This window comes from Diabrotica virgifera, chromosome 1 (assembly GCF_917563875.1).
Source record: "Diabrotica virgifera virgifera chromosome 1, PGI_DIABVI_V3a".
Lineage (NCBI taxonomy): Eukaryota > Metazoa > Arthropoda > Insecta > Coleoptera > Chrysomelidae > Diabrotica > Diabrotica virgifera.
The window spans coordinates 290,162,737-290,234,825 of NC_065443.1; the positions used below are offsets into that span (position 1 = coordinate 290,162,737).

The 72,089-nt window shown below is 32.6% G+C and overlaps 2 protein-coding genes across 2 annotated transcripts; both read left to right on the forward strand.

The window, feature by feature from the left end:
* The first annotated feature begins 29,615 nt into the window (after positions 1–29,615).
* On the forward strand, positions 29,616–35,915 carry LOC114332204 (60S ribosomal protein L24). Its single transcript, XM_028281954.2, has 4 exons — positions 29,616–29,762; positions 29,877–29,952; positions 30,066–30,313; positions 35,740–35,915. Exons 1-4 carry the CDS (start codon positions 29,758–29,760, stop codon positions 35,873–35,875), a joined length of 465 nt encoding a protein of 154 aa, XP_028137755.1. The 5' UTR covers positions 29,616–29,757; the 3' UTR covers positions 35,876–35,915.
* Positions 35,916–39,400: 3,485 nt separating this feature from the next.
* On the forward strand, positions 39,401–54,356 carry LOC114332205 (nicotinate phosphoribosyltransferase). The gene has a single exon (XM_028281955.2). It carries the CDS (start codon positions 39,567–39,569, stop codon positions 41,196–41,198), a length of 1,632 nt encoding a protein of 543 aa, XP_028137756.1. The 5' UTR covers positions 39,401–39,566; the 3' UTR covers positions 41,199–54,356.
* The last annotated feature ends 17,733 nt before the right edge of the window (positions 54,357–72,089 follow it).

A 72,089-nucleotide genomic window follows, 5' to 3' on the forward strand; every position in this document is an offset into this window, starting at 1 on the left:
AGAGATACGGACAAGTGAATCATTTTGTGCGGTACAGGTAGCGCATACAGGTCAGTTATGAATATGCCAGACGAAGGTGAGTACTTAAATATTGAACCATTTTTCAAAACTTAGAAACCCTTCTAGAACTTCAATCAAACTTAATCCAATGTTTTGTATAATTTTCAACATAAACGAATGTTTTTAGTCCACTCTCTTCTCATCGATACTGCATAAGCAAACTTCAGTCTCGCGAAGTTACTTCGGCAAAGATGACCGAAGTCCGATGTACCCGTTACTACACACTCGTTCAACTTCGCGAAGAACACATTGACGCGGGGCGATGCCTACTTCGTTTCCTTTGACTTAATCGCAAAAACCGCCACAGAATGGAAGTAGACCGAGGCGCAGCGAAGTCGCATGAGGTAACTGTCTACACTCTCGTACTCGCTGAACTTCGATCGACTTCGCGAGTAGTATACGCTCTGAGCTTCGCTGGTGTCGCTCCTAGCGGTTACTAATTCAACTTTTACTGGTAATTTTTAAATTTATTATTTAATTTTTATCGCTTAATATTTACAACGCAAAAAAGTAATTAAATTGTAATCGATTTTTTTAAGATTTTTCTAATCATTTTGACGTTCTATTGATAAAATATCAATTTCTTACTTCGGATACTTTGACAATAATCGTGTAGATGGCGCTAAGATTATAATAGATTATTTATAATTAGATATTACGGAACATAAAAAAAACTTAAATTCAGTATTTAAAACGTAAGTATATTTAAGGTAAAAATATCTACCACAGCTTTGACCAACTAATATTGTTTATAATTAATGTTTTTAATTTTAATTTTAAATTAATCACTTTGACATTTATGTCAAATTTCCGGTAAACGTTTACAAACTTGTCACTACTGGCGTTCGCGAATTTGTAAATATCCCCTCTACGTACGATGGGACCGTGCAAGTTCGGCAAAGCGACCCCTATTTCTTCGCTCTGTACTTTTATTCGCACTTTTAATTATATTGGCCAATTATATTAGTCCTGGTTACTGGATAATTGTCAAGGCCATAGTCCAAAAAAATAGTAAGAAGAAAAAATAAGATTCAGGTTATGTTATGAAAACGTGAACAATTGTATGTAGTAAATAAAATTAGTTATTAAAATGCAGTACTGCACTCAAAATACAATTAATTAAATTTACCTTTATATAATAATTGCATATCATATCAATATTGTGGAGCAATATATAATTTTTCTGCTTCAATGACAGAAGGTATGAAATATACGTCAATTTGACAATTTCAATTGACAATATGAATTATTTAAGATAGTTGCAATATTTCTCCGCGACTCGCGCACGGTCGTTTCTCGTTTCCCTTCCAAGTACTTGCACACCGCGAATAGTGAGCGTTTGAGAGTTGTTTCATAATAAAGATTAGACAATCTACTTTTAGAGACAGTTTTCAAAGTGTTTATAAGTTTTCACAAAATTACATAAAAACGAAAATACTGTGAATGGTACACGCTGATTTATGAATTTGTTATTAAACATGATGCATCTAAATTTACAAAAATATTTTTAAAAAAATAGTTCTAGAAGGGTACGATTTAAAATATTGCTCGATAGCGAGTACTTACCTTCCCCGGGTATATTAATAACTGTCCCTTTGGCAAAAATTACTTAAAATATAAAATAAAGAAATCACAAATCTTACAAAAAAGTGTAGTAAATTCTCACAAATAGGGCTTTTCATTCACAGTCATTTGTTTCGAGCTTCTGTCATGTGTCATCTAATATTAATATATCTACGTCATACGTTATTGGTATTCCCAATGATACAAACCAAAGATGTATGACGTAGCTTAATTAATATTATGTGACACATGACAGAAGCTCGAAACAAATGACAGTCGATGAAAAGCCCTATAAACGCATTCAAAACGTGATACGAAGTGACAGCTGTCAGATTTGTTTGGTTAGTTTATTTGGAGATGGCATATTGTCAGGTGATGTCACATATAACTTCCTGATTTAGATACAAGGATCTGCCCGAAATGCTAGTTTTTGAAATTTTCGTTTGGGCCAGCCTTTTATGTGAAATACCACTCTGTTTGGCAGTTCGATTGTAGGCAACTCAATTATCTATCTATTATTTCCTAAATTAAGTAAAAAAACTCAATCATAGTAACTAGAAAAAATTATGATAGAAAATGTGTAAACCCTCATCACTGGATCTCTGTGTCAATACATTATCCAAAATATTGCACCTAAATTTTTGAAATATTGTTGAAAAATATAAAATGATAATTAAATTTTTCTTGCGTTAACTTATAGAAGAACTTTCAGAAGTTATTTTAACAAAGAAATCTTAATTCATGATTAGATGCAACACATTTTTTTTCTCGAAGATAGTCAAGATTGTAAGACATTTATTACAATAAGGTTCTGAAACTGATATCTCTTGTATCATATCTAAGTTAAATGTTATATTTGTATGAGATTAGCTACAGTTTGATTGTAATGACAATTACATTTTAAATAAAAAATTCTTTAAGATTCGATCTCCACTCCGGAAATCGTTTTCAAAAGATTAATGAGAAAATGTGTTGAAAAAGATGTGTATAACCGCTGTAAAAAGGATAGGAAACAAATACATCATAACAATATTTAAAACAAACTACATACTCAGATCTATCCTATCCAAAACCAAACACTAAACCCAACAACACACAGGAGAGGTCAAAGAACTGCATCTACAAAATACCCTGTGAATGCAACAATTTCTATGTGGGAGAAACTGCAAGACCACTATGGGTCAGGATAGACGAGCATGAAACATACACCAAAAACAGGGATTTCGACAAATCACAAATATGCTAACATGCCTACGACAGTGAGCATTTACTACAGTGGAAAGATACCACAATAATCATGAAGGAAACAGACACGAAAAAGAGAAAAAATCAAAGAAGCAGCCCTCATATTACTAAATGAAGAAAAATGTGTAGCAAATCCATTGGCAGAATTCAGCCACCTTTTCAAGGCATTTGAAAGAAAGATACTGAACCGGAACGCTGAATATGTGGAGACTAAAATTATTCCAGAACAAGCAGGATTCAGACCCGGAAAGTGCTGCTGCAGTCAAATTCTTAATCTCACCCAACATATTGAAGATGGTTTTGAACGGAAAGAAATAACAGAAGTAGCGTTCATAGACCTAACTGCCGCCTATGACACAGTTAACCATCAACGGCTACTCGCAAAACTCTACGAGACTACAAAGGATTTCCGACTAACAAGGTTAGTGAAATGTCTCCTCCAAAATAGACGCTTCTACGTAACGCTCCAGTCCGAGAACAGACGGTGGAGGGACCAAAAAATGGGCTACCACAGAGAAGTGTCCTCGCGCCGATTCTATACAACATATATACACCAACAAACAAGGCAATTTATTTACACTGATGATACAGCTCTGGCAACCCAGGAAAGAACCTTCAATGAAGTCGAAGTGAAACTGACAGATGCCCTGGGAGACTTAGCTCTATACTACGATAAAAAACCATCTGAAACCCAATCCCACAAAAACCCAGGTATGTGCTTTCCACCTTAGAAACAAGCATGTCCGAAGCCGCTGGAGGTGGAATGGCGTGGTCAGATGCTGGAACACAACGAGACGTCAAAATACCTTGGCGTCCGTCTGGATAGAACTCTGTCTTACAGATACCACTGTCAAGATGTCAAGAAGAAAGTAAGTGCCAGAAATAATATCATCCGCAAGCTAATACAAAATGGGGAGCACAACCACACACTCTCCGCACTTCTGCTCTAACATTATGTTTTTCGGCCGCAGAGTTTGGAGCACCAGTATGGGCAAACTCTGTTCACGCAAAGAACGTCGATGTGGCTCTAAATGAAACGGTTCGTATAATATCGGGTTGCCTGAAACCGACACCTATCTAAGAGGTATACCCCATAGCTGGGATTGCTCCACCACCTATCAGGGGGAAGGTCATGTCAGAGGTAGAACGGAAAAAAGCAGGAGACGGACCGAAGACACCCCTTATATGACCACCAAACTCAGCCAAGCAGACTAAGATCTCGGAAAAGCTTCCTGAAAACATCAAGATCCATCCTTGAAGTGTCAGAGACGCGCCGAATACACCTATGGCAAGCGTCAGCTACCGCGACACATTTTCCTCCCTCAGAGGAAATGGCTGCTGGGCACAATTTACCGTATCCGACTTAGAGAGCGCTAAACAGACTAAAAACCGGCGTTTTACGTTGTGCTAGTAACCTGAAAAAATGGGGATACCAGGAGGACGATACCTGCGACTGTGGTGCGGTTCAGACTAGCCGAAATCTACTATCTTGCACAGAGATGAGAGAGACCTGCACAGCAGAAGACTTAATTATAGCAAATGACAGGGCCATGTATGTGGCAAACCATTGGAAATACAGAATTTAAAGTTGTTGGTGTTCCGGACACGGAAAGTAAGTAAGTAAGCAGGTTTTGGTTGCCAATACTTAAAGAAGAAGTAAACAACAAGAACATACCAACAATACAGGATAAAAAAATGTGAAACACAAAACTCTATGATACACTTATACATTTACAACACACAATACACAAAAATACTTTTTACAATTTATATCTCAATACCTGCCAACTTACGAGCACCCACAAATACAGAACCATATGACAGATATAATTATTGCACAAACACAGAATGATCAGAATTTGATGTGTATCATAGGTAGTGTGACCAACTAGCCCGAGAAATCCGCGACATGGCCCGAATTACGAAGTCGTGTCCCGGCGTCCCGGACAAGGCTTCCGGGCCATCCGAATTTTCAAAATTTTGGTAAAATTCCATTTTGAAATTTTTAATAGATTATTCTTCTAAAAATTCACATCAAATTGAATTGGTGGACGAAAAAAGTCTACAATTTCTAAACTGTTATACTAATACCACATCCAAAACGCATGCATTTTATATCAGTTTTACGAAAACTCAAAATCTGGACTTTTTCCGGTTTCTGTATTTTAATTATCGTCTTCTGAAAAGACGATTTAAAAACATGAATATCAAATAGGTAATGATAATTATATTTTAACCCAAGGTTCAATTTACATGGAAATCCAATATTAGTTGATTTTCTAATTTTTCGTTTTTTGAGAACGATTGCCGGATTGAAAGTCGAAAAGTCAAAAACTAACAAAAATGTAATTACCATTACAACCCATTCCATCAAATAAATTTTTGTCAACATAAAAATGTTAAATAGTCAATAAAATGATGATAATCAAGTTTTATTTTAAAAAAAATGGCCCGATTTTCATTGGAATGTCCCGGATTTTAGGTAGTTTTTTCAGCCTTGTCTCGAATTTGACTAAATTGGAGTTGGTCACACTAATCATAGGGCATAAAAGATCCACTCTCACATTCACCCAGAGCTGGCTGTTACTTATAACAGCATAATGTAGGTACTCAAAATCTCAATTTGTTGATTTTGATGTAACATAATCTCAACAACAACTAGCGATTATTCTTTTCAAAACCATTGCCAGAGTGGAGATCGAAATGTCAAGTAGTTTTTAGGTAAAATGTAATTGACATTACAACCAAACTGTGGCTAATCTCATCGTGAATATTTATCTTACAATATTGCCTTTTTTAAGGATAAATCGGGCATGACTGTTGTAAAGTTCTTTTGTGAGTTGATAAACTATTTCTGAAAAATAATGCTTCCATTGTCGTTTTTGTACATTTTTCTTTTAGTATTTTGGCTAAGTTATCAATATTTAAACAAATTGTGACGAAATGTAAACATTTTCATTTCGTAGTCAAAAAAATCTTTTCTAGTTAAAAAAAGAAACATCTCAAAGTTTCACAAAACATAATTTGAATTTCTCAAAACTTCTTACTCTACAGAGGAACTGAAACACAAAATATATAGAAATCAACAGATGTACCTATTCAATGAGAGGACATTGCTATATTAATAGTATTCAACACGTAGGTACAGACCTATAGATAGTTACTAACATACGTGCATTGGTGAAACGATTGTAAAAAAAACAATTATCAGCGATAAAAGGTTCAGCCTTTACTCAAAAGACAGATGATAAGGACCTGTCTATAGAGATTTATAGAGAGTTTAAAGAGACAAAAATAAAAATAGTTTAGCGAAAAGTCAAATGAATTCTTGAAATTACTAAAATTTGCAGAAATGGTACCTTGACAACCTTGGATAAAAGAGAAAAACTTTAAATACAAATGTGTTCCTGCATAATACACCATCACAGGTATCACAGATCGTTATAAGTTATAGCCTTCTTCATTCACCCCTATCTCTGGCAACTCTTCTCCATGCTCTAACTCTAATAGATTTTAAACAGTCCTCTAGTTTATATTGATACCACAGTCTTAAGCTTCCTCTAGCATGTTGTCCCACCGATCCTCTTCGGTCAAAAACTTTTCTGACTGTTGCATCTTCCACTCACCTGATTACAAGCCCTATCCATATAAGGCGTACTACTTAATAGATTTTACAACGTCAGCTACCCCAAAATTTCTATAACTTCTATACAACCTAAAGTTGCAACTCCTGCACCACAAACCTTGCTTTTTTATTTCTCCATACATTCTTTTTGGGATTTTTCGCCCGAAACGTTTAAAGAGTTCTTTGTGCTTCTGTGTAAGTGGCTAAGTTTCTGCTCCATATGAGACCACTGGCCTTATTAGTGTTTGATAAATGGCCACTGGGTATATAGCTTTGAGGCCATTTCTCTTCTCATGCCATAGTAACAATTATTGGTAAGAACTATTACTATTGTTATCAGCAGTTGAAAGACTGATAAGTTTGTACACACTTGAATGAATAAAGGAAAAGAAAATACATATAGTATGTCAAAGTGTGTAAATAATTTTAATTCTTTAGCTAAGCGCTTTCGACATAAACGTCATCATCGGAGCTAATGCTAAAATAAAAAAAAGATTTTGTAAGAAAAAGAAGTACAAAACTCTATTATAGTAAAAAAGTAGCGCTACATTGAGGTCTAAGCATGAGCATCTTAAGAATATAAATATGAATTTTCATTAAAACTGCTAAGTATTTTGTCCTCCGTACAACCCCAAACAGCAAAAAATTGAAAAAACGGCCACAGACACGTTACACAAACACATAAAAAACTTTTTATCATGGTATAGGTGTAGGTATCACCCATCCATTTTGGCCTTAGAAACAGCTGACTGATAAAGTTGGATATTCAAATCTGCTTTTATCTGTTTCGTGTTGATGTTTGACATCTGACATTAAAATATGAATATTTTTAACATTTTTAAAGAAAAATTGAAAATTTTTACAATGGAATTGATAAGGAAATGTTCCTTAGATGTCTGTACTAATCAACTAATAAATTAATTGATAACATGATTAATTTTAAGACTGATTGACCGTGATACATACACACCGTGTTAGGTTAAAAATAATAACAGAAAGTAATGAGGAAGATCAATTCTTTAATTGTGAATTCTTAAATTCCATATTCTAGAAGATATTAGATTATTGAGATTATTAATTGAGATAATATTAGATTGATGTTATTTACCGTCTTTTTGTCAATCATATTTTTGTCAATGACCGTCATAATTGACAAAAAATGATAAATAACATCAATCTAATATTATCTTAATCAATAATCTCAATAATCTAATATTTTCTAGAATGTTTAATTTGAGAATTAACAATTAAAAAATTGATCTTCCTCATTACTTTCTGTTATTATTTTTAACCTAACACGGTGTGTATGTATTTTGGGTCAATTAGTCTTAAAATAATCATGGTATCAATTAATTTATTAGTTGATTAGTACAGACATCTAAGGTACATTTTCTTATTAATTCCATTGTAAAATTTTTCAATTTTTCTTTAAAAATGTTAAAAATATTCATATTTTAATGTCAGATGTCAAACGTCAACACGGAACAGATAAAAGCAGATTTGAATATCCAACTTTGTCAGTCAGCTTTCTTTACTAGGCCAAAATGGATGGGTGATACCTAGTGTGACCAACTAGTCCGAAAAATCCGGGACATGGCTCGAATTACGAAGTCGTGTCCTGGCGTCCCGGACAAGGCTACCGGGCCATCCGAATTTTCAACGTTTTGGTAAAATTCTATTTTGACATTTTGAATTCGTTATTCGTCTAAGAATTCACATCAAATTGTATTGGTGGGACAAAAAAAGTCGAAAATTTCTAGAGTGTAATACAAATAATAGGTACCACATCCAAAATGGATTCATTTTATATCGTGGTATTATAGTTCTATGAAAACTCAAACCGTGGACTTTTTTTCGTTTCTGTATTTCAATTATAGTCTTTGATCTATTGTATTGAATTTATCGTAGTGATTTTTAAAAGTTTTCTTCTCATTTTTAAGCAAATTCAATCGTTCGACAACATAAAATTCTGAATCGACATAAAAATGTTCTGAAGCTGTTTTCTTGTGGCATGTTTGACAATTATATTTTTGATGGGATTAAGCCACAATTGATTGTAATGATAATTACATTTTTAAATTAACCTAACATAAGGTTATATTTACATGGATATCCAACATCGGTTGATTTCTAATTTTTTCCTTTTTGAGAACATTTTCCGGATTGAAAGTCGAAACTTCAATAGCTAACAAAAATGTAATTATCATTACAACCAATTGTGGCTTAATTCCATCAAAAATATATGTCAACATAAAAATGTTAAATAAATATTAAAGTTATATATTAAAAAAATGGCCCGATTTTCATTGAAAAATCCCGCATTTCAGGTATTTTTTTCAGTCTTGTCCCGAATTCGACTAAATTGGAGTTGGTCACACTAGTGATACCTGATGCCTACATCTATACCATGATAAAAAGTTTTTTATGTGTTTGTGTAACGTGTATGTGGACGTTTTTTCTGTTTTTTGCTGTTTGGGGTTGCACGGAGGACAAAATACTTAAGCAGTTTTAATGAAAATTCATATTTATATTCTTAAGATGCTCATGCTTAAACCTCAATGTACCGGTACTTTTTTACTATTTAACGTAAGTAAAAAAAGAGTTTTGTACTTCTTTTTCTTACAAGATCTCTTTTTATTTTAGCATTAGCTCCGATGATGACGTTTATGTCGAAAGCGGTCAGCTAAAGAAATAAAATTATTTGCACACTTTGACATACTATATTTTCTTTTCCTTTATAACTATTGTTATCTTTAATCGACAGCGAGCCTAGGTATATGAAGGTATCCACAACTTTTAGTTCTAAATCATCAATTATTATTCTTCTAGATTCTGATTGCTTGACCTAGTACAACACATATACTTGGACGTTTGGTCATTTATATTTATGGTCCAATGCATTTTACAAGGTAAAATTGAAGGAAAAAGGCCCCAGGATGAAGAAGAATATCCTGGCTTGCTAACCTGAGAGCATGGTATAGAACGACCCCAACACAACTATTCCGTACCTATAGCAAGCAACAAAGTTATCATAGCCAGAATGATCGCCAACGTTCGGAACGGACAAGCACCCTAAGAAGAAGAATTTATGGTCATTACCTGTGCATATGCCCTTAACGACCAGAATGTGTCGGTCAGAGGATCTGTGGACCCTAGATATGAAGTCGATATCATCTGCATATCCGACATCTTGTGCAGATTTTTTAAAGATAGTACCATTTACCTATATTAATCTGGGACTCTCAAATTATCTTTTCTACATAATATACTACATCTAGAATCGTAGAATATATTCTAGCATCGTTGATAGCTTTTATGAAGGACAACGTGTCCACTGAATCCAACGCTTTGTGAAAATCAATGAATGCCAAATGAAGAGAAACAGTGTATCCGGCGGTCCTTCTAAAGGTTAATATTCAGTAATTAGAAAGAGATGTTTGTTTTTTAACATAGATATTATTTTACAGAACTCTGACCTTATGGCAGAAATATAAACCCTTATAATAAACTAATGTTGGTTTAGTTTATTTATGAGGTCAATTTTCTGTATTTATTGTTAATTATATTTTAAGAAAATGACTATAATCTTGGTTTAGTTTGTGGTAAATTTTAATATTGTTATCCACTTTATGACATTCCCTAAAATTAATTCTACATGCCTTAATTTGTTTCATATTGTAAAATATATATTGAATAAAGTTCTTTCTGAGATATTGTTGTTTTTTTTTGTAGTTGGAATGACGCCAATTAGTTTAATTAATCACAATTAAATGAAAGCCAGAAGTCCAATCAATGAGACTAAAGTACCTGCGTAGTGCATGGGTACATAATAGAAGCCTCAAAACGATAAACCACGTGGAAACAGATACAGAAAGGAGAAAGGTACAGATGTACTTAATGGATGAAATAGTGGCATATAAAAGTCAAAGCTTTAGATTTGAAAAAGGTTGTGAGAAAAGAGATAGCACAGAAGAACAGCTACCAGTACCTACAAGACAGGCCTAATGATATAATGAAGCTAAATACGTAGGAGTCATAAATATACCACACTTAACACCAACAAAAAAACACAAGCAGCACACAACGGAACAGATGATTAAGAGCAGCTGTAAATATGCCCAGATAGTACGAGAGATGATGTGTTCAATAGATGGAAGCACAAAAGACCAAAACAATAAATGTTAGCAAATATCTAATAAATTCTAGATAACGTTGCAGTTCTACGATAAAAAAAAACATCACGCTCGTCTTGAAGCATCGTACTTTTCATATCATAATTTCTGGTTCAAACGTCCCTCAAGACAAAAAAACTATAAAAAAGGGACATTATTTCTTCTACTTGTAATTTTTATTTGTAAAATTCTGAACATATAATATATTAAATAAGAAATACATAATACAAAATAATATTTTTCTTTTTATAAAAAAAACGATTTAGTTTTGTTTTTTATTAAATTTTGCAGAATTAAAATGAGAAATCAACGATTTCAATTTGCGGAATGAGAAATCAACGATTAATCAAAACTAGATCAAGTCCAATTTTTTTATTTTCTGAATACGTTAATACCTAAACAGGACAAGAGAAACCCCTAAGGTGGATATGAGCTATTACCTCCGATTTCTTTGAACCTCCATCGATTTTCATGAAAATTGGTGAGTGATTAGAGGATATCTCAAGGAACAAAGGTGACATGGTGCCAACTTGCGCTTTTACCCTGGGGGTGGATGCCATCCCTTCTCGGGAGGTGAAAATTATTTTATTAAAATTAAACCCATAATTAGATAGAGGGACAAAATACAAGCAAAATTATTTGTTATATAAATTTAATAAAATAAATCAAAACTTTTTGAGTTATTAAAGATCAAAAATTTTAATTTTTCCTAAGAAAAAGCATGATTTTGATGAAAAGCATGAAACCGATTTTTCATAAATAACTCAAAAATTTATAAGTTTTTACAAAAAAGTTATTATTATGGTAGGGGAGCAAAGTATGCTAAATGTGCAGTCACTCGAGCGTTATGGGGACCTATTGGGTTGTGAAGAGTAGGTCCTAAAACCAAAAAAAGTTAAGTAAAATTTTCCATTTTAGCGGGCGCTTGCCATTTTTTAATTTAATTTTCCATTTCCAATAATCGTTTTTTCCGATTATAACGCCATCTATCCATAATTCGAAAAAATGTTTCGAATAAAAGTTACTTATTTTTACGTAAGAAATCCAAATCTGCAATAAAAAATGGGGGCTTCTATTTAAGATTTTAAAGTAACCCCCACCCCACCTCCTTGGGGAGTAGTGTTTGGTGCCATTCGATAGATTTTTTAAAAGTATCGAATAAGTGTATTTTACAGTTTTTCGATCTGATGTTCATTTCGCAAAATATCGCGGGATTCGTATTTAAAATATTAAATTTACCCCCCACCCCTCTCCGTGGGAAGTCGTGTTTGGTATCATTCGATAGATTTTTAAAATATATTGAGCACATATTTTTTAGTTTTTCGATCTGTCATTTATTTCGCGACATATTCGCTTATTTCTTGTGAAACTTTGGGACTCACCCATTTCCTTACCCTCTGCTCAAATCGTCAGATTTTTGAAATATACACTCTTTTGCATGTACTTAACTTACCTTATCTTAATCTGACAATTTCGAGTATTTTTAAGGGTAGATTTTTTTTTTCGGGCCCCCCTTAACGAACTCCCCTGTGTTAAGAGCCAATATATGGTAGAGGTTCATCTGCAGGGTACCAGGTTTCTCCCATATGCTAATCTGACGCGCTCGAGTAACTGCAAAAATCCCCGCTTGGGCTCCCCTACTATTACCAAAATTGAAGATAATAAAAAATGAAATAAAATCCTTATTATAAAAACCTTTTAATGTTAAACAAAAGTGAGTTATAGGTAATTGAATGTATATTTTTTCGGTGCGTACCCAAATCTAAGTATTCAAGCTTAAATAACGGCAAAATGATGCATTTTATAACATAAACTTATTAAATATTTGTCAAAGTACTTAGAAATATCTATCAAATGAGCCTTCGAACCAGTTGGTAGCATTAAAATTTATGCTCCAACAATGTTTCAAAATTTATCTTTTAAAATGTTTTCCAAAAAATGTTATTGTTTTTTTTTTTAATAACTCCGTTAATTTTTTCGATATCAGGTTCACCTAAAAACCATTTGAAAAATAGTTCTAAGGGCTATTAAAGCACTTTAAATATAATCTTTTAAACTCCTTGCTTTTGTAAAAATAAAAGGTTAAATAGCCCTGGTTACATGGTTCTCGCAGCAATATTTAAGCTTTAAACGTTTCTATCTCGGGTATTTTTTACCCTACAGAAAGAGTAAAACATGGTAAAATATTTGATACAGAAAAAAATCAAATTTGGTTACATATAATTTTTTACGTATATTGAGTATTTTGGAGTTATTATCAAAAGAAAATAAAAATTACGATAATTTTAAAAATTTTGATGTTTTTAAATTATACCTTTTTTTCAAAAATATGCATTATAAACCGGTCAAAATTCTTGAAATCATTATTTATGCTAATATAAAGAAATTTTCGTAAGGATTACTATAAATTTTAATTTTTGTGGAAATGGCGTATGTTTTATTTTTCAGTTTTTCCCAAAAATTAAAAAGCGTTCTTTTACTTTCATCATACCTTGCTTAATTTTGATGCTATTAACTTCTGGAGCTCACTTGATAGGTATTCCTAATTACCTTCACAAGTGCTTAGCAGGTATATTTAATAAAATGCATAGTTTCTCGTTATTTAAGCTAGAATACTTAGATTTGAGTAGGCACTCGTCAAAAAAAATATACATTCAGTACTTCAAAATACTTTGAATTAGCATTAGTTTAGTTCTTTAAGTGAGGAGCGTATGCAATTTATCTTCAATTTTGGTAATAATAACTGTTTTGTAAAAGTTTATAGTTTTTGAGTTATACATGAAAAACAGCTTAAGACATGCATTTTTTTACGAAAAAATAAAATTTTTAATCTTTAATAACTCAAAAAGTAGTGATTTATATTAATAACTTTATATAACAAATTTTGCTTAGAATTTGTCCCTCTATCGATTTATGGTATTATTTATAATAATTTTCACCCCCGAGAAGGGGTGGCATCCACCCCCAGGTTAAAAGCGCAAGTTGGCACCATGTCACCTTTGTTCCTTGAGGTATCCTCTAACTACTCACCAATTTTCATGAAATCGATGGAGGTTCAACGAAATCGGAGGTGAAAACCTTCAGTGACTGCACTACTAAGCAAAAAAATCAGGTGCCGGACAAGTGGCGGGTCCTCGATTTATGATAAAATTTTTAAACATGGTTTTTTGAAATATTAAGTTTTGGTGTTAATGGTGCTTAACACCGTCCAGTTTATAAAAATAGCAACAAAAATATAAACACATGCAATAAACAAAATTACCTCCTACAAAAAATTGCAATATAATAATTATTATTATAATATAATATAATAATTAATATAATTATATAAAATATATCTTACCCAAGCCAAGAAGAGATTCAGGAGTTTTGGGGAAATGAACTTTCCACACCAGCTGCTCTTAACAACAATTCTGGCTGGATAGAAAATACGACGCACAACTGTCACCACTACGTTACTGCTAACTACGAACCATTCACGACTGAAGAGGTCTCAAATGTCATCAAAGAGCTTTATAATTGGAAATCTCCTGGACCAGACGGAGTTCAGAACTTCTGGCTCAAGAAGTTTTCGAGTATTCATGAGTGCTTATCAACATTAATTAATCATGTTATTTCTAATCCGCAGGAAATACCATCATTTCTAACTCAGGGAACCACTTATTTAATACCGAAGGATCAAAATAACACACAAGATCTGGCCAAGTACCGCCCAATTACTTATCTTCCAACTTTGTATAAACAATATCATAGAGCCTCAACAGAAAGGATGCGCTAAGGGTTCCATGGGTTGCAAAGAAAAACTTTTCATCGACTCAGTCATTTCTAACCAGGCATTCACCAAAAAAAGGAACCTCTTTACTGCCTTTATTGACTAAAAAAAGGCCTTTGATTCAGTGCCGCATGAATGACTTATATACATATTAAGAATATACAAAATCGATGATAACATAGTGACCTTTTGGAGACATATAATGACAAGTTGGAAGAATAAAACTCACCTCCAGATACCTGGTGAAAACAATATCGAAACGGAAAATATCGCAATTAACCGGGGCCTGTTTCAAGGAGACTCACTGAGTTCATTGTGGTTCTGTTTAGCTACGAACCCCCTATCCCAGCTATTAAACTCCACTGACTCAGGTTTTAGCGTTAAAAGCAACAATACTGTTGAAACGAAGCTTAATCATAATATGTTATATATGGATGATTTCAAATTGATGGCTTCCACTCCAGACAACCTAGAACAGATGCTAAAGACTGTAGAAACATTCTTTAATGATATTAGTACGCACTTCGAACTAGACAAGTACCGTGTTTTAAATATAGTCAGAGGAAAGGTGCAGCCTGGTGGATTCTATATGCAAAATGGCCAGAACAATGAGGCCATGGCTGAAAACGACATGTACAAATATCTTGGAGTAAAGCAGGCTCGGAAAATTGACCATAAGCAAATGAAAACTGAGATAACTACTGAGTTTATACGAAGGGTAAAACAGCTGCTTCGTTCACAGCTTAACGGTAAAAATTTGTTTAAGGCACTAAACACCTAGGCTTGTTCCGCCCTTAGCTATTCATTTAGTATTGTTAAGTGGACAAAAACGGATATAGAAAATCTTCAGCGAAAAGTACGAACACACCTCACAAAAACACCATCCTCGAAGTGCAGTAGAAAGAGCGACACTACCCCGGTACTAAGGTGGACGAGGACTTATGGATATAGGTGAGCAATTAGATAAACATATTGCTAATTTACGAACCTATTTTCAGATGCAGGCTGAGACATCTACTCTACATCGCGCTATTTGCGCAGTAGATGACACAACACCAATCAAACTGAGGGCACCAGAAATGCGCATACACCACCTTTACAAAGAACGAAAAAATGCGCATCTGGATGGGTAAACCCCTGCACGGGCGACATCCCAATGAGGTCAGCCAAGAAAATGTCGACAATACAGAGTCAAACTATTGATTGACATCAGGAAAGATGTTCCCTGGATGTTCATTACTGACCATTCAGGATCAGGTTATACCAACCAAAGATTACCTGAAATGTATTGTCCAAGACCCTCAGGTCCGAAACAACAAATGCCGATATGGATGTCAAGCCCAAGAAACCATCCAACATCTTACATGGGGCTGCCAGGCATTTGCTGCAACTGAATATAAGGAACGGCATGACGCAGTAGGAAAGATCCTTCATCAAGAGATGGCTATCAAGCTGGGACTTCTACAAACGGACCATCTCCCATATTATCAATACGTCCCTGAGACAGGGGCGTAACAGAGTCCTTCGCAGCATGAAGCTTGCGGGGGGCTCCAATATGTCAGGGGCCCCATTTTGTCTAATATATGTAAAAATATGTTAATGTAATCATTTATTAATTTTTGTTCTATTTTATTCTATAACAATAAAGATGAAAAATGTAAGTTGTCATAACAGTGCATGAATACACTAATAGTATAGCCCAGTAAAGATATAGACCGTTTCGGAGTGTAATTATGAGCGTCACGACGGATTTGCTTGACAGTTCGGATTTAGGTTCTAATTACCGTCCACTTCAAAGTTGGACTTGTACCGTTGGTTGCTCTTACTTGGGGGATGAAAAACATTTGTTTAAAATAAGTTCAACGTGTCTTGGCTTGTTTATTTCTATATAGTGCATTTTTATTGTGATTGTAATGTAGACAGTTGTGTCTCAGATTAGCGAATCGACTATAACATGTATTGTTTATATGATTTGTAAGTTTGACCGACTCAAATTTCTTATTTTTGGAAAAGATTGGTTTTATAATAATTTTTTTTTAAGAGTAGGTACCTATTAGTGGTACGAAAAATTTCAAAGAGTAAAGAAATGTAGGTTTTGCTTTTATTATCTAATATGTTGGTTTCATTTTGTTTTTTTTTTTTAAGAAAATAATTGGTTAAGATATAGCTAATAAAAATTTGCATACTTTCGTGATTAGTGACTCGTTCAAGCGCTTTCATAAAATAAAAGTTAATTAATTTGTAAAGCGGAATGATTAGTTTCGTTTGGGGTGCTAAATACGGGGAGACTTTCATAATTTTTTTACCAAAAAAGGGTTAACTTTATTTTGAGGGTAACTCACTTAGTTTTGATACTAACAATAAAAAGAACACTTTTATTAAAAAATAAAGAGAAAGCTTTTTTTAAACACTATAAAAAAGTTTTAATGAGTTTTCCCCGAAGAGTGCTTCATTTTTTGGTTATTTCACGTTGAAATATTTGATTTAAAATTTGACGAATAAGAACAATTTTTCATGACACTGGGGCTTTTACTGGATCGATAGACTTCATTTTTTTATAGCTACATTTTTGCTAAGATTTTTTTTTCGATCAAATAGTTACTTTTTGAGATATTTGCGAAGAACCGCCTGAAAACCTGTTTATTTTTTTTTTGTTGAACAATAAACATTTTCACTCGCAAATAACTAGAAAAGCTTGACTTGACCACTTCGGTGGTGACACTGAAAATTGCACGGTATCGCCGTATTTCACATTCATTTACTGCTCTATAACTCAAAGTTTTTGTTACACAAGTCGAATTTAGTATATTTTTTAAAGGGGGCCCATTAACAATTCTGCAGGGGGGCCCCGACGGAGTTTGTTACGCCACTGCTAAAATCCACGAATAGAACTTCACGATATTCGATAAAAATATCGATATTGTATTGATATCGTATCGAAAATCAATACGATACCGATACAATACATACCTTAGCAATATTAATGTCGATACGATACTTATTATCTGAAATCAATAAAATACTCTTGTATTGTCGATACGCTTGTTTCGATATAAGTTATAAGTTTTTGTTACACAAGTCGAATTTAGTCTATTTTTTAAAGGGGGCCCATTAACAATTCTGCAGGGAGGCCCCGACGGAGTTTGTTACGCCACTGCCCTGAGAGTATGCTTAAGAATGACAACTACAAGTTATATTGGGACCGCACTGTGCTCACAGACCAAACAGGGCACATGATAGACCAGATCTCGTATTAGTTAATAAATCAACAAGACAAACAACACTAATTGATGTGGCGATACATAACAACAATAATCTACGTACTAAATTTACCGAAAAGATCGCCAAGTACAGGGATCTGGAAATTCATATACGAAGGCAATGGAGAATGCAAAGTACCCAGACCCAGACGATACTTATTATTATGTCTACTACTGGAGTGATTCCAAAGAACCTCCTCGAAAACATAAAAAACTTGGTCTAAATGAACATCTTTATAAAACCATGCAGAAAGCTGTACCTACTACTCGCGACGGCCAGATGTGTACGAAAATTTTTGGGAGATACACCTGCATACCAAGTCACCTAGGGCTTGATAACACGGAAAGAGTCCCACCAGAGCTCAATCCTTTTGATACCGTAGGTATCTGGGGTGAGTCAATTTTCCCCTTAAAGGGAGTGTGACCGTATGGCTAAATCTGATTAATATATAAAATATAATAATAATTATTATAGGTATTGCAATTTTTTGTAGGAGGTCATTTTGTTTTTTGCATGTGTTTATATTTTTGTTGCTATTTTTATAAACTGGACGGTGTTAAGCACCGTTAGCACCAAAATTTTTTATTTCAAAAACCCATGTTTAAATTTTTTTCATAAATCGAGGACACCACTTGTTGGGCACCTGATTTTTTTGCTTATATGCGTACGGCATCCCTAATTAGAAAGATATTATTTAGATTTATGGAATAGGGGTTTATCCTATTTACGTATTGTATTAAGAAAATAAAAAAAATTAGACCTATTCACGCTCGAGATGCAGTAGAAATAAACAAACCAAAACCAAGACACGTTAAATGTTACGAGGAGCATTCCCGAATCATGATTTACAATGTATATACCTACATGTTACCACTGGCGGATCCAGTTGTGTCACGGGAGTCATGATCCCCCACCCCCCTAATTGTAAACCCACTTATCCTAGAGTTGGTAAGACTAAGTGACCTTGCATCAGAGAAAAGTAATTAAATCACCCTCATGACCCATGACCCCCCCCCCAAAAACAATTTCTAGATCCGCCACTGCATGCAGGGCCGCCGCTGAGATGTTGGCCGCCCGTGTGCAACTTAATATTTGCCGCCCCCTTCCAACATTTTAGAAATATGTAAGTACATACTAGTATTTAAAGAAATGTGCAGAAGGTGCATAACAATAATAAGTTCTAAATAGATAAATACATTATGTATATTGTATATCCTAATTTAAACTTCCATTTAATTAAAATAAACCGTAAATAATATAACATAAACACATAAAGAAACTAAAAACAAACTTTTCTGGCTTCCGTTTCGGGAAAAATTTTGACAATGTCTTTGTTTTTAATATCCAATGTCGCACACACTTCATGTTCGATTGATAACATTGCTAAAGCAGAAAGTCTATCTTGCTTCATTGAAAATCTCAAATAATTTTTAATAATTTCAAATTTGGAACGACTAGGGGAGAGTTGGACAAAACGGGATACCATTCTTGTTTATTTTTATTACGGAAAAAATGTTAAAGAAATTATCATATTATTATTTTTTATAGGTATAACATTTATTGAAGCACACAAAAAACATATTTTTAGCTATTTTTAATGACTGGAAAATAGTAAAAAAAATATTTACTAAAGTCCTGCACATCCCGTTTTAGCATACCATGGTTGGATAAAACGGGATAGGTTCACAATATTTAATTTTTTGCATAAAATTATCTAAAGTATATTTAAGTATATTTAAGACTGCAAAGCAAAATTTACCTTTGAAAAAACAATATCTTCCGTAGTCAGAAACTTAAAAATAGGCCTTTTTTATGTTTTATTGCAAAATGGGAAATAAGACGTTTTACTTAGGACTAGGTACGGATGTCAGAACAAAAGTCACATAAAAATATGTTGTTCTTTTCTGCAGTATGAGAACACGCTTTATCGCTATTTAAAAAATTAATAGGCCAACAAATAAATAGGTGGATAAAACGGGACATAAAAAACTGTATCCTATTTTATCCAACTTATAAGTGTCCCGTTTTGTCCAACTCAGACATTTTTCAAAACAAGAAAGGCTCCTGCCTAAACGTGAATGTAAAATTAGATAGACTACACATGAGAATATTCGTTAATGAGTGCTTAATTAAATGTAATAGTCACCGGAATTATATGTTTAGATATGTAGGCAATATAATGTAGAAAACAACGCACTTAACAGTACAAAGTACCAAAAAAATAGAGTCAAACAGTTCTAAACACAACTTTTCATCAAATAATGGCATCGAGGTAAAACGAACTGAGAATGTTAAAATGACAACTGAAAACAAGTTTTCGTCATTGTCCGATTGATAGCAGTACTACTTGGGTCTCTAGGCTAGGTATCCCGTTTTATCCGACTATCCCGTTTTATCCAACTCTCCCCTACTCACCCTTAGCTACAGTAAAGGGTAGAGTTAGGAATATACGTACGATCAGTGGCGTAGCGTAGTGGGGGCGACAGGGGCGGCCCGCCCTTGTCGATGACGTAAAAATGAGTTGAGACGGAAGCTGTTTTCTTCGTTAGATAGAGTTATTGTAGAAATTCGTGAGCATTTTCAATTGCAACACTGAATGTAATCTAGACTACGTATCTGACGAAATTGACTAGCAGGGTTTCAAGCTGGAGAAACTTCGACTGCGAACTTTCGTTGCTGCTACAGGCAACGAAATTGATTAATGCAGACTCATTTGAATTATTTAAATTTTTTGTTAAATCCAAGCTGGAAGATACTCTGCCCAATATTTTCATAATGTTCCGAATATTTTTCATAGTTGCTATTGCTTATATAGCTGTGAAAGGAGTTTTTCAAAATTGAAAATGATTAAAAATTATTTAAGATCGACAATGAGTACTCTAAGACTAACTAATTTGACTATTTTTTCTATTGAGCAAGAGGTGTGTGATGCGATAGACATTGATAGTGCAATAAAAGACTTTGCTCTTAAAAAAAGTAAACGTATAAATTTTTAATTGAAGACGGAAGTTTTGTTTTTAATTCTAACAAAAATTCTCATATTACTTTTCAATAAAAAATAAAAACATAACATTATAGTATCGTTCTAGTTCTAATTAAAAATTGATTTTATTTAATTTTGTCGATAGTCAAGGTGTACCTAATCTAAAGTGAAGGTACCTAAGTTATATCAATATATCTAATTGATTAAAATAAAAGAATTTTGTATTAATAAACGTGATTGTAAAACTTAGATAAACTTTTTTTATTTAAAATCCAACCTAAATAATGCAAAATAATGATGACTGTTCTTGCCGAAAAGTTCTCTATAATTAATGTATGTAATGTTATACAATAAATTAAAATACCTAAGTAATAGGGCGGCAAAATTGTTTGCCGCCCCGGGCGGCCGACACTCACGCTACGCCACTGCGTACGATTATAGTTAAGTTTGGAAATGTTGATATAATATTATTTCGTAAATGTATTCAAGAATATTACCAGGACGTTTTTCTGCGGTAACATATGGTTGAATAGCTTTAATTTCTTCATATAAATCGGTTGCACTAATGTCAGTCTCCGAGCTGTTTACTTCTGTAAGGGCTTTATACACTTTCTCACAATTGAATATGCTTATCCATTGAATTTCCAAATTCATATCCCTTTTGTTATCATTTTGCAATTCTTCTAAAATATTTTGCTTATCTGGGTTTTTAATGGTGCGATTACATCGATCAGACTCTCCCATCGCATGTCCAACAATGCTTTTAATGTACACTTTGGAAGGTGCTTTAATAAAATTTTCCTTCAAATATTCGAAGAAGAAAAAAATACATATAGTTCCTGTATTAAAAAATTCCACCCACTCAAAACTTAATTTTACTGCATCATTCACCACCAGATTTAAACTATGTGTAGAAAAGGGAATAAAAAATGATCGAGGATGTTTCTCTCGAGGATTTTCTGCAATCCAATGTGTTTACCACGCATATTGGCTTCATTATCGTAACCCTGTCCACGCATATTATCCATAATATTTATATATAATTCTTTAAGTTTATTCTCTATAAATTCAAAGAGACCTTGTCCAGTTACGTCAGTTTCAGGAGAAAAAATATCCGAACTGGCGTTGAAGTTGAAACACATCTTACTACAATAATTTATTGTTATTTATTTGTTCTACGTGCATTATATCTGGGCTACAATCTAATATAATAGAGAAATATTTAGATTTGCGAAAAAAAGCACTATAAATGTTAAATGAAGCGCATTTTAGTATTATCAGGTAATAATAATAATAATTATTGTTTGGAATATTAGACTTTAAAATTAGAATTGTCTGAAACAGTACTATTTAATTATTTGAACTTATTTGCGTTTTAAAAAAAGTAGTATCATCAGTGGCCTGCTTTTGGCAGCCCCTATTGTTGGCCGCCTGTGTGCGATGCACACTTTGCACACATGGTAGCGGCGGCCCTGACTGCATGTTACCAATCCAAATCATGATTTAGAATATTTATACATTATAAATAGTGTGACCAACTAGCCCGAAAAATCCGGGACATGGTCTGAATTACGAAGTTGTGTCCCGGCGTCCCGGACAAGGCTTCCGGGCCATCCGAATTTTCAACTTTTTGGTAAAAATTTATATTTTCGTTTTTATTCCAAGAATTTACATCAAATTAAATTGTTGAGACGAAAAAAAAATTTTTATCGTGGTATAAATTTTAATAGTTCTATGAAAGAAAACGAAAACTGTGGAATTTTTTTTATTTGTGTGTTTTAATAATTATCGTCTTCCGAAAAGACCATTCAAAAACAATAATAATTCATGTCACAATGAATCATGCCTAGGCACGCATGCCGCATGGAACGATGTAATGTAATGATTGCTGATGCATCTTTTTTTGCGGTTTTGTCAACCACTTTAAGTAGATAAATCTTGAGTTCGTTCGCGAAATATGATTAATTTCCAAACCGTTGCATGCTTTGAGCCAAATTCAAATCTGCTGCGTTGCAATATGATTTTTTTATCTAAACATTTATTTTATTGTCAGTACAGTAATCAGCCGAATAGACCATCGCTACATTAACATGATCAAATATATCTACCAAACGGCAACGGCTAGCGTAAGACTGTCTGAACAACAAACAAATACATTCTGTATACAGCGAGGAGTACGGCAGGGAGACACCATCTCACCAAAGCTGTTCACAACCCTTTTAGAACACACATTTAAGAAGGCAGATCTAAACGAATATGGTATCAATATAAATGGAGAGAAGCTCAGTCATTTGAGATTCGCAGATGACATTGTCCTTATAGCCGATCGTATGGATGATGCAATAATAATGTTGAACAAATTATATTACGCTTCCTTAGAGGTCGGACTAAAGATTAATATCAACAAGACGCAAATAATGACTAATCTGGTGCTAAATCGTAATATTGTTGTTGATGGAATGGATATTGAGCAGACTACATCTTATAAGTACTTAGGACATGAAATTCGGTTGGGACGAGATAACCAGACGTGCGAACTCCCACGTCGCATAGGATTAGCCTGGGCAGCGTTTGGTAAACTTAACTATGTATTTAAATCGGACTTGCCCATATGCCTCAAAAGGAAAATCTTTGATCAATGTGTGTTGCCTGTACTCACTTATGGAGCCGAAACATTAACACTAACAAAAAAGGTAGTGAACAAGATTCGCGTAACTCAGAGGGCTATGGAGCGCCAGATGTTGGGTGTCTCCCTGAGAGACCGAATCCCAAACGAAGAAATACGCCGTAGAACAAAAACAACAGACGCTGTCGAAAAAATCGCGTCGCTTAAGTGGAATTGGGCAGGACACGTCGCCAGATTGCCAGACAACCGATGGACAAAACGTATTGTCGAGTGGAGGCCGCGAGAAGAAGCACTACGGAGCAGAGGACGCCCACTAACCAGATGGGCCGATGATTTGAAACATGTTGTCGGTAACTGGATGCAAGCCGCACAAAATAGAGATGAATGGAAAGAGCTGAGGGAGACCTATGTCCAGCAGTGGACGCGTACGGGTTGATGATGATGATGACAGTAATCAGTTTGAATCCGAAAATCGATTAGTGACCATCTCGGAATTATTGTTTTTGACCTGACTTTTTCATTCCAATATATTATTATTGTTAATATGAATATGGCGTCTATGACTCTAGGACTTTGTCATAGACGTCATTGAAAGAAGCTGTAACTTAAAATGGAAATGGGCTGGACACATTGCCAGAATGAAGGACGGAAGATAGACTCGCAAACTAGTTGAATGGAGACCAAGAGCCGATAAACGTAGCAGAGGAAGACCACCAACACGATGGCAAGATGACTTACGAAGGACAACAAAAAACTGGGTACAGCAAGCACAAGATAGAACACTTTGGAGACAAACAGGGGAGGCCTATGTCCAGCAGTGGATTGAGAGAGGCTGATGATGAATATGAATATGGAACCAGAACCAACACAAGAAAGTAAAAACAGAAAACGATATTGCACTTTCAATAAAATATTGGAAGAATTCCTATTTTTGAAAAAAAAAAAAGTAACTCTAACAGTGACATAAAGTGTGATACTTGTGGATCGGAATTTTCGATCGCCCACAGTGGTAGAGGGGATATAGTAAGTCACATCAAAAGTGAAAAACACCGAAGAGGTATCTGCTCCGCGTCCAGCATCAAAAAATTGACTCAATTTTTCAAGCCAACAGCTTCATCGAGCATTGATTTAGAGACAGCAGCTCGGGAAGGTGTTTGGGCGTATCATTTGATTAAGCCCATCAAAAATATCATTGTCAACATAAAAATGTTAAATAACCAATAAAATGATGATATTAGAGTCCTATATTTAAAAAAAAATAACAAATGGCCCGATTTTCATTCAAAAGTCCCGGATTTTAGGTATTTTTTTCAGCATTGTCCCGGATTCGACTGAATTGGAGTTGGTCACACTAATTATAAATCATAATTAGGGAGTGCTCCTCGTAACATTAAAGTGTATCGGTTTGTTTATTTCTAGTACATCTTAATTGTGAATTTAGTATAATCTAGTTTGGTTTCTCACTCCAGTTTTGCAAAATTAAATAAATAAAAAGCAAAACTAAACTGTTTTTTTATGAAAAGAAAAATATTATTTTGTGTTATTTCTTATTTAATATATTTTTTATGCTGATTTACAGGTTCTCTTAATTATCTGTTCGGCTGTGTGCTGCTTGTGTGTTTTTTATTATAATAATAATTATTATTATATTTTATATTAACCGCTAGCGCAACCTATGGACAAAATATAGAACTACTACAAAGAAGTATACATTCCAAAAAATAAAACTCCTCGCGCAGAGAATTGCGAGAAGATGGCGAAACTTACGATAAATTTAGACATCTTTGATTTTTGGCCTCAACCACTCGTATCCAAAATTTTATATTCGAAAATTGGTCTAGTAGTTTACTTTGGTAACTCTAGGCCATTTTCGTCTTCTTACATTTTATTTTCTCTTGAAAGGGGTAGAAAATATTTCACCCCATATAAAATAATACAAACATAAAACGCGCAATTTATAAATGAAGGTTTAAAGTTAAGGGAAAAAACAACGAGTGTCACGTGTCACGTTATCTTTGTTTTGAGAAAATAGGAAATTTAATGTTTGTAACTAATATGAATGAGAATTGGATTATTTATATTTATTTGAGCACTGAATTTTTTAGATTTCATACAGATTTTCAGTAGATCACTAATTTGGAGTTCAAATCAGTGAAGTAGGTTACAGTTTTCAGTAGATTCTAGATTCAGTACAGATTGGGATTTAATTGGAGTATAATGGAATCTAGCTCCAACTTTCATAAGTTGTGCGATGCACCGTTTACACACAATGATAAGTTGCAACAACCAACAACTCGATTGACCTTGATAAGTTGTTTGATTTATCGCTGTGTTTAAACGATCCTTTAGTCTGGGGTCTGGCTGGAGTTGTGGAGTTCAAACCAAACCCTGATATTAATATTTGTAATTTGTACATATTTGTAATTGTAATATTCAAACAATTTTTGTGGGGTGCCAACAACTGACTCCCCTTACAAGAGAAATAGAATTTAAAATTCGTATAAAAAAGCTCGTGCGGAAGGCATTTTTTGCAGTATTGTCCCATTACAATGCACTTATCAGTGTATATCTTGACACTTACGTCATCTATGAAGTAAAATACAAAGCAATATTTTATTGTCATTTCTAGAATATTAGGAAACAAATATAATAGGGTGTAAAAATAACTTCTGTCTGTTTTACTTTAAATAATTATTATTTTAACTTCAATTTGTTATGCAGTGGATAATTAAGACAAAATTATTGGACCAAGATTTTTTCCAAACTAAAAAAATTATATTCGATCGAAATACTTTCAAAATAAATGAAAAATTATATGCTTTTTATACATAAATAGGTACATAATTTCAGGTCAATAAGAACACAAAGACAAAATGACATCATAAAAAACAGAAATCAGCAGCCATAGTTGAAGTCGAGCGCAAGAGATGTCGCATCAAAAAGTAGATCCGGTATTTGACAAATTTTTAAAACAATTTATAAGAATATTAACTTATCTCTAAATTAAATACCTATTATTTGTTATAAAATTATTACATGGCATACATGCCTATTAGTATCTCTCTTTAGTAGCCTCTTTATTATAACAATCCAGCATTTTTTGTATGTCAATTAATTACAAAAAGCTTGGAAGATAAGAATCTACACAAAAATTATTACATGAAAAGGTTAATTCTGTACGAATTATATTTTGTATGAATTAATATATTTGTCGCAATAGATTTATCTTGTACATTTTCTTTCTGGGAATCAGTTTTATAGTCAGAGTCCACTTGATCGTAATATAGTAAGTACAAGTGCATACAACATAAGATTAGCTTACCTTCTGAGCAATGTATTAAATAAATGCTAATAACAGCTTCCACTAATACAACAATTACATAGGTAGTTTATTTCACCACACTCATAATTATAATATTAACAAAAAAGTTTTACTAGACTTAAATCGAACACGCCAAAAAAGCACTCGCGAATGAAAACAATGCCGCAAAATGACTGATCAGTATTATCGATATATTAGGGCGCATAATCAAAACAAAGGTAACTGAGATGAAGTTGAATATTGGTGTAATTATCAATGATTATCAATACAGACTGTTCCAAAATATAATGATAGAGAACTTAAATATATTACTTTTTGAATAATAATAATACATTTTAAATTAGGTATTTTGGTTATAAGAAGTATAATAATAAGGAGTCCAGTCTGTTGCTGGATTATTTTAAATAAAATTTGATTACTTTAAACTCTATCTTGAAATTTTCCCATTATCAAAATTATTCTTTTAAGTGTTAATTAGGAAACCCATTGTTATTTATGATTTTTCTTCCTTCCTTCTTTTTAAGTAAGTAGGTAACCGCAAGTGGAAACCGCAAACCGCAAGGTAGAAGAAGAAGAGGAAAAGACCGAGGAAAAGTTGGCAGGCAGGAATAAACAAAGCCATGGATGAAAGAGGTCTGCAAGTCAGGGCCGGACTGGCTCATAAAAAAGGCGCCAACCCAAATTAGAAAAAAGGCGCCAACCCAAATTATAAAAAAGGCGCCAACCTAACATCTAAACAATGGCGCCAGACCTTCCTCTTAAACTTTGACATCAAACTTTTTTTAAATCCTAATGCGTGTAAAGTAAATCAATATTACTAATTTTAATTTAAATCCATAAAATAATTTACTTTTTTTATTGGGAATAGTAAATTATATTAAGATTCCACAAAAATTAGCTTCAGTTTCCAAGTCTCCGTTTTACTCTGTTACACTCTTTGGATACTCTCTGAAGACTCCAAAACAATTTTCGAAAAGTGTGAGTAATTTTCACGTGCTACTACAAAAGAATCTATTGGTTCAAAAACATTAAACAAAAATCATGATGATTTGTGTTCAATAGAAGTCAACTTTTGATTTTTTTCAAATTTTTTACTAAATTCCATATAGCACAAGAGTAAACCTCGATAAAAAATCCGCAACCACACACGGTGTCAGGCGATCCGTTCATAACTGGTGAAACTCCTTTGTAATTCAAGCTTTAGCGTTGGCAAGGGCGCACTGCCTCGCCAGATAGTATAATTCGCCCCTACTCGTGGGAACTATATGGATAAGTATTTAATCATGCAGGAAAAAGGGAAACAACAAAACGAAAGGATAATGAAGCGAGTCACCAGTGATGCTGCAGATGGAACAAGCTATGAATGAGATGATAACGTGTTCATTGTAGTAAAGGGAACAAAGGGAAAGTACTCAGCGAAGAGGAAAAGAGGAAAGAGGAGACTATGATCTTCGGAAGAAGATCTGTTGGAAGATCTCCAGTCAGGGGTAGCGACCTGATCAAGACGGATCTTATAGAGGAGACAACCTTGCAAAGGAGCTACTCACTTGGGGAGAAAACACCTAGAGACTTAGAGAGAAGGAGGAGAGTTCGGACATAACGGCCATGGTAAGAGCAATGGAGAAACTTACCAGCGTTACAAATAATTTAGTGAAACTAATGTCCGACCATACAAATATTAAGGTCGAGATCAAGAATGAGGTACAAAACCTTTAAGAGAGTCACCGAAGACATGGATGTTACTTTCAGACAAGTCGCCCTCGGTAGCATTAAGAAACGAAATAGAATAGTGTAGAAAACCGCTGAGGAAAAAAACGACTAGGGAGATTGTACAAGTGTCCACACAGATGGATTTCACAAATGTGTCCACAAATCTTAGTGAAGGAGAGATAAAATTGATCGCAACGGTCCTGAACTCAGGGGAAAGGGGCTTTGAAAAAATAAAGGACATTATAAAGTCGAATTGGAAGAGGATCACTATACGGTCGCTAAACCGGGAAGAGGGAATAAACATGCAGGCGACGTAGTAGTGGTCATGGAACATGGACTTTTCGGTGAGGAAGAAAGGTTCCACGAACTGGTAAGGGAAAAACATGAATATTTTTATAATAGAAACAGCGGAAATTGATATCCACGAAAGGCGCCCGAATCACAAACATAGTCTTCGAGGGCGCCGCGCGTCGCATCTAAGCTATTTGTTACAATAGAAACAGCGGATATTGAACCTACGAACGGCGCCCGAATAGTAAAAATGGTCTTCGAGGGCGCCGCGTATCGTATGTAAGCTATTTGATTATCTGATATCTGGTATTTTGTTGTACCCACTGGCTTTATTATGTAGGTTTCTGGTGCGCCTTCGGGGCCAAACGGCGAAATCAGAAGCAAGTAAAAACATTTTTTAGGAGAATGATAGCTGCATTATTTTTGTGTAAAGGTTAAAAAAATTTCAGGGTTTAATTTTTTTAATGGATAGATACTAACCAAGGCAAAAGGCGCACCGACCCGCGGGCCGGTGGGCCGGCGGCCCAGTCCAGGCCTGCTGCAAGTAGATCAATGTGCGGACAGAGAGGAATGGCGAACGGTTATCAGAATACGGAGAACGTTGTAAACCAATAATAAGATTTTGAATGTCAAATAATTTCTTATTTAATGCTTTTCGATGGAAATAAAATATTCCATATGCATATGTATACCTATGCATAAAATATTTAAGGGCAATAAAAAGAGGATGACACTGGGAAGGGGAAGAAAACAACGATTACCAGTAATGCAGCGAGTTTTAAGTTCTTTCTTTATATGAAAAAAACAAATGAAACGAATGATCTTATATAACCTTATATTTAAAATATTTGTATCTGTTGATCTAAACCAGTGCAAACTATTACCACACCTATTACTGTGGTATTAAAATAATTATTTAGATAACTTTGGATAACTTTTATTTAGGTAGCAAAAATAATTCCAAAGTATCTAATATCCTTGCGACATCTGTAGTAATGTATGAAAATTACAAAAATAATAGTAATCTCTAAACGTGATTGTAGGACGTCCTGTCAAGTGTCAAATAAAAATCAAATATCAACCTCTTTAGTTGTCATCTGTCATTTAAGTAGTAATTTCATTCCAAAATGAAGTAAGTTTTCTTTAAATATTTATTTCATCTTAACATATATCTTTAAATCCCATATTAAAAACGGTTTGTTTTCTTTGGATGAAAATAAATTTATACATATTTCTTTCTTTTTAGGATCGGACTTTGTGCTTACAGCGGGTACAAAATTTACCCCGGACATGGCAAAACAATGGTTAAAGTTGATGGAAAGGTAAGTTTTAATTACGTTTCAAGTACTTAAATACCATTATACAGAACCCCATTACATGTTTCTTTCATATTACTTAATATTGTGAAAAGAAAATAAACATAACCTCTTTTTAGACCTTCACTTTCCTCAACTCAAAATGTGAAAGGGCGCACTTGATGAAAAGGAACCCCCGTAAAGTAACATGGACTGTCTTGTACAGACGTAAACATAAGAAGGGTCAGGAGGAAGAAGCCACCAAAAAACGTACCAGAAGGACACAGAAATTCCAAAGGGCTATTGTAGGTGCTTCTTTAAATGATATCATGGCCAAGAGAAACCAAAGGCCTGAAGTAAGGAAGGCCCAAAGGGAGCAAGCCATTCGGTGAGTAGAAATTTTAATATTCAATCAATTGTGATGGATGTGTGAGCACACATTTCTGTTATTGCTGTTTTAATTTATTAGTTGTCTTTCAAATAAAATTAACATGGTTGTCTCTGTTTGAGTGGTTTCTTAGTTCAATTTTCTGCTTTCTTCGTGTTTAGGGTTATATTTTTTGTTAAAGAGCTTTAAATGATTGAATGTGAACTGCACAATGTACATTGTATGAAAGTGACTGCAGAAACATGTAATAAATCAAAATAAAGCCTTTTAGCTGTTAATTGCATACTAATTGTGTATTTAACTGTATATAGCTCTTTCATACAATATGATAGCTTGTGATGTTTACTTTATTTTTGAGCTGTATACAGTCAAAACTCGATATAACAAACTAACTGGATGGACACTGTTAAAGCTGAAAGTGTGTTATATGAAAATAGGTTTAAAATAGATCAAAAAACTTGTCTTGAAAATATGTGCACTGGACTTGATATAAAATAAAGATGACAAAACACAAATTATTGTATTTAATTGTCTTACTCGTGAAGTGATGTTGCTGTTTGATATCAACTAGCTTGCTTTCTCTAATCCTGCTTTGAAAAAGTAATCAAGTTTTGTTTGCACTTTTGAAATATTTTGTTTTTTTATAATCACCTCTCTGCGTGGCCCTCTTATATATCCTCTGCATTACTTCATCGTGTAATATAACCATTACTTCATCTAAAAACTTTGTTCATCTATATTCGTTTAGTTGGCAAAATTATTTCCTGACCCATGAGTTGAATAAGCTATGAATTTTTTTGGCTAAAAAGATACAGCTAAAGTTACCTTCTTCTAAATGTAGGATATTTTCAGAGGGATGAGCAGGAGCATTGTCTACAATCAATAAACATTTCACCTCTTCCGGTGGTATTCCCAGTTTCTTCTCTTCAAATTTTCTCACTGGAGGTACATTTTCTTAAAAAAAACCAATTTTTAATCTTGTCCTTGCTGATTTCTCTTCCAGAATTCGATTTTTCATATTTTTTACATTTGAAGGGATTTTTTGTCTTTTATATCTGAAGTCCTTTAAATAGAGGTCCGTTCTATCGAGGTTTTACTGTACATACTATTATTTTTAAAAGAATTAATATATTAGGAAACCGACAATTTTTTGCATTTCTACGGCACTTCTTTTTTATTCTTTTATATATTTTTTTCATAGTTCAAATGTATTTCTTTTTAATTGTTTCAAATGAGTCAGAAATTGTTTTTTAACAAATAACTTATAACAAAAAACAATTTATCAGCTTATCTCATTAAAGTAAATACTTTTTCTATCTTTGTAATTTTTGGAAAAATGCTTCATTGAGTTATGTGCAATTTTTGTGTTGAAAAATGCCTTAATTAGTGAATTGGGAATTTTTTTTCGAAAAAACTGCTAAATTGAAATTCTACAAAAAGCTTTATAATCTCTTAACATTCAAGTACACGTAAGAATATTTTGCGGAGAGATATCTTGCTGAAAACATGGACCCAAGACAAGCCGGTTTACCACTGAAAAGATGTTTAGAAGCAGAATAGACCCACTAATTTTTTTTTGCATTTATACCACACTAACCTTTTTTAATTGATGCTATTGGCGGTGTGTACGTACTTGGAGGGGATATAAGAAACAATTGTGCATAAATATCGGAGAAATCTTGAAACTTTCTGAAATAATTCAAATTGTCAATTGGAATTGTCAAATTGACGTATATTTCATACCTAGTGTCATTGAAGAAGAAAAATTATATGTTGCTCCATAATATTGATATGATATGCAAATATTATATAAAATTAAATTTAATTAATTGTATTTTGCTTGCAGTACTGCATTGCTAATTAATTTTATTTACTACATACAATTGTTTACTTTTTAATAACATAACCTGTCTTAGTTTTTCTTCTTATAACTTTTTTGGGCTGTGGCCTTGACAATTATCCAGCAACCAGGACTAACGTAATTGGCCAATACAGTTAAAAGTGCGAATAAAGTTGCTGAGCGTAGAAACCAGGTGTCGCTTTTCTGAACTTGCAAGGTCCCAATATTGTGTTTCATAGGTATGTATTTTTTTTATTTTTCCAAGTGGGTTGGACATTGTTATTAACAAATAACAACAAAAAAACAATTTAATGAATTTCTTTGAATTAAATCTTCTTAGGCGTTTCTAATCAAAATAAATACTTTCCCGCTTTTGGTCATTTTTTGAAAAATGATGCTGCTTCTATTTATTTGCCTTTTTTTTGTATACTATTTGTACTTGTACTTTAACATTTAAAGATTATAAACCTCTTGTAGAATTGCATGTTATTTAGCAGATTACCAAAAGAGCAAAAGTATTTATTTTGATGAGATAGGCTGAAAAAAATTATTCTATGTAATTTAAGAAATTGTTTTTTGTTATAGTTATTTTTTAATAACAATTTCCGGCCCACTTAAAAAAATTTTAAAAAATGCGTTTTCTTTTTAAAAGATACACACAGTCGGAAAAATGAAAGTTTACCCATGAACGATCACATCAATCACTTATTTTGTATTTTCTATCTTTTTCTATAACAAATGTTTGTTATTTATAGAAAAAGACAGCAAATACAAAATAAAAGATTGATGTGACCTTTCATTTTTCAAACATTTGTTATTTATAGAAAAAGACAGCAAATACAAAATAAGTGATTGATGTGATTGTTCATGGGTAATCTTTAATTTTTCTGACTGTAGAATCGAACAAAAAGGGTTTGGTGTGGTAGAAATGCAAAAAAAATACACTTTACAATGTTACAAAGAAATAAAGTTTAATTTGTCAAATGTAATTTAATTTGTCAAATGTAGGAAAGAGTTTGAAAATTTCTTAACATCACATTGCGTATGTAAGATTTTTAAACTCTTTCCTACGTTTGACAAACTGTAACACATCGTTATCATGAATTTTAATACTTAATTTCTTTCATCTGTTTTTCAATAGGTTTCTTAACAATAGGTTAACAAGTTTTTAATTTCTGTTGTTTTTTCTGGTTTGTTTCTTCCATTCCTCTCTTGATTTAGTTTGTTATATTTCTTATGATTTTTCCTATTTTCTTAATATTGTTCTGAAGCTATTTCCTTGTGGCATTTTTATGATTAACTATTTAGTGGGAAATAAAATAATAATAATATGTACCTATTTTCAACTAAATAATGAGTTCTATTGGGACCGTGCAAGTTCGCAAAAGCGACACCTATTTCTACGCTCTGCACTTTTATTCGCACTTTTAATGATATTGGCCAATCATATGGTCCTGGTTACTGGATAATTGTCAAGGCCATAGTCCAAAAAAAATAATAAGAAGAAAAAATAAAATTTAGGTTATGTTATTCAAACGTAAATAATTGTATGTAATAAATAAAATTAGTTATTAAAATGTAGTATTGCAAGCAAAATACAATTAATTAAATTTACCTTTATATAATAATTGCATATCATATCAATCTTGTGGAGCAATATATATTTTTTCGTCTTAAATGACAATAGGTATGAAATGTACGTCAATTTGACAATTTCAGTTGAAAATATGAATTATTTAAGAAAGTTGCAATATTTCTCCGCTATTCGCGCACGATCGTTTCGCGTATTCCTACCAAGTACTTGCACACGCCGAATAAACAAAATTTTGGTCTAGCAATGGGCTCTTCTTTATCTCCATTATTGGCTAATACATTTATGGAGGATTTTGAAACTAATATCATTTCTAAACAAAATTTAAAACCCACAGTATGGTGGAGATATGTAGATGATGTGTTTTCAATATGGCCTCATAGATCAGAATTGTTGGATACATTCCTGAATATTATAAACGATCAAGAAGAGACAATAAAATTTACAATGGAAAAGGAATACAATAACACTTTGCCTTTCCTCAATGTTTTAGTCTCAAAGAAGGATACTGGATATGAGACTCAAGTGTATAGAAAACCAACACACACCAACAGATATCTCAATTACAAATCAAATCACATCAACGTTAAAAAGGGAATCATTAAATCCTTATATGATAGAGCCAAAATTACTTGTTCTAACGAAAATTCATTTTTAGAAGAAAAACACTTGTTAACATCTGTTTTATTAAAAAATGATTATCCTTTATCGTTTATAAATAAGGAATTGTCAAGTTTGGATCGAATGGAACAGAAAAACTTAGAACGGGATCCTACAACATTCACAAGAAATAATACGAGGAAAATATCAATACCATATATAAAAGGACTATCTGAGAAACTTAAAACAATATGAAATAAATTCAACATTTCAACAGCATTCAAAACAACAAACACATTGAGATCTATTCTATCTAAAACTAAACCTAACAATGAACAAGAAAGAACAAATAATTGCATTTATAAAATAGCTTGTGAATGCAAACAATTTTATTTAGGTGAAACATCAAGACCATTAAACGTTAGAATAAGTGAACATCAGTCTTATATTAAAAATAGAGAATTTGATAGATCTCAAATATGTCAACACGCATGGGATAATGAACATAGTGTTCAGTGGAGAGATTCAAGTATAGTCCTGAAAGAATCAGATAGTAAAAAGAGAAAAATCAAAGAAGCGGATCTAATTATGCTAAATGAAACCAATTGTGTCGCAAATTACTCGGTAGAATGCAGTAGGATGTGGTTACCCATACTGAAAGAGGAAGTCAATAGAAAGAAAATGCCATGATTAGTAAGTTAATAACATATCGAGTTAGTACAAATTTTATATTTTAGTATTACTTATTGTAGATCTATGTATTATTAATATTATTTATAATTTAAACATATTAAAGTCAGAATTTGGTATTAGTTTTTTGAAAGTAAATTAAATGTAAGACCAAATACTTACGATGTTGGGATAGTATCACGAGGTTTTTTCCTGGTTTTCCCTCGTGATTTACTATGGAATCTTTAACGCGAGAATTTTACTGTCATCGTTGCATTTGTTTGTCTTTTTAAAGACAGATCACATGCTATGATTTTTTTGTGACGGATATTCTTGAGTTGGGATTGATCTCATGTAATCGAATGAACTATCTTTTAGTAAAGTCGTCCCAGGAACGCAACTCATAAATATTGGCGATATCATTTTAAAGTCTTCTACTTTAAAATGTATAATATGCGTCTGAATTGCCAATATAAATGAGTCAGATTAAATAAATTATTAGAAGAATTTTTTTACTTGGCAACAACATTTTTGTTTATTTCAATAGTATTTTGTATTTTGACAACGAAACCCGATTTGGGCTTCGAAACGTTAATAAAATTATTTTTTCAATTTAATTGTGGCTTATTTCCCACTAAATAGTTTATTCCTATTTTCTTTTTACCCATCTACTTCTAATAATGTTTATTTTATGTTGTACAATTGGTAAATATTTATCTTTTACAGTGCCGCTAAGGAACAGAAAAAGAGCACAAAGACAGCCAAGAAGGCTACAGCCCCCGCCAAGGCCAAACCTGCTCCTAAACAGAAAGTAACCAAGAATCAACCCAAAGCTGCACCTAGAGTAGGAGGAAAACGTTAATATTGTATAAACGTTATTTAATAAAATAAGTTTTTTTCCATCTAACTGTTTTTCTTTTGTCATTTAATGTTTTTACTGTACTAAATTCACAATAAAGATGCACTAGAAATAAACAAACCAAGACACGTTGAATGTTACGAGGGGTACTCGTAACCTCGTTGGGATTTACAATGTATATACATTGTAAATAAATTGTCTACTTGTTTGGAGCCTGGTGTAGGACAGCATTAAGGGGGAAGTCTACTGTGACAAGGGAATAAACAGGCCGATTTTCCGGATTTTTTTTTCTAACAAAATATGAGTCATACATTAAATTAAACCGTCATCTTTATTATATATTCAAGTATTTGTAAAACATTTTTCAAGTCGAAGTATTCAAAATGGCCGTCGTGGCACTCCTTCAAGCGCAGGTCGGTTTTTATTTAGGTGCCCAAACGGTGTACATGAAATCTCACGTCTGGGTGATCTGAAACAAAAATCAAAATATGGTTATCATCTATATAGTATTGACTCTCGTCTGACGGAGGATTTTTTTGATATCGTTTTTTGTTTAATTGTTATAAACAATACTAACATCAAATTTGGGCAAAAAAATTTCAAGAATTTTTTTTCGGCGCCAAAATTTTTATCGACAAAATCCTCCGCCAGACGATAGTCAATACTATGTAGATAATAACCATTTTTTGTTTCAGATCACCCAGACGTGAGATTTCATGTACACCGTTTGGGCACCTAAATAAAAACCGACCTGCGCTTGAAGGAGTGCCACGACGGCCATTTTGAATACTTCGACTTGAAAATTTTTTTACAGATACTTGAATATATAGTAAAGATGACGGTTTAATTTAATTTAATGTACGAGCCATAGAAAAAAAATCCAGAAAATCGGCCTGTTTTTTCCCTTGCCACAGTAGACTTCCCCCTTAAGACAGGCTTTATTCCTGGTTTCATATTGGTGTACATCCTCGTGTCTTTGATGACAATCTATATTTTGTATATTTTCCTCTTCACTCCTCATAGTAAACTGCCCCTCTTCTTTTTGCTCTGTATTTCCAAGTGCTCTGTACTTTTAGACAAGACGAAAACGGCGGGTTTGTTGGAAAAAATATTCACATGAAATTTTTTTGCATAATCATATTCGTGAGATATCCCAGAATAAGGTACAAGAAGTCACCCACGTAAAAAGTGGTCCAATTTTTTTTACTCAAATTGCAAAAATCAATGTTTTTGACACATTTTTAAAGTTGCTCGTTTTTGAGTTATAAGCAATTTAAAATTAAAAAATCGAAAAATGGTGAATTTTAGGGCTTAATACTCAGTTAAAAATTATTATTATGAAATTCAGAAAGTGACCAAATCAAATGAAGGACTACGGGAAAGAACGATCAGAGTCACATTTTGTTCATTTTATACAAATCCAATTTGAAAGTTTTAGTTCGTATACTTTGGTTCAGGAAAATTAAATAAAACATTTTTAATTGTAACGTACGGTGATCGTTATTGGACAATCGAAACCATGCTTGGGTTCTTTCCACGAAAAGCTAAAATATGGTGCCAATATTTAAATTTCGACCAAAAATGGACTCTGATCGTTCTTTCCCAAGATCCTTCAAATATTAAAGCCTCCACTACACGATCCTGAAGAAATTTGTGTCATTAATTTATGTATTACTAAGCTATTATTTTTAATTATTAATAATGAGCCGTAAGATCGTATTGACGCGGCTGTAAATGTGAGTGCTAGTAAGATGCACCATTGACTGCCGGAATGGCATCTCTCTCGTACTCATCATTGCCGGCCGCCTAATACGTGCATGGCGCTTATTATTTTTACTTAAAAATAACAGCTTAGTGATAAAATAATGACACAAATTTCTTGAGGATCTTATAAAGCGGGCTTTAAACTTTTATTTGATCACTTTCTGACTTTTATAATAAGAACTTTTAACCGAGTTATTAAGCCTTAATAGCCATTTTTCGTTTTTTTCAATTGTAAATTGCTTATAACTCGAAAACAAGCAATTTTAGAGAAAAATTATAAGAGACTTTTTTTTGTCCAGAATGGTCCACAAAAAAAAATGTGTCCGGGCCAAAAATACTGATTTTTGCAATTTGATTTAAAAAAATGAAAAAAAAATTTGGACCACTTTTCACGTGGGCGACTTGTTAAACCTTATTCTGGGATGTCTCACGAATATGATTATGCAAAAAAATCTCATGGGAATATTTTCTCTAACGATCCCGCCGGTTTCGCCTTGTCTATTTGACTTTTTGTGCTTTACAGTTGAGTCCGCGAATCTTTAGCCGTGCGTCATCATTTAAAGCATACGAAATAAGTCGGAAATGGAAATTTACTAAACGCAACAGCAAGTGACAGTACGTGACTACAGGCAATACGTATTGCCTGTACTCACTTATGGAGCGGAAACATTAACACTCACAAAAAAGGTAGTGAACAAGATTCGCATAACTCAAAGGGCTATGGAGCGCCAGATGTTGGGTGTCTCCCTGAGGGACCGAATCCCAAACGAAGAAATACGTTGTAGAACAAAAACATCGGACGCCGTCGAAAGAATCGCGTCGCTCAAGTGGAATTGGGCAGGACACGTCGCCAGATTGTCAGACAACCGATGGACAAAACGTATTGTCGAGTGGAGGCCACGAGCAGAAGCACAACGGAGCAGAGGACGACCACCAACCAGATGGGCAGACGATCTGAAACGTATTGTCGGCAACTGGATGCAAGCCGCACAAAACAGAGAAAGATGGAAAGAGCTGAGGGAGACCTATGTCCAGCAGTGGACGCGTACGGGTTGATGATGAAGTGTTCCATCTTCTTTTTTCATGTCTTGTCACCAACAAGAAGTTAACAACATTTTGCTAGAGATTGCTACTGGTAATTAGTTGGTTTTTTACCAGAAGCAGTTAAAGAAACTGCAGATTCATCAACATGTATCAAACGAAAACCTCAGGAAACTATCAACATTTTGACAGGAATATATTCTGTTAACCATGATGGTACCAGAAAAAGCAGATTTTTGAAGTTATACTTCTTTAGGCGGCGATTGGGAAAAATGTTGCTAGTGAATTTTTATAAAAACGACAGTATGAACTACGCGTACACAGACAGTATTAAGTTAGTTGCTAAATCATTCAAGTTACGTATGTATCAGTGCAAATAAGTGCGAAAAAAATATATTGGTGTTTTTAGTAAATATATTTATTATAATTTTTGTGTCTTTTTATTTGTCTAACGCACAGTAAAAAATAGATTTATAGTAATTTGTTATATCCAATTGGAATTAGTTTAGGCCGTAAATAAAAAATGTTAGTGAAGCTATGTATTTCCTGAAATTTTTTAGTGTCTCTTTAATTCAAGTTAACGCCTTAGTTCTTTAATGTCTATCACCAAATATACACATATCTGTATGAGGTGTTGTCTATGCGGAAGTGTAAAAATTATTGAATATTTTGACTTCTGCGCTGTACTAATCGACGAAAAAGAGACAGCAGCATTTTTGAACAATATAAAATGCCAGAGTTCAAAACGTTCAAATCATAAACAAATAAGGTTATGTAGAGGACGAGATCTAATTAAATTTTTTCGCAAAGAAAAGATTTTTCGAAAAAAATTAGTGTTGTCAACAGTTTGTGTGTTTGTTAGTGGCATTGAATTCAAGTGGTGTACAAGATGACGGACGCGAATAATAAAAAAATAGGGCAAAATAGTATCGTCCAACCCCTCCTGACTGATTTATACCAAATAACGATGGCCTATGCCTACTGGAAGACAGGAAAAATCGACGGATACGCAGTATTTGATCTCTACTTCAGAAAAAACCCATTCCAAGGAGAATTCACAATTTTCGCGGGCCTAGAAGAGTGTCTTAAGTTCCTCGAAAAATTCAAATATTCCGAGAGTGACATCGAATATATCAAACAAATATTGCCAGCGTCAATAGAAGAAGAGTTTTTTGACTACTTAAGAACAGTCACCGCAGACCAGATCAAATTTTATTCTGTCAATGAAGGTACAGTTGTTTTTCCTCGAGTGCCTCTAATCCGAATAGAAGGTCCGTTGGTTATAGCTCAACTTCTAGAGACTACACTGTTAAATCTAGTGAACTACGCTAGCCTAATGGCTACAAATGCAGCTCGATACAGACTAGCAGCAGGCAAATTGAAGTTGTACGAGTTTGGTCTACGACGAGCACAAGGTCCTGATGGAGGTTTGTCTGCATCTAAGTATGCATACATTGGTGGTTTCGATGGCACTAGCAATGTCCTTGCAGGGAAACTATTTAACATTCCAGTTAAAGGTACACACGCACATTCCTACATTACATCGTTTAATTGTTTAGAGGATATAACAAACAGAAACCTTGTGCCGAAGAATGGTGGGGAACCCAGAGACTTTTTCGACTGTGCATTAAAGTGGAGAGGAACTATCGCCACCCTATTCCATGTGTTAGTTTCAGAAGTTAGTGATGGGGAGTTTGCAGCTTTTGTATCCTTCGCTTTAGCAATGCCATCTGGTTTTATGGCACTTGTAGATACTTACGACATCAAACGAAGTGGTTTGATAAATTTTTGTGCAGTGGCACTGGCGTTACATGACTTTGGGTATGAGGCAATAGGTATAAGACTAGACAGTGGAGATTTGGCATATCTTTCAGGTGTTGCAAGAGAATATTTTGAAAGGATTGCAGCTGACTACAATATTCCATATTTTAGTAAGTTAAATATTATGGCTTCAAATGATATAAACGAGGAAACCATTATAAGCCTAAATGAGCAAGGGCATTGTATAGATTCCTTAGGTATTGGTACACATTTAGTAACCTGTCAGAAGCAGCCTGCCCTAGGTTGTGTGTACAAATTGGTGGAGTTAGATGGTGAGCCGAGGATTAAACTCAGCCACGATGTGGATAAAGTGACCATTCCAGGAAAGAAAAATGCATTCAGACTCTATGGTAATACTTTTTCTTTGATAGATCTTTTACAGAGAGCAGATGAATCACCACCAACCACAGAGTCTAAAGTGTTATGCCGACATCCATTTGAAGAATCCAAACGAGCTTATGTTATACCTTCAAAGGTCGAGAACTTACTTTTACTGCAGTGGAAGGATGGTAGAATCATCAGGCCGTTACCAAACCTCCAGCAGATCAAAGAAAATGTCAATAAATCCTTGAAGATACTCCGGCCTGACATCAAAAGGAGCCTCAATCCCACGCCATACAAGGTTTCAGTGAGTGACAGTCTTTACCATTTCTTACATAAGCTGTGGCTGGAGAATGCCCCCATTGGGGAGCTCTCCTGATATGCATGAACAACTTTTTCATTCTTAATCGTTTGAAAAAGTACAAAATAATTTAAGTACAAATTGTTGATTGACTTAGTCACAAAAAGGTTTATTAGTGTTAGAAATTTGGCTTAAAGATTGTTATCACACAAACGTGGGTCCACAAATGATTTTATTTGTACTTATGTTGATAAATGTTGTTAATTAGTTGTTATTTTTTTATATTTACAGCTGTGTTCATAGAGAGACCAACATTTTGTTGCTAAAGGTTTTCGACAAATTTCTTATAGTAAATGTAGGTCAGTATTAGAGTTGCTATCAAACATTCATGATTTCTTTATATCTGGGTTTTCTGTTTCTTTTTTATTTGACATATACAGGGTGTCCAGAAACTCTACCAACAAACGAAGACAGGAGATTCCTCAGATAATTTTAAGACAATTTAACCCAATTCACCTAGTCCGAAAATGCTTCTTAAGGGAGCTAGAGCTCTTTGAAGATGGCGTCATGAAATTAGTTTTTCTTAAATACCTCCAGAACGCTTCTATTCAGAAAAACGAAAATTGGTATGCTTATTTACTTTTCAGAGATAAATCGATTCCATCCATTGCAAATTTCTAGTACCGGTCATAGGCGTCCGTTTTGGGTAGAGCAACAGGTATTTTATCGCATAACTTTTTTGTCCTTAACTTTTATGGATTTTTGACACCGGATTATTAAATTGTGAGGTATTCTAGTACTAAAAGGTACTCTTGCTTTAAGTCGGTAGGACACACCGTTTTCTAGAAAAATCGATTTGAAAGTTTTTCGTTTTTGGAATTTGGAAAAAAATTGAAAGAACTTTTCAACAAAAAACGAAGTATTTTACCAACATAAAGTAAGAGTAACTTTTAGTACTCGAATACCTCATAATTTAATAATCTAGTGTCAAAAATGCTCAAAAATTCAAGACAAAAAAGTTATGCTATAAAATAACTGTTGACCTACCCAAAACGGACGCCTATGACCAGTACTAGAAATTCGCAATTAATGAAATCGATTTATCTCTGGAATATAAATAAATGTACCAGTTTTCGTCTTTCTAAACAGTTTTTTTTAATTTTTTTTTTTATTTAAAAAGTGAAAAATTTTAAAATCGATTTTTCTAGAAAACGGTGTGTCCACCGATTTAAAACAAGAGTACCTTTTAGTACTAGAATACTTCACAATTTCATAATCCAGTGTCAGAAATGCATAAAAGTTAAAGATAAAAAAGTTATGCGATAAAATAACCGTTGCCCTACCCAAACGGACGCCTATGATCGGTACTAGAAATTTGCAATGGATGGATTAGATTTATATCTTGTAGATAAATACGCGTACCAATTTTTGTTTTTCTAAATAGAAGCGTTCTGGAGGTATTTAAGAAAAACTAATTACAAGACGAAATCTTCAAAGAGCTCTAGCGCCCTTAGGAAGCATTTTCGGACTAAGTGAATTGGGTTAAATTATCTTAAAATTATCTGAAGAATCTCCTGTCTTCGTTTGTCGGTAGAGTTTCTGGACACCCTGTATGTGCACTGTAGAAAGCAAGTCATATAAATAATCACATTGATATATTATTGGAATATTAATTATAGGTAAGCCAGTTCTTTTACACACCAAACGTCTTTTATTCGATTATAAATATATATTCTTCAAAGTTAAAATGTATTTTTTTTTAATATTTTCAAACGGCCCGAAAAAAAAACGTACAAAAAAACAATTCGCTTCAAATAAAATGTTTTAGGCACACAAAATAAACATTTCTCTCTTGGTAATTTTTCGAAAAGATTTCATTCTGAGTTGTTTGTAATTTTTTGTTGAAAAATGCCTTTAATTTGTGATTTTTGGATTTTTTTTCAAAAAAAGTAGGTATTGTCCTTTCCATGAGCATTTTTCAGTGCGTAACAAATGATAGGAAAAAGGGTAAGTCCGTGATAATACACATTTATGACATTTATTCTAACATGACATTTTAGTTAAATCTGACAGTTGTCACATTTTATTTTCAATTTGGAATAAAAACAAATTGAATGTGTTTCTTGCATTTATAAAATGGTATTTTCTTTGATTTGTATAGTCTTATAAATTATACAGATTATATTTGTAATATTATTATCTAATTTAAAAATAAATAATTTTTTTTATTATGGCGCCATCTAGCAACAACTAGAATAACTAGAATAAATGTTGTAAATGTCTGTAATCACAGACGTGCCTTTTTTTCTGTCACATACAATTTAATGGGTTAGAAAGAAATCGAAAAACTGTGACGCACTGAAAGATGATCATGAGAAAAAAAATACTGAGTAAATGAAGATAAATGAGAAATCTTCGTTTAAAGGCGTAGGCGCAAAATTTTGTTCCAATGCTATTTAAATGCATTCATTTTTTTTAATCATGAGGAAACTAATACTTATCTGTTTTTGAAAAATTTAAACTCAGAATGTAAGATTACATAATTACCGAAGGCTGAAAGTCCCTGAAAACTTATACATATAATTTTTATTTTAATAAGTTACAAGGGTGAAAAAAAAAGAGAAAATTTATTGTAATTTTTAATTTTAAATAATATTTCATTGAAAAGAAACTTTTTGTTATTCTTTCGGCCCTCGGTAATAATGTAATCATTCATTCTGCAAAAACATTTATTAGTTTTCTCAGGATTCGAAAAAAATAAATGCATTTGCACAAGCATTGAACCAAGATTTTTCGTCTACCCCCATAAATTGAAAACTATGTTTTTAGCAAGATAGAAACGACTTATCGTTTTCAAATTATTTTTACGTCTACTTTAGGATTTAAAGATTATAAATAGGCCTGGATCCCGCGTACCAAAAAAAAGTTGATTAATAACAAGCTGAAAATTTGTTAATAGCTTAACAGTGTCTAGTCGGACAAACTTTCATGTACGGGAACACTGGAACAGGGGAAGTTTTAATTGTGGAACAGTTTAAAAATTTGGAACATTAGGTTACAATAACACCCCATGTATTTTCTCGGAAGAACTTCCAATTGATATGTTACTGTTTCATTAAACTCTCATGCAAAAATCAGACTGCTATTTATTACCAATATAATTCCTGTCACTTGACATGTTCTTCGTGTTGGACTTATAAAATGCCCAGTTGGTGATAAACACCAGTCTGATTTTTGCATGAGAGTTTAATGAAATGGTAACAAATCAATTGGAAGTTTTGTCTGACAAAATACTTGGAACGTTTTCGTAGGTCTGACGTTCCAGATTTTTAACCTTTTCCACAATTACAACTTCCCGTGTTCCAGTGTTCCCGTACATCAAAGTTTGTCCGACTAGACACCGTTAAGCTATTAACAAATTTTCAGCTTGCTATTAATCAACTTTTTTTTTGGTACGCTGAATCCAGGGCTAAAAGCTTTTTGTAGAATTGCAGTTCATTTATTTTACAAAAAATTTTTAGTTTGTACCTACATGGAATTTCAAAAATCACTAATTAAGTAAGACATTTTTCGAAAACTTACTTACTAAGAGAGAAAAAGTACTTATTTCGACGAGATACGCCTAAAAAATTATTCAAAGCGATTCAGGAAATTGTTTTAATTTTATTTATTTTATTATGATATTTGATAACAATTTCCGGCCACTTGATAAATTTGAAAAAAAATTGAACTTTGAAAAATATATACCTAGAATCGAGTAAAAAGGTATTTTGGATTAGAAATGCAAACAAAAAATTTAGTCGGTATATTCCATTTCCAAGCGTCTTTATAGGGGTAAACCGCTCGTCTGTTGGCTAATACCTAGTGCTTCTGTGCTTTATTATTAAATGTTCATTGTAAAAATTATTCTACTGATTCTCTCTTATTTAGAATAATATATAGGGTAATTCATTTAGGACGGATGGTACTATACTCGACTTTACAGGGAGTTTAATTTGTTTTTCATTTTTGTCAGATTCCAGTTTTTAGTCAGTCCACGGGAATTTAACCCATTTATGCCCACAACTATTTTTGTCAAATATATCAATCATTTTCTCAAGAATTTAATAAAATACCCTAAAATGCATTGAAAAATTACTAAAAAAATTTTTCAAAAACTGATTTTTGAAAAACATGCTGGGTCGTCAACGACCTGTTGGGCACATAGGGGTACAAAATAAAAATAATAACTTTTATGCAATAACGTTTTATTTTACTTTATTTTTAAAACAATGAAGCAGGCATAGATTAATTGTATTACTTAAGGCTTAAAATAGTTTGTGTGATAATCTTTGAAGAATTTATCGAGGAGTGGAATTTCACATTTATCGCATGCATTTGTAGTTTTATTTGAACATACACGAAAGCTGCTTCTTTGATCACCAGTAATAATTAGATGCTGTGTTGATGGGGATGGAGCAGGAATTATTGCTATATTTTGAGGTGCAGTAGAACGGATAGAACGACTGTCATTTTTATATCCAAACTGTTGTGGTAGTGTCTAAGCATTAGTTACACAAACATCCAGCACCCATATCCATATTGGAAAGTAAAATTTTTTTCCACACATTTTTATACTGTACCTACTTCGAAATGTTGTTGTCCATCAAGTCGACTCCGCCCATAAATTTGTTGTATTGCGAAATTACAAATGGTTGATCTATTTGAATTTTTAGTTTTTGTTTTGGTGAATATCAGCTTGCTTTTTAGATTGGCTCCGTTCCATGCTCATTAGATAACATGTTTATACAACAATTATTGTAGACCTAAACGCACAAACAATAAAAAGAGTCGATTTTTTTGGCCCAGAAGGCATCAAAACATGATTGTTGTGAAATTCTGACTTAAGCCATTTATCCCAAACATCAGTGATATATCATCCGATATAGTCTCACTATTTTCAATCTATTTCATCCAGAATTTCTGCAGTAGATAATGGTTTCTTACTAAAAAAACATTTTCTCATTATATTTCATGTGCCCAACGGGTCGTTAACGACCCATCAAAATATAATATTATGTTGTTCTGAAGCTATTTTCTTGTGGCATTTTTATAATCAAGTACATTCAAATGGGAAATAAGCCACAATTTTACCTAAAAATGATTTTATTTTGACAACGACACCCGACTTGGGCGTCGAAACGTTAATAAAATCATTTTTAGGTAAAATTGTGGCTTATTTCCCATTTGAATGTACTTGATTATATAATATTATATTTATGACATAATAAATATCAAATTATTTTTGTACTGGTTTGTTTTTTAACCAAGAGGAGTGATTCAAATTTACCGCGCTTTATTGCTTGTTTGTAATTGGTCCAACCGCAGGCAAGTTTACTCCACTGTTATAAAATTTTGACACTAATGACATTTATCAAATTTTGACACTAGTGACATTTCATAGGTTAATTAAGTTATATCGGCGATTTTTGTATTTTCTGTGTTATTCTTTTAATTTTTAGATTGTTAGTCTGCTTTTATATAAAACCAGTTGTTTTTGGAACTCTTTAGTGACGTATTAATTTAATATAATATTTATGGATTACCGTTGAGGGCCGACTAGATCAACCAAAAAAGAAGATGCATTTGGTTATTATTCTAGTGACTTTCTTGGGTGTGAATCTGTCTTTTTAGTTTACTCCTCCTGGTTAAAAAAATAGTAATATTATAATGTGTTAATACAACTTATGTTTAACTATATAAAATGAATTTAAATAATAAAATGACTTATTTAAATGTACTTACACATGTTTGAATGAAGCCATGCTGTGAACGTTTAGTCCAGGGTAATAAGGTTTTTTCCATGTCACTCGAGCAGCCCGGGTACTGAAGCGTTTTTTCGGCAGGTAATACCTATAAGAGCAAATTGTAACTATTTCCTGCGTAGGATCTGGCGGCCATTTTTATTTATAAACAATTAAGTGTCAAAAAATGGCATTTTTCCCTTTTTTTTCAAATCAATGGAAAACAGTGAAACTTATCGTTTTTTGAGTACAAATATCTTTGAGATTATGGAAAAAGCTTTAAAATGACGTATTACAAAGTTTGATATACTCATTTATTGTTAATATAATTGCGAAAAAAGGTCGAAATTGCAAAAAAAATTAATTTCGCAATATCTGTTGTAAAAATTAGTGTATAGCTTTGAAATTTTTGTCATATAAGGGTTCTTTGGTGCTTAATATGTGATAAACATTTCAAAGCGATTCATTCAATTGTTTAAATTTTATTCAAATTGTTTATCCCAGAGAGCATTTTTTTTACAATAACATAAGTCAGAAAAAAATGACGTTAGAACCATTCCACAGGTGTCAAATGAAAGAGCATGAGCTATATTTTTAACTTGGCTTAAAAAAAGTGAATCAAAAATGCATTTATTAGTAATAAATAATTATGCAAAAGTATCGTAAATCTTTCCTTATAAACTTTTTATTTTGTTATATAAGAAATTATATATATTTATTACAATTTTTTATCAATTATGATATAAATAACATTACTTGGTAGATGTGCACTTAAACAGGGTAAAAAAGTTAATTTTTTTGGAAAAAGTTATTCAAAAAGTTTATAAGGAAAGATTTACGATACTTTTGAACAATTATTTATTACTAATATATGCATTTTTTATTCGCTTTTTTTAAACCAAGTTGAAAACATAGTTCATGCTCACTGAGATAAACAATTCGAATAAAATTTAAACAATTGAATAAATCGCTTTGAAATTTTTATCACATATTAAGCACCAAAGAACCCTCATTTCACAAAAATTTCAAACCTGTACACTAATTTTTACAGCAGTTATTGCAAAAATATTTTTTTTGCAATTTCGACCTTTTTTCGCAATTATATTAACGATAAATGAGTATATCAAACTTTGTAATATGTTATTTTAAAGCTTTTTCCATAATCTCACAGATATTTGTACTAAAAAAATCATAAGTTTCACTGTTTTCCATTGATTTGAAAAAAAAGGGAAAATGCCATTTTTTGACATTTAATTGTTTATAAATAAAAATGGCCGCCAGATCCTACGCAGGAAATAGTTACAATTTGTTCCTATAGGTATTAATTGTCGAAAAAACGCTTCAGTACCCTGGCTGCTCAAGTGTCACGAACAGGGTATATTTTTGTCTTATTACCCTGGCCTAGTTATTCAAGTTCTATTTTGATGTACACTCTACGAACACTACGAGCGAAATAAACGGTTTTGCACTAAATAAATTGCTTACTTGTATAGTCAGGAATGAATTTGTAAACCAACAGCGACTGATAAATTCGACATATTTGCTTGAAACATATTTTTGTTAGTTGGGTCGTTAACGACCCGTTATGCATAAATGGGTTAAATATTCTACAATATAGCCACATCTCAAATGCTTTCAATTTTCTTCACATATCTTCGTTCAAGCTTCTCGATTCAATACCATAACAAAGTACAGAGAATACGTAGCGTCGCAGCATTCTTAATTTTATTTCAAGATAGAGATTGTGACTCTTAAAGAAGGCCCCTATCCGGTTGAAGGTGCTTTTTATTATGGTGCGTCACTCTTTCTATCGGGGTTTAGTTGACGTTCTTTTTAGTCCAGGGCGCATCTGTTTTGAGATGGACGTTGAGAGGTGACTCAAATTTTTTTGCAGAAATTGCTTGAAAATAACTCAATAATAATAGTTGAGTTATCCTCCCACTCAAAAAGGTCCGGAACATTGTTTAAATAATCAAAATGTCAAAAAATGAAGGAAAAACTCCATTTTTTTTCTTCGTTTTTTGATTATAACTTTAAAAGTATTAATTTCCGAGAAAAGTTTCACCGACATAAAAGTTGCGTAATTAAATTTCCTACAATAAAGGATTGGTTAAATATTTTAAAATTGTCACCCTTGTTGCAAAATAGCAATAATTGCGAAAAGAAAACATAAAAAACAAGTATTTCAATTTTACGTTTTTCAACAATTTATGCTACACTTAGTACCTTCATATTTCACCCAGAAGAACTTTATGATATAATAGAATAATACTGTAAATTTCATTAAGATCGGTTGAACAGATTTTGCAAAATCAATTTTGCAATCCAGCTCGCAAAAACATATTGTTTTGTATATTGTCATCTTGGTCTGTGTTGATATTTCTTTGTTATTAAGGAATCCTCTATTTAGTGCTTGGAATAGTTTTCCTGTGTTTTTCATTCTGTTGTTAAGATCGTCCTCGATGTCTCCTTTGTTGTTGATTACCTACTGTTCCTAAGTATTTGTATGAATTTGTCTGTATTATTTTTTGTTGGTCTATCATTACTTCTATTTGATCTTCCGTCCCTTGTTTCCTTGATATTTTCATTATCTGAGTCTTCTCTTTGTTTACGTTTAAGTTGTATTTGCTTGCTTCTAGGTTCCATTTATCTAAGTTGTATTTCAGTTTTTCTGCTGTTTCCGCAATTAATACTATGTCGTCTGCAAATATACACATCTCAGCGTTTATCATTTGCATTCTATTCCAACCGATGCAGTATTTCTTGAAAGTTATCTTACATTCTTTCACTATCTCATCTATTACATTTATGAGTAGCACTGGGCTGAGACTTCCCCCTTGTCTAACTCCTTGAGTAGTTTCAAATGGTTCTGACTGTATATTTAACATTCCTACTGTATTTGTTGTTTTCATGTATATACTCTTTGTTGCTTCTATTAGTTCTTCACTTACTTGCTTCTTCTTTAGGCTTTCCCATATATATTTTCTTTTGACTGAGTCGAATGCTTTTTCCATGTCTATAAAGCTCACATATATTTCTCTATTTTTCTTTAATGCTTTTTCTATTACTTGTTGCATGGTGAATATATGGTCTTGTGTGTTGTGTTCTTTCCCGAATCCACTTTGTACGTACAACAAATAACCAAAAATAAACTACTTATAACGGGTTTTTTTTCTAGAACCAGGTTCTATAAAAACCATTTCGATATAATATGTAGACTGTCGATACAGTCATAGCCTCCTTAAGTACTTACTTTAAGTAAAAAATGTAATAAACAAAAATCTTGTTACGCTGTCATCTTTTTGAGAGAATAAGAACATAGTATTAACAGTTGCCTAAATAATACGGTCACTGATATAGCAGGTGTATGGTCAGGTAATATAACAAATTCTTTATGAATAAGTATTTTCATTGACTTGCTTCTTCTGTTTCTGCCAATTTCACTTTTATCTTTTCATTGTTGTCACTATAATCGAGAACCCAGCTATTTCTTTAAATTGTTTGTTGTATGGTTTAGGTTATTTATTTGTTTTTTTTTATTATCATCACTTTCTGCTCTTCTGTTTCGATTTGAATTGTGTCTATCTTAACTGTACCTAAAGAGGTTTCGAAATTTCTTCAAGCCATGTTAGTCCAGGGCGGATCTGTTTTGAGATGGACGTTGAGAGGTGACTCTAATTTTTTTGCAGAAATTGCTTGGAATTTGTCCATATAATAATAATTGAGTTATCCTCCCACTCAAAAAGGTCCGGAACATTTTTTAAATAATCAAAATGTCAAAAATGAAGGAAAAATTCGATTTTTTCATCGTTTTTTTATTATAACTTTCAAAGTATTCACTTCCGAGAAAAGTTGCACTAAAATAAAAGTAGCGTTATTAAATTTTCTACAATATGATTGGTTAAAATTTTTTTAAATTGTTACTCTTGTTGTAAAATGGCAATAATTGCGAAAAAACAAGTATTCGCATTTTACGTTTTTCAACCAAATCTGCTACACTTAGGACCTTCATATTTCACCCAGAAAAACTTTATGATATGATAAAACAATACTGTAAATTTAGTTAAGATCGGTTCAATAGATTTTGCAAAACAAATTTTGCAATCCAGCTTTCTCAAAAAAAATTCATTTTTTCAAAATGTTGCAGGACTGAAAATAAAGCAGATATCAAGTTAATTTTTTTTTTACAAATAGAAGAATACTGTGCCTTTCATTTGAAATTTTCAAAATTAAAATCGGTTTAACTACCACGACATCAGGAATTTTTTTAAATAAACATTAATTTTTGGTGCTACGCGCAGGACAGCGGTGTTCGATTCACACTAGTTGATTTCCACCAAAATTTCTTCCAATCTTTATCTAATATATTATTTTCTTACTCTATATTTTGTTGTATGTTCATATTTTAATTCCACAAAAATCAAACTAATTTGTTTATTGTTTGTGAAAAATTGTTTAATCAATTGCATATGTTTAAAAATAATACAATTTTAATATAGTTAAAATATATGAGCAAAGAAAGTGTTTTGCTAACAAAAGGGGTAATTTCAAAGGACAGAGTATGTGTTTTTATTTTGCAATAAACAAATTAATTTATTTATTTCGAATTGTACTAAAAATTAAAATTTATCAATCATTATCAAAGGTCATTGGAATGCCCAATCAGAGCGAACGTATCCGCTGTCCTGCGCGTAGCACCAAAAATTAATGTTTATTTAAAAAAAATCCTGACGCCGTGGTAATTAACCGATTTTAATTTTGTAAATTGCAAATGAAAGGTACAGTATTCTTTTTATACGTAAAAAAATTCAACTTGCTGTTTGCCTTATTTTCAGTGCTGCAACATTTTGAAAAAATGAATTTTTTTTGCGAAAGCTAGATTGCAAAATTTATTTTGCAAAATCTATTAAACCGATCTTAATGAAACAGTATCGTTTTATCATATCATAAAGTTTTTCTGGGTAAAATATGAAGGTCCTTAGTGTATCATAAATGGTTGAAAAGCGTAAAATGCGAATACTTGTGTTTTTATGGTTTTTTCGAAGTTATTGCTATTTTGCAACAAGGGTGATAATTTTTAAAATTTTCAGTTAATCCTATATTGTACGAAATTTAATTACGCAACTTTTATGTCGTTGCAACTTTTCTCGAAAATAAATACTTTTAAAGTTATAATCAAAAACCGAGAAAAAATCGAATTTTTCCTTAATTTTTTTACTTTTTGATTATTTAAACAATGTTCCGGACCTTTTTGAGTGGGAGGATAACTCAAATATTACTATATGAGTTATTTTCAAGCAGTTTCTGCAAAAAGATATGAGTCACCTCTCAACATCCAAATGTACTAATATTTTTACAGATGCGCCCTGGTCTATATTTATAGTTTGAAGTACAACTACAACATATGCATTTAGTTTGAATTGTAAGATTGGACAGTATTCAAATTTGGTCTCCACTTGTTAGACACTAGCAATACAACCCCACATTAGCGATGACAAATTATCATTTTTTTAAGTTATGCTTTAGATCTTGGTTCTAAACAAATTAAAGAGCCTTTGCTATTTCTACAGCAGTTGATGTAAGTTTTATTGCATAAAATAACGACTTTTAAAGTTTTCTCAAAAAAATAATGCATTGATAAAGTGTAAGTTTTTTTTATCTTGTTGCTTTATGTTTTGTTGATTTGAAGTTTTTTTGACCTCAGTATTAAATATATCATTGTAATTAACGCACAAATCGACATACTATTTAATTATTTTGTAAAGGTAAAAGATCTATTCTATTAAGTGATAGTAAGAAACAACTAAGTTAAAAATTGGTCTGAAACTGCATGGCCTATTGTAGAAATGGAATAGATAATTTATTTTGTTTAGAATAAAGTGATAACCTAAACTCAAAAAAATCTCGGGGTAAATTTAAGCTAATGTAATAGACCTTAGATAGTGTTATTTATAGACAGAATCATTTGTGGTTTTTGAGTGTCTAAATTAGAAGAAAGAGCTACTTAAATAGGTATGTAATGAGGTATCACACAAAGACAACAATATGACGATAGATTCTAATGACGATTCTAACAAAGATTTTGTTTCTAATGCAATACCAAAAAGATACGATAGTGTTTATACATATAATAATGAACCAATTTTTGTACAATATTTTTATTGTTTTGATCCAATTCTTGTCAAAGTAAGGATGTGGGTATAAAAAACTGATACCACTGCATAATATTATTATGGACTAAGTGCTAACGGACAAAATGATGTATCCAAATTTTTTTCATTATATGAAAGAAGTGACAAGTGAGGACTATCTATTATGGTTATATTGAATTTGAGATAGGAGTAAGGTACAAGACTCTTTATTACAAAAAGCCTCAGAAAATTAATATAATATGAAATGCATATACAGTGAGCACGTAAAGGTTGGAATAAATTCATTTTCTCGAGAATGGATGAATTTGGAAAAAAATCCCGAAATAGGTCAATTTCTATTTTTAAATTAGGACTTTTTGGAATATACATCATACTAGTAACGTCACCCATCTGGGCGTGATGACGTCATCGATGATTTTTTTTAATGAGAATAGGGGTCGCGTGATAGCTCATTTGAAAGGTAATTCAATTCTCTATTCAGTAATATAAACATTAACATAATTATTTATACAGGGTGTCAAAAAAAAATTTTTTTTGGATTAAATTAATTGACATAAAAAGAAGAATGTATGTAATTTATTTAATTGAAAATGCATTTTACTGCTCTCAGAAAACTGACAAAATGTTTATTTGAAAAATAATCATTGCTTTTCGCTTAAATTAAATGTTCAAACTGTCACGAGGTTGGTGGGTGGCGGCTTTAATATTGAATTTAAGCAAAAAACAATATTTATTTGCCAAATAAACATTTTTGTCCTGTTTTCTGATAGCAGTAAAATGTATTTTGAATTAAATTAATTACACACATTCTTCTTTTTATGTCAAAAAAATTTAATTCAAAATTTTTTTTTGGACACCCTATATAAATAATTATTATTAATGTTTATATTGCTGGATAGAGAATTGAATTACCTTTCAAATGAGCTATCACACGACCCCTATTTTCATTTAAAAAAATCATCGATGACGTCATCACGCCCAGATGGGTGACGTCACTAGTATGATATATATGCCAATAAGTCGTAATTTAAAAATAAAAATTGACCTGTTTTGGGATTTTTTTCCAAAATCGTCCATTCTCGAGAAAATGAATTTATTCCAACCTTTACGTGCTCACTATATATGAAATAAAAATATTAAGGAAGCTATATCATGCAGGTATTACACTATGTTATTATGTCCGAATTCTTATTACTATTTAGCATTTACAATGACTCTTTCGGTTGTATCTTTTTATCTCCACAACCTTACTTAAGTATCACCTATTATTATAAACAAGAAATATATATTTACCACATTAACTGGTGTTGATATTTTTATATTTTCTAATTAGCTAGATTAAGATTCCCTATGAAAAGATTGGTAAAAAAAACATTATAAACATTATAGATAACGTGTTGGACATTACGTCATCAGTGTTGGCGCAAGGACGTAATCGAAAATACAAAACGAGGTGACTGGACAACTCATTTGAAAGGTCTCGTAATCGCCTTTACAACGATATATCATTCGAAGACTTATTTACACAGAGTTAACTGAAATTAATTTACCTATGTACTTTGAAATTTATAATGATCTATGAATCTGTCAACTAATAGACGTCAAATTTTTACTGTTTAAGTTCAAAACTTACAGAAACAGAACGAAGTAAAAGTTAATCGTGATTGGTTGTGGATATAATAATAATAATAATAATAATAGCGTTTATTGTCCAACAGAATCCATTTACAGGACAAAATATTACATAAATAAAAAATTAAATAAAATATTAGTAATTCATAGGTATCGATAATAACAAAAATTTTACAAAACTAAATTTGAATCTAAAGAAATAAATTATTAATCACCTAGGTAGATCTTGGCCATAGAAATCAGTTGCTTTAAACTGCAGTTAAATATATCGCAGTAAATACTTAAGGCATTATAATAGCTGCACATGACGAATAGAGGAGAATTTAACATAAGGTTAGTTCTAGCTTGTGTATTTCTGAACGTAATCGAATTTCTTACTGGATAAGACGGAACGTTAAAATTTATTTGTCGAAGGATATCAGGGCTGTCAATGAGATTATGTAGTAGCTTGTACAGGAATACCAGGGAGGCATTAATTCGTCTAGATTCTAATGACACTACGTCCAAACCGCTACATAACTCATTATTGCTGATACCCCTCGTAGGATATATACCATTAATTTTATAAAACAAAAATTTTAAAAATTTACGCTGAACCCGTTCTATAATTTGGATGTGTACATCATAAAACGGTGACCAAATGATAGAGGCATATTCCAGTTTACAGCGTACAAAATTGTAAAACAGTAATTTAATGGCCTTAGTATTAGTGAGATTTCGACTATTTCTAATTATAAATCCATAAGATTTAAGTGCTTCTCTAACCTTTACATTAACATGTTCAACAAAAGTGAGTTTGTGATCAAATATAACTCCAAGGTCTTTAATTTTAGTCAAACGTTCCAGTTCATTGCCATCAATAATATAAGGATGGTATATAGTAGACTGTTTCCTGGAATAACTAACCACCTTGCACTTATTGGCATTAAGATTCAGATGATTTTCCTTACACCATTCATGTACGAGATTCAGTTCACTCTGCAGAAAATGACAATCGTTAAGGTCGCTTATCAATGAATAAATCTTTAAGTCATCAGCATAACATAAACATGGTGCAGAAATAGATTCACACAGATCGTTAATAAATAACAAGAACAATAATGGACCTAGATTAGAACCTTGTGGAACCCCTGAAGAAGCAAGGTACTTTGCCGATTTGTAACCATTGTAAGAAACAAACTGCGTTCTATTTGATAAGTAAGACCTCATAAAAGTAACAGCATCCTCAGAAAGACCAAAGTGGTATAATTTAGAAAGCAATACTCCGTGGTGAATTCTATCGAACGCCTTCGAAAAATTGGTATAGACGACGTCAACTTGACTTCTATTATCTAGGGCCTCTGAAATATATTGTGTGACCACTAATAAGTTTGTTACAGTTGACCGACTGGAGACAAAACCATGTTGGTATTGAGACAGCTGATTACGAGTTCTTGAATAAATACGATTATACAAAATTATTTCAAAAACCTTCGACAGATTGCAAATTATGGAAATTGGTCTATAGTTTTCTACCTGATCCCTTTCACCAGTTTTGAATACTGGGCACACTTTTGACTCCTTCCAGAGACTTGGATATTCTTTATTGAGAAGACATAAATTAAAAATTTTTAATAGTGGCACAGTTAAGGCACCTATGCAATCCTTAACCAGAAAAGATGGTATATTGTCAGGTCCACACGTCATTTTGTCTTTCAATTTCTTACTAGCAGAAATTATCTCAGATTCTACAATAGGATAAAAATTTAAGTAATCTGCGTTAACTGATGAAGAGTTAGCTTTATAATTAATATCAGATGACAGAAAAACACTATTGAAAAATTCTGCAAAAACATTCACAATATTTTGTGGTTCGGAGGTAGTAATGCCAATATATTTCATTACACCAGGAATTCTTGAACTATTATTTTTCGCATTAACATACGACCAAAACTTCTTGGGATTGATGGATAGAGATATTTGAATGTTATCGACATACACATTGTATGCCAAACTGATTTTTGATTTGACAAGGTGTCTTAACCGTTGAAACTCAAGCAAATCACAATGATTTTTGAATCTTTTAAATTTTTTTCGAAACTTTGCTTTTAATTTGATGTTCTGAATGATGTCAGCATCAAACCAGGGTGGATATTTATGACTAAAATTTTTATAAACTGGAATATACGTATTAAACAAAGAAAACATTTTATCATAAAAATTACTTAAAATTACGTTAACGTCACTAGTAGTATCCAGAAAATTCCAATCCGTTTCGTACAGTTCTCGATATAAAGCAGGAAAATTTGCTTTTTTAAAGTTATAAGTTATTTGCTCAGAACCATACCTAAATATAGGCTCTTTCACAAATATATCCGTAAATGTAATTTGAAGAGCTGGGTGATGAGAGTCTTCATAGAGCAAAAGTGAGTCATCATGCTTCACTTCACAACTGAAATGCGATAAGACTAAATCTAGCAGTCTACCCAAATGATTAACAACATTGTTAAATTGTCTAAGTCCAGTAGAGCCCGTAAAACTTAAAACTACAGAAGTTTGGAAATCAGATATATCATTATCAATGAACTTTGGAACATTAAAATCGCCTAGTAATATGGAGTTATTATATAAATAATCAAGTTGCCCTAAGCAATCGAAAAAATATTCAAAGTCAACTAAACTTAACCTATCCGGTAAATAAACAACAACAATATAAAAATGTTTGTAACCAATCTGGCACTTGACAATGATTAGATCAATTAATGGAAATTGAGCATCGAAAGCCGCAATATCCAATATTTCGGATTTTATGAAGTCTTTTACCGCAAGCACTACACCACCACCCTTCACCTTATCCACCACATGGAATTTTCGGTCCTTTCTATATACTACATAATTATTCGGAAAGAGTTCCATGCTCGAAACATCACCGTGCAACCACGTTTCACTTAATGCTATGATGTCGAATTCACAATCACTAATGTTAGCATTGAATAATGCAACTTTGCTATTTAGACCACGTACATTTTGGTAGTAACATGTAAGTTCAACGTGTTGGGATTTACTTGATATATAGTGAGGACTCAGCAGAAGTTCGTAATTTATTTAATGCTAACAATCGCCAATCGATTTCTCAATCAACGATTAGCAAAATTGAAAAAAGAAACAGGTCATGTTAAAGATCTCCCCAGAACTGATAGAAAATCAATACCCAAAGACATGAAACCGAACGTTGTGCTGTCGTCTCAGTAAAATCCCTATACCAGTTCGAAGTAGCTCGACTAGATAATAATGTCCACCACTCAACGGTTGCTAGAGTGCTAAAAAATGAGAAGTGACATCCGTATAAAGTACAACTGGTCCAGGAGCTGTTACACAAGATGACTGATTGATGAGTCGAATTCTGCGAAATTATTATGGAACGATGTAAGAGAGGTCAGAGTTTCATAGAAAAGGTAATTTTTTCAGATGAAGCGGTTTTTATGCTCAACGGTCACGTAAACCGCCAGACACATCGATACTGGGCAAATGAAAATCCGCATTGGATGGAAGAATATTGGACACAATATCCTGAGAAGGTGAATGTTTGGGCCGGCATGATAAACAAACATAATAATATTATAAGGATTAGGGATATAGACTGGGCACACTCTTCACGCTAAGGTGCCCGTTGTATCGATTATTAAAATCAAAGCCAGCAAAAAATGTAAAGATAGGTAGCGTAATGGGAAACTCAAAATCAAGGGAGGCATGAAAAACTTTAAAGAACTTCAGACGGAGTAAAGATAGAAGCAATACAATACAAATGGACGAATGGGTAAAATATTAGATACTTAGAATTATTAGAAGAAAAAAGATAAACAAACACAAGTTGCAAATATATTTGAAAACGAAATAAATGCGCTAAAAATGATGAAAAATAACAGAGCAGAGGGCCAATAAGGGCCCTGAAGATATATTTGCAGAACTGCTAAAACACGAATATATCTCAAACTGGACATAGACATTAATGATACGCAATTTGGGTTTCGAAAAGGTCTAGGAACGCGTGAAGATCTTTTAACTTAATATTAGTCTAGTAAAATAAAATTACACTACATGTAAATCAAAATGTAAATTCGTACAGGTTGAAACAAATTTTATATCAAAGTTTAGGTGGATACAAAGGATATTTTCAAGAAAGTATCCAAATCATACAAGGGGATCATTGTTTAAATAATTAAAAAGGGGCCATTTTTGCAAAAAACTTATTTTTTAACTGCTGAGGTCATTAAATAACAACTAATGAAGGTGTATAGGATTATTTTCTGCAAAGTTGAAGGGTAAATTTTTCACATAAGACTTACAAAATTAAATTTGATCCCCTATTTATTTAAATAATTATACATAAATCTTTAAAAACAAATTTGCAAAAAATTATTTTTAGCGTTTTAAATAAGCACTATAAAATACCTTATTTTACAGGAGAAGTTGCGCTATGTTATCAGTATTAATAAAAAAAAATTGGTCCAAAAATATTTAATATTTTTTGAGATATTGAATTTGTTTATTAAATGTTACTATATTTTCAATTGCAAAAACGCGGTTGTTGCCAAAGAAGTATTCACCTGTATTAAATCTTATTATTTTTATTTTCTTGTATATTTTCGATAAATGTATCGATAAATTCAAATTTCAATTAAACCTCCCCCTAAAATGGCATTTGAAAATTATTCAAATTTGTTTATAATTTGTTTTTTTAATAACATCGCGGGGATTAAGCATTTTGAAATAACGTTTCGATAATTGGATTGCTGGAAATTTTTCGCTAATTAACAAATTTTTTTGTCTTTTTTCCTCATCTTTTTTTTTTCTTGGAGTTATATTACTACGGGCCCTTTTAGGGTTAAGTTTCATTAAGAATGACGAATCTCTAAGTTGTAGATTCTACACCCAAAAATATTAAGATTGGTCTAAAATCACTTAATAAAATGTGGCTACTTACTGAGTTACAGGGTGTTTTATTTAAAAATTTAAAAATTATTTTTACCAATTACTTTCAAACTATTTGACGTATCCTTATTATACTTGGCAGAAAGTGTGGGTATTACTATACAGTCTACTAAATTGTGATAAACAAAAGTTTCTAGCTACTACCAGAGGCGTACGACAGGGGATAGTTAATGGTTGACCCTTCCCAAATTCTACGCCACTGAGGGAATTACTATTTTAGCGAAATTTTTCGATTCTCTAATACTTTCTATGTAAATAATATACTCTTTACTGGTAACGATTAAGTCATTAGTTTTCGAGATATTGGACGTTAAAAATCAAACGGCATAGTTATTTTGATTCATTCATTCATTCATTTTAAACTTCCAATATCTCTCAAACTGATGACTTTATCGATACCAATAAAGTTATTTACATATAAAGTATTGGAGAATCGAAAAATTTCGCTAAAATAGTAATTCACTCAGTGGTGTAGAATTTGGGAAGGGTCAATCATTCACTATCCCCTGTCGTACGCCTCTGGCACTAGCTAGAAACGTTTATTAATCACAATTTAGTAGGGCGTATAATAGCTACACTTTCTGCCAAGTATGTTAAGGATACGTCAAATAGTTTTAAAGCACTTGGTAAAAATAATTTTTAAATTTTTAAATAAAACACCCTGTAACTCAGTAAGTAGCCACATTTTATTTAAGAGATTTTAGTTAAATCTTAATATTTTTAGGTCGAGAATCTACAACTCAGAGATTCGACATTCTTAATAAAATTTAACCCTAAAAGGGCCCGTAGTAATATAACTCCAAGAAAAAAAAAGAAGAAAAAAAAAACGACAAAAAAATTTTGTTAATTAGTAAGAAATTCCCAGGAACCCAATTATCGAAACGGCATTTCACAATACTTAATCCCCGCGACGTTATTAAAAAAACAAATTATAAACAAATTTGAATAGTTTTCAAATGCCATTTTAGGGGGGAGTTTAATTGAAATTTGAATTTATCAATACATTTATCGAAAATATACATAAAAATAAAAATAATGAGATCTTAAGCAGGTGAATATTTCTTTGGCAACAACCGCGTTTTTGCAATTGAAAATATAGTAACATTTAATAAACAAATTCAATTTCTCAAAAAATATTAAATATTTTTTGACCAATTTTTTTTTTTTGCTTAATACTGGTAACATAGCGCAACTTAGTCTATAAAAAAGATATTTTATAGTGCTTATTTAAAACGCTAAAAATATTTTTTTGCAAATTTGTTTTTAAAGTTTTATATACAGTTATTTAAATAAATAGGGGGTCAAATTTAATTTAGTACGTCTTATGTGAAAGAATTTCTCTTCAACTTTGCAGAAAAAAATCCCATAGACCTTCATCGATAAATGGATTACCTCAGCAGTTAAAAAAGTATTTTTTTTGCAAAAATGACCCCTTTTTAATTATTTAAACAATGATCCCCTTGTATGATTTGGATACTTTCTTGAAAATATCTTTTGTACCCACCTAAACTTTGATATAAAATTTGTTTTAACCTGTACGAATTTACATTTTGACTTTTTTTTTATTTTATTAGGCTATATACTAATACCTACATAGATGCATGTTTTATTGACTATAATAAAGCAATCAATAAGTAACGACATGAACAATCAATGAATGAACAATTAATGAATGGAAGATTGCACCTTGAATGCGGCATTAATGAAAAAACTGGAATGTGTTTAATGGAATGCGGTATTAATGAAAAATGTGTTTTGGAAAGGCCAAATGGGAGAAGGTCTACAGGACAGCCTAAAAAAAGGTGGAAAGATGCAGTCAGAGATCTGGAGTAAATGGAAGTCAGACAATGGGAAAATAGTGGCTACAAACATGAAAGGCAATAGTAAACGTGGCAAAGACTGACGAAGAGTTGTAACACCATTGATGATGATGATGAATATTCACGGCCGATCCATATCTTGAGGTTAATTGATCCCGGGATTAATCAGTCTTCCCCCTCTTTTTCCTGCATTTGTCTTTATTTTCTGTACCGTTTGTATAAATTAGGCTACATGCTATAAAAAGGCCATTAATGCTTAAGTAAAAAATGTTTCTAATAGTTATTATTGTTTTCTTAAGAATACGGAAAATAATATTTATTTTTATAGGTACAAAATGTTCGATATAAAAAATATTAATGATGTAACAGTATAATATGCATTTTTGTTGTGATCACTGTTTTAATATATGTACTAGTGATGTAACGAATGTCATTTTTTTAACATTCGCGAATACGAATGCGAATGCGAATATCTGCTACTGACATTCGCGAATGCGGATGCGAATGCGAATGTCCAGTTTTTTTAATTTGTTTCTATTTTTGTAATGTTTCCTAAATTTTTAATGAAAAGTTAATTGATATTTAGTGTAAATCACTCTGAATCTTAAGCTTTATTACATAATACCAAATAATAAAAAAAAGTGAAGGCTGATAATGTGATTATACAAGGTTAAGTTATATCTATCTATTGCCCTAATTTGCCCAAAGTTGAACGTAGGCCTCCCCCTTACTTTTCCACTCTTCTCGGTTCAGTGCTAATGCTGTCGATCTGGTCGCTGCATATCTCTTTAGGTCATTCGACCATCTCGTCTGTGGTCTGACCCTTCCTCTTTTGTAGTCCCAAGGTCTCCAGTGAGTTATCGCTTCATTCCATCTTCCGTCTCTTTGTCTGCTGTTCTGTCTTGCATGCATATTTCCATTTGAGAGTAGCTGCATGTTTGAGGTTAAGTTACCTTTTCTTAATAAAAAAAGATGAGAAGTAAATAGATTTTGATTTTATTAACCTAATATTATCTTAAAATTATTTTTTTTGTGGTTTTCATATTCGCAAAACATTCGCACAAATTTCGCGAATGCGGATGCGAATGCGAATATGCAAAAACATGCGAATATTCGCGAATGCGAATGCGAATACGAATATTCGTTACATCACTAATATGTACATACAAAATAGAAGGTGGGTTGTTATGTTAGAATTTACGAAATGAAGGTCACCATGAAACATTTGCATTCGGTCAAAATTTTTAAATTAATATAAGGTCGCGGTATGCGAGTTATTTGGTTTTAGGTTATAAAAATAGGAAATGAAATTTCGTATTTGTCAAGATTTTTATTACAGTATAAAATAAACAAATTATGTGCATCTAAAATAAGAAAATTATTGGTTTCTAGTTTTTGATTCTGATTATTGTTCTAAAGCTATTTCCTTGTGGCACCTCATGCAATTTACTATTTTTTTTTTTTGGGGGAAATAAGCCATAACTTAAGTTTATATTAAATTTATTTGGCGTTTCGACTTCTACTTCGGAAATCGTTATAATATAGGTATCAATTTCCGAAGTGGAAGTCAAAACATCAAATGAGTTTAATTTCAAACTTAAATTGTGTCTTATTTCCCAAATCAAATAGTAAATTGATTCTGATTGATGGATAGTATAGATTTAACTGACAAAATGTATTTCTGATTGTGAGAGATAGCTGTGAAAGAAAGATGCTCGTTATTGTGGCTTTAAAGCAAGGGCGGATCCAGGACCGATTTTCGGGAGGGGCCATAAACTTTTTTTGAGGAGTACCAGATAGCCCGATATGTCAAAAAACGTGATTTTGCAGCAGATGAGTTTAAAAGTTTGCGGTGTTGTTGTAATAGTGGACATATCGGAAACAATTTTATTATCTACTGGTTACATGGATGCGTTTAGCCATGTAGGGTTTTGTCATCACATTCTTCATCGCTCAATGTACATATTGGCATTAAAAACGAAAAATCGATAATTTTTAACATATCAAGTTTTGCCTTAGTACCACAGCAATTCCCCTCATTCCTAGGTCCAGCATCTTCGTCCAGAAGCATAAGGCCATCATCACGATGGTCTCTTAGAGGAATATTTTGTCGACCAAAGAACACTATAGACCCTACTATTGGTCGTAGTCTTTCTTTATTTTTTGTTTCTGTTTAGACCTCTGAGAGTCTAACTGGTTAATGACTGACTTTTGAGGGTTGCGATAACTTTTTAGAAAATCCAGCTCAACCTGAACACACTGCTTGTGGTATGATGTTTTTTCATGAGTTTACATGACTCCGTCTTTGCTCATGAGTTTGGCGAAAGATGTTAAAGGTTTCGTGACAAGGCTTTGGGCTGTCATCCCGTTATTGTGACCATATTTTTCATTAGAAAAATTAAACGCAATATTTGTAAAACAATTCCTTTTGACTGTGCGAAAATACCAACCAACTCCTTTGTTCTAAGTGCTAGGGACTCAAGTAACGCTTCACTTCTTTTTTATTCTTTGTGTGTATAGAATATGGAAATTTATACGATTTTGGTGGCTGTCAAGATCGTTCTAACAATTGGCACTCTGTAAAATTATCAACATTTTAATTTATAAAAAACCCAAAAGTCATTTTTGAAGCTTCTCCTTTACATCTTTTATTCAATTCTAGTTCAGAAAACGTATTTATCCCCTGTTTTGTACATATATGTGTTTGATATTAAAAACATTTGAACTGCAAATATTTAAATTTATATTATTCTAAATTCTCGGAGGGGGCCATGGCCCCCATGGCCCCTGCCTGGATCCGCCCTTGCTTTAAAGTCAAATTTTCCGGCGTTATCGAAATGCCACCCACTTTTTCAGGTAAATATTTTCATACATGAAATGCCTCCCAGGTACAATCGAAATGCCTCCGTTTCGTTAATCATTTAGGCTGATATTTTGTCTATTTAATCTATGTATAATGACACAATGTTGCCAAATCATAATTTAAATAGGTAGTATCTATCTATTTTGATTTTTCTAATTCTTAATGCAGTAGTGTACCTACATAAAATTTGTTTCACATAAATATTTCACAGTACGACATATTTCTTTTTAGAAAAGAAAGTTGTTACCCGAAAATCTAATATCCAGATTTTCTGGGTAATTCCAATTCCGATTCTAATCTCTCCCATATTTATAATTCCATTTTATAATTCCATGAATAGGTACTTTTACCTTAATCTTTTTGTTTGTTTATATTCTCCTTTGTAAATTGTGCTAATGGGCCAAATGTTGTATAAATATTTGAAAGTTTATTAGTTCCTGCATCAGTCAGTTTGTCTATTTCAAGCGATTTCAATATCAAATTGTGTTTAAGTCATAACATCCGAAATAATGGAATCAACGATAAATGTCAGTCAAAAGGGCAAACCTTTACCTACTATCAATTGATGGTTTTATATTCGATTTTTAAAAAATGTTGGCCAAAGATACAGTAAAACGGTGGACATGTACTAAAAAACCTGCAAATCATTTGTGAAAACACAAGGATGTGAAAATACGATAATTTAATCAATATTAGATAATAACCACGAGAGTGATTCAAAACAAAGTGCTGGTGTAGGCTGTGTTTTTTATATATGTACCATCACTAGATGTCAAAGTGAACTCTAGCAACTCTAGAACAGGGGTCACCAATTAGTTTCCCTGAGGGTCCGTTTCGAAACTCTATGACACTTCTGGGGTCCGGATTTATGCTGCTTGTATCTGGCTGTTCTGATACGGTTTCTTTGCGAATTCTTGTTAAAAAATATCCCCTATAAACAAATTAGAAGGGTGCCGGGCGAAATTTTTGGGCAGAAATTGTTTAAAATTTTTTTTAACAAATTCAAAACATCACCTTTTTTGCCCCCGAAAATATGTTTTTAGCATTTTTGGGTCATCTTAAACAAAAAAGATCGCATCGCAAACGCATATTGTCGCATTTTTCAGATTTTAAATCGTTTATAACTCGAAAACTATCAAATTTTCAGAAATATGACAAGAGACCTTTTTTGTTTATAATTACCCAAGAAAACTAAAAATACACTTTTCGAGGCAAAAAAGTTTTCTGATTTTATACACACTTCTGATTTTTTTAAAGGGGACATTTTTCAACAGGAATCCGCAAAGAAATCGAGTCAAAAACATGGAAGTGGCGTCACACATGGACTAATGTGGAAAGGAAAACTAACAATATCTGATTATTTTTTGGTTACTGTATACTTTTCTGTAAGTTTTGCTGGTACAATAAATAAAATATAAATTCATTGTGTATTGTTTTAATGTTATTATCAGTATATTTTGAAAACAGCAGTATTGTAAATTGTTACTGAAAATATTTTAAAAGTTGGGAATTTATATTTTAAATGCTAATGATGTTTTTAGACATCTTAAGTTTTGTAGAAAGGAAACTGAGGAATTTAAAATAAATAATCATAGTAGAAAATGCTAATTAACTTATTAAACAAAAAACTTAATGAATATAAAAAAATGCAAATGACAATTTTATATTACAGTTTGCTTAATTTCAAAATTAATGATTAGTAAGTACAGTCGAACCCATTTATTAGAGTACCGCTTATAGGAATATCCCGGTTTAAGGAATAGAATTTTGAGATCCCGGAACATTTCCATTTACGCCTTAATATATTTAATCGCTTATTTATAGTAATGCGTTTTAGTAAAAGAATACCGCTTTATCTAATAATTCTAAGTTACCAAAAACTTTTTACGTACAATTTCCCACAAATTTATATGTTTTCTGGTTTATAGGATCTGTCGATAATATATTTTATATTTTATTACTTACTTTATTATGGGTACCAATTCTACCTTCCGCCAAACATTTACCGATCATAAAGTAGGTACCTACTTTTTCAATTGTGTAAATCTTCTTATTGCTCACCCACCGCCCACGTCGGTCGTTGTCTGTTTAGATTTTTAGAAACAGTTGGAAGTCATAAATAACAGCTTGTAATATAATAACCGCTTTATAATATGTAAGTAATTTTCTGGACGAAAAAAACCAATGTCAATTTTTATTTATTATATTTTAAAGCAACAAGTGACTAATATCTTTTGTAACAAAACAAATAGTCTCAGATTACCGATTATTTTTCCAGAAAAAAAGTAAGTCTGTTGTATGTATGTTAATAAGAATATGTCATACATATATATGTATACATATATACCTATATCTACATATTGCATACATTTCATACTTATTTGTGTCGGTATGCATGCACAGATAATGTAGTTTGGTGTTTTAATAAAATAAGTAATAGTTACACTAGGTACTGTATTATTGACATAAAAAGAAATAAAACCATATACATAATATATGTACATAACGTATGCATGTACATGTACATACATACTATGTACATGTACATACAGTATGTACATGTACAAAGTGTGTTGTACTATTATGACGTATATTCGGTACATTAATTTCTGCTAGCCACCACTGATCGGATATTAGAATATCCCGGCTATAGGAATATTTTTGCTTGGCACGAAGGCTATTCTAATAAGCGGGTTTGACTGTATAACAATAAGGGGAAAAACTCTTTACAAAATTAAGTTATCAAAAAGAAAAATGACATTTTTGTTACGTACAACCTGTCTGAAGTTTGGAGTGAGTTTAATGCAACTGATTCTTGATTCTCATTAGTGAGTTGGGATATTTATCTGTTACGTGAGATCTCTACCGATTTTTAATAAAGTTCATTCTTGATAAAGCGGCTTCGCACACATAATTTGAGCCAAACATAGTACACAATTTCATGGCCAAACATTTTCAAAATTTCCAAACACTAGGTATATTCTGAATTTATCGACGGTCCGCACAAAACTAGCCCACGGTCCGGGTGCGGACCGCGGTCCGCTAATTAGTGACCCCTGCTCTAGAAGATGACGTCCCTTGCAGTGGTCCTGGCCACCACGTCCTCAGGAGATCAATTCTGATGGCATATTCGTGTTTAGCGATCCCAAAAATCCATGAGTAATCTGTTTATACCAATTTAATGCCGAAAATCCTCGAAACTCTAGAAGATGACGTCCGTTGAAGGTCAAGGCCAAAGTAAAGGTCGCCATTGGATAGTCAGGAAAAAATCCTAGACTACTAGTACTTTTCCTTGATCCAAACTTCTACATGTTGCCAGATAACCAGTAACTCAGGGAATTGGAATACCCAGTAAATCTTATAATTTTCCGAGTTTGTGCCTCTATATCTTAAAAATACTTCAGACGATTTAGTTGTGCCCATGTGAACTTTTTATCAGGATACTTCAAAGGGTATTTCCCCAAGTATGAACGAAATCCACTATTTTCACTAACCTAATTTCCATAAGGTTTGTGCGGGATACTTTAGGAAAAATATTTTGTAATTTTATATTTATATAGATACACATTTTGTAATATTTTCCAAATAAGTTTTTTGTGATGTTATATTTAATAAATCTATAAAATATTTATTATATTTTTGCATTTTTTGTTAAATTAATAATAAAAAAAATAATGGTTATTATAAAATATATTATAATGGTTATAAAATTAATTACATATGTGTAAGTTAGTTGAAATTTATAAATAGCGCCTAGTGTCAATAATGTTTATTACAATAAAGGTTGAAAATAAAATAAATTAAATAACAAAATACCAATGTTGCCAAAAATTTACAAAGGGACGGAGATGTGGCAACGTCTCACCTTCTCATAAAGATTAGAAGCATGTAATTTATTTAAAGCTTGGGAGGCAATTCGTATGTGACCATTTTAGCGACAGGTAAGAAACCCTTTTTCGAGAGGCATTTCATATGCGGCCAAATTTTCAACCTCATTATGGTCCACGCGGTAGGTAAATATCATTATGTATTCCAACTTTATCCAGATTTAGCCTTAGGCTCACATTCCCTCTAAGGGGAAAATTAACTCATCCCAGATACCTACGGTATCAAAAGGATTGAGCTCTGGTGGGACTTTTTCCATGTTATCGAGTCTTAGGCAAGGGCGGATCCAGAGAGGGGGCCATGGGCCCCTCCGAGAAAAAACAAAAACAATAAATTTTAATATTTGCTATTTGCAGTTCGAATGTTTTTACTTTGAAATACATATTCCGCTTGCCACGTTCATAATGAATCAGGTTCAAAGTGCAAATTATTACTCTCTCATATTTGACGAAAGGACCGATGTATCCCACGTGGAACAGCTTTCTCTAAATTTGAGATACATACATGTAAGATACATACTTACATGTAGAGAAATTAGCTCTGAAGCGGTCGGTGCAGTAATAGAAAAAAAAAAGAATGTGTGTATACTTTGTACGCACGTAAGAAGTTATACTTCTACTACATATTATGTGATTTTTAAGGCAATACCAAAAATTTAAAAAAATAAAAGAATAAAACGCACACAAACACATTGAAAAATGCCACAAAGAAAAAATGATTTCTGAACAATAATAATTGTTGGCAAAAATTTTAAATACGCATTTTCTGAAAAAAAAAATTATATAACAAATATACTTACAATCATAAAATGCATAAAAAAATAAAAACTTGCATCGGGAATCGAACCCGTGACTTTTGGGGCGCTTTGATTCGTAATCGAAGCCTAGACTCACTCGTCCAATTCCACATTATTTGTCATGTGGAAAAATAGGGTAACTGAACGTTTTACTGTTTGACAGTTGTTTTGAATATAATTAAATTATGTAGTTTAAATTTTGTGGAAGAAAATATTAAAATATAACAAAACAGTAAGAAAACAATATATTAGATGAAGATTGGTAGAACTTTTGTTGGTAATCAAATTAAGTATGTAAATCAAAGCATTACATACCTACTAGATAAATAAATCTACGCCAAAAAATCATAATTTAAAAATAAAAATCGGACCTAATTTGGGATTTCTCTCTAAAATCCCCATTCTTGAGAAAATAAATGTACAGTAGAGCGTCGATTATCCGAACGTCGATCAACCGAACGACCGCTTATTCGAACTATCGACTCCCGCGTCCCGCACTCGAATACCGAGCAAGCGTTAGTAATTGACGCTTAAAATATCTTCAATTTTCTTCAATATTGTATCCAAAAATAATTATGTTGTTGCAAAGACTGCACTTTTTTGTTTAGTTGCTAGTTGTCAGTATCAAGATATAAATAAATATGTAGGTATATAAATATGGCTTTTATTCACTTGTGGATAAATATGTATGACTATAAATATGTATCAATATATTGTAGTTCGATTATCCGAACAAATCGGTTTTCCGAACACCTATGTCCCCCAATTAGTTCGGATAATCGACGCTCTACTGTATTTCAACCTACTCCAAATGTATAATTACAATATGATTATAATAAAAACTACTTACCAAATTAGAATGAGTTTTCCTTGTCCAAAATAGTCCAAAAGTCCAAAAATATAGGTATATGAAAACTATTTAAAAAGGCAGTATAACTATTAACTAACTTTTGTTTGTTGTTTCTGTTCACACAAATTTTAAAACGCAACAACCATAAATAATCAAACTACAGCTGTACCACAGCCGCCATATTGAATAATTTTTTACATGTCATTTGAACATCCAATCAGAACAAAGTTATAATGCGCATGCGCCGGGATCATAGGTTTTAACATAAAAATTCACCCTCATATCGCCGGTAAAGAAGTATAACTTCAAAAAGGTCGCAACAAATGCAGTTAGATATCCTTGCCTAAATCATATTTTAAAAACAACTCTCTTTCAACTCCCATTAATGTATCGTCCATCAGAAACACAGTGGGAACAAATGGAATGGAGTCAATAGATTTTTAAAATGTCAGCCAAAAGAAATGAAGTTTTAGAACTGAACCTCGGACAAAGTTTAACAAGTTTATGCGAAACAAGATCCGTTGAGCGCCATGAATGTGTAATCCAGTTCAGATCTGGCATTTAACATATAATTGCAGCACTAACATCTAAGTATCTCAACATGGAAGAATCCAAAACTGCTACACTGCATGAACTTTGCTTAATTCTTTATGCACATCTGAGTTTCTAGAGTCAATGATGTCACTGATTGACACACTAAAATTAACATTACCACTAAACCGACTTCTACAAACAAAATCTCTTGATGCTAATCGGGCGACTAAGGCTGTTTCCAATACCATGTTGACTTTGAAAGATCGAAGATCTAACTACGAAGAAAGTTCTACTAAGATCTTTGCCGAAATTAAAGAATTAGCAGACGAATTGGAGGTTAAAGTGAAGTTATCTAGATTTGTGGGTAGACGAACTAAGAGAGCCAATCATCCAGGTGGCCCAGAAAGATGACTTATTATAGACGTATAATTTATATACTTCGTCCAGACAATGTTTGTACCGATTTAACGTCAAAACTACATGTCACCTCACTGATTTGTTTGGGGCTCCGGGGCATTATTTCCACACTCCTAGCTGATTCCCAAGGAGAAAAAGAAGTGGAACTATTATTAAAACTTTTGAAGAAAGCAATTGAACAGTTTTCACCTATCATGGACATGTGTTAAAACTTACCATTTTAACTCTAATTTTTTAAAAATTTCCCCCAGACTCCCGTGTACCCCTCTCAAAAAAAGTTTATGACCCCTCCCGAAAATAGGTCCTGGATCCCCCTTGGCCCTAGGTGACTTGGTATGCAGGTGTATCTCCCAAAAATGTTCGTACACTTCTGAACATCTCGAGTAGTACAGCTTTCTGCATGGTCCATAAAGACGTTCATTTAGACCGAGCTTTTTATGTTTTCGAGGAGGTTCTTCGGAATGACTCCAGTAGTAGACATAATAATATGTATCGTCTGGGTACTTTGCATTCTCCATTGTCTTCGTATTTGAATTTCCAGATCTCTGTACTTGGCGATCTTTTCAGTAATTTAGTACGTAGATTATTGTTGTTAGGTATCGCCACATCAATTAGTGTTGTTTGTCTTATTAATTTATTAACTAGTACGAGATCTGGTCTATTATGTGCTACTGTTTGATCTGTGAGTACAGTGCGGTCCCAGTATATCTTGTAGTTGACATTCTCAAGCATACTCTCAGGGACGTATTGATAATACGTCCGTCTGGAGGAGTTCCAGCTCGATAGCTATCTCTTGATGAAGGATCTTTCCTACTGAGTCATGCCGTTCCTTGTATTCAGTTGCAGCAAATGCCTGGCAGTCCCCTGTAAGATGTTGGATGGTTTCTTAGGCTTGACATCCATATTGCTACTTGTCGTTTTGGACTGTGTCGAGGGTCTTGACGATATAGTTCAGGTAATTTTTTGTTGGTATGACCTGATCCTGCTAAATGGCCAGTAATGAACTTTCTGTTTCAGGAACATATTTCCTGATGTCAACCAATAGTTCGACACTGCATTATCGACAGTCTTGACTGACCTCATTGGGACGTCGCCCATGCAGAGGTTTACCCATTCAGTTGCGCAATTTTCGTCCTAAGGTGGTTTATGCGCATTTCTGGTTCTCTTAGTTTTATCGGTTTATGGTTTATCTACTGCACAAATAGCGCTATTTAGCATGTAGAGCAACTGTCTTAGCCTGCACCTGAACAGAGGTGTAACCAGGAT

Bases quoted from the DNA above. Each gene is read 5' to 3' on its own strand.
- LOC114332204 (XM_028281954.2), top strand. The intron at 29,953-30,065 runs GTAAGTTTTAAT...ACCTCTTTTTAG, and splicing joins TGGTTAAAGTTGATGGAAAG to ACCTTCACTTTCCTCAACTC. The intron at 30,314-35,739 runs GTGAGTAGAAAT...TATCTTTTACAG, and splicing joins CAAAGGGAGCAAGCCATTCG to TGCCGCTAAGGAACAGAAAA.
- LOC114332205 (XM_028281955.2), top strand. From the start codon at position 39,567: ATGACGGACGCGAATAATAAAAAAATAGGGCAAAATAGTATCGTCCAA.